Here is a 66,583-nt window from a genome sequence, read left to right on the forward strand (position 1 = left end):
ATGTCTTTGTAGATTAACTACCCAAATTAACTAAATCCTCAACTAAAATGTCAAACCCAGAACAATGTATGCTCTCAAAACTCTGCATTTTTTTGAATGCTGCCATTAAATCTCCTTTAACCTTTTCCATTCTTTGTTTCACTACTTTCTCCGTAAACTGAAGAATTACTTTCTACATTTGAATCTTGAAATCTACATTAAATCTTGAAATCTTTCTTAAAATGTTGGATATAGTGTTCCGACTGGAACCTAATCCGTGATTAATAAGGGTTTTTCATTACTAGATTTAACTTACCGGCTTTTGTACTTCACACCCTTCCTTATAAAACAAAAACATACTGTAAGCTTTTTAACAGCTTTCTCAACCTGTTCATGTCTACCTGTATATGCACAGCTCTAGGCCCCTCAGTACCTGATCCTTAGCTCCTTTAATGGCTGCTCTATCCATTTTAAATAAGATTAATTCCTGAAAATTGATTTTATATCATTTAAAATTGAGCTGTTGCCTTAGTTACCTTTGTGGGGTAAAGGGCCAAGGAACAGGATGTGGTAACAAGGGTTGAAAAGAAGGGTATAAGCAGTCATATGGGATGTGTGGAGGTCAGTAAGAGGGTAACTCTATCGAGAATGTTGTCCCATAAGCTGTCTTGCTATGACAGAAATAAGAAGTTAGGAACTGTGGTGTACTGCTGCACTGCCCATGATGGACAATTATTCAAAATAATAATATCTATTTTTTTAAACGTATTTTCTTAGAAAATGAGTGCCACTGGAATATATGCTATTTGTATCCTTTTGGTAAACGTGTACATTGTCACAATACAATGGCAACACTCATCCAGAGAACCAAGGTAGACTTATTAACCAGCCCACCCCAACATTTGGACATCATGTGGCCAATCAACACTTCATTTGCAAAGGCAGAGGGTTCCATCCCACAATAATCCAACCCCCTGAAGCAAACAGCGCACCATTTAAAGACCTTAACAATTCAAACTACACCTCAATAGCAAACATCCAGTCCTATATCTTTCACAAAGACCATCGTGTACTTACTGTTATGACACAACATTGGAGCAGGTGGGACTTGAACCCTGCCTCGACCTCTCTGTACTACAAAAATCCTGAAATGTTTCTGTAATCTGACTGAGAAATCATAAGAAAAGGGGTTTTGCTACTTAATATGCCGCTGTACTATGTAACAATAAGCAGACAGAATATCCATTGAAGCAGATGTCACTCAATCAGACATTCAACTATAAAAATTATTGAAAAGTATAAATGACAGCTTTCTGAATTGACTCCATTTTTCTTGTTTTTATTGCACAGCCTCTAACTGAAAAATGTTACCTCCTTCATATTAACTTTCAGTTCCAGGGTGCCGGTATATAGCAGATCAGTTAGCTCAGTTCGTCGGTTTGCGATGCAGAGTAATGCATTAATTCAGTTCCCACACCAGCTGAGGTTAAACCACCACCAGTCATTGCTCTCTTAATGACAGAGCAGCTCTACAGTCCAGCAGAATAATGATGATTTTGTACATCTGCGTTTCCTTTTATAAAACTTAGGTTATCTTGATTTTTACCACACTTCAGGAAGAGTTAACAACATTATGACTTCAAGTCTATCTCCATTCTCTAGGAGTACTTTAATCAATCATAACTACCCTCTGATGGATTTACAGTAGACACCTTCAGATAAGCTCATGCAAAAAGATTTATTTGCTGTGCAGCAAGCATAATAACTTTATCAGGCCATCATAGCTGAAATGACAAGTTGTTTAATGCCATAGAAACATTTCCGTATTAAAGGTTAAATTTGCTTTTAATACCAGTGATAATTGCATATTGTCCATTTTTAATAAATGCTGAGCACTAGAAGATATTTTTAGTATACCATACTTGGAAAATATATTTACCATTAGCAAAACATAAGCTTTCATGCCTCCTTAATTGTTATGGGTAGGTGATATGAATTGATGAATTGACACTGATGGTACCTTTATTTTACATCCTTGCTGACCATTTTGTTTTCCTGTTGCTTGATCCCTGCCACATGCAGATCACCCATTGTCACATTGTGTTTATCATTGCCACAGATGTGTGAAATTCTGACTCTGATGCTCACCTACCTTATTCTGTCTGGCTGAAACGGCCCAATCAGCATGGCTCTGTTTTCTTGTGTGACGAAGTACAGACAGGAGGAAGTGTCACTGGCAAGTTCTGGGCTCACAATCACTGGGGCCTGGGTGATCCAATAGATATCATTACCTTCAGTAAGAAGTTACAGTCAGGAGGTTACTTCTACAAGAGTGAGGTAAGATCTGATATGGTGAATACATGTGACAAATATTTGGAAATGGTTTGTACAGTGCCATCCAAACAACGGAAGGAGCTTCTTTACCTGTAACATAAGACCATAAGACCATTGGTGATGGTCCCCATACTCAGCTCTGCCCCCTCACTGTCTTGAATTTTTGGGATATTACTAGTGACTTCCACTGTGAAGACTGACGCAAAGTAACCATTCAGTTCCTCAATGATTTCATTGTTCTCCACTACTATCTCTCTAGCATCATTTTCCAGCAGTCAAATGTCCACTTTTGCCTCTCTTTTGCCCTTTACATATCTAAAGAAACTCTTACATTCTTCCTTTATATTACTGGCTAGCTTAATCTCATTTTTAATCTCCTCCCTCTTTATTTCTTTTTTTGCTGTCCTCTGTTAGTCCTTGTAAACTTCCCAATCCTCAGGTTTCCCACTGCCTAGTCAGCCATGGTTGCCCCATCTTCTCTGAACCATGTTTCTTTTTCCTTGGGATGAATGTCTGCTGTATTTCCTGAATTACTCTCAGAAACTCCTACCATTCAATCATTATTTAATATAGAAACAAGATGTGTTAAGGTACATCATGAAGAGGGCTTTTATCTCTTCATGAGATAAGCAGACAGGTGGGCCAGAGAGCAAAGTCACATTGCCAGCACGATCCTAGGACAAGGTCCTTTTCTCTTAGAGGTGGATGGGAGTGGTTGATTAGTTTGACGGGGATGGGGGTTTAACAGGACAGCAGGTCCACCTGGTCAAAAGTTGCAGGTGGCCAACTGAGCTTGCTAAAATATTATTAAGGCCTATTGTCAGAACCTTCTAGCAGCAGATATGGTGGCTAATGCTCTCAGCCTTTGGCCCTCTCCACCTGCCAGCTTTGAGCTGCAGCTACAGACTTCTTTATAGACATGTTCCCCACTATAATGGGAGGTCTGTTCCCAAGGGTATTTTTGCATTTTAATTGTTTTATTGCAAAATAAAAGAAGATGGAGAGAAGGAGCCTCCATTTAGGATGCCCTACTTGAAAAGACAGCTTGCTGGACAGTATTGAATTGGTCCAGTTTAAAGACTCTGCTGTCATCCCTAGTTTCATAGAAATCCTGCCCTCTGGCATTAATTGTCCTGTTCAGGGAATCTCTTTACTGGGTGACTGTTCTTCTCATATTGTAACTTCTTACACTTAGCCCATACATTAAAGGTCATGAAGCCCCTGGAAAATATCTGGCCCCTAGTTTCTTTAAATTCTATATCCATTGAAAGGAATTAAAGGAGATAAGGACAACACCTAAACAGAGAACCATTAACAATGTTAATTAAGAGGAAATTGGATGGTCAACAGTTTAATGGGAAGAGGCAGCATAATGTGATGGATCTCAACTTAGAGAAAGTATGAGGGAAGATTGGAGAGAAACTGCAGAAAGATTTGAGTTCCAGTGGTTCCTCGGCAATAATGAAAGGGAGGGAAGGCTAGCAGCTGCTAATTGGATGGTCTCAATCTTAATAACAAAGAAATTATTAAGCTCTTTGCACTTACAGTAAGGTATGATTGTGTCAGGCTATTGCTTAACTAGTCTGTGAGACAGCATTAGCCCCTGGACTTGGAAAAGTTGACAGGGCAGTTTCTATTGTTGTCTTTTCTGGTGCCTAGGCCAATGCCAAGTGATCCATCCAGCTTTATTTCTTTTAGACTTTGTAGCGATTGATACAACTGAGTGGTTTGCTAGGCCATTTGGGAGGGCAATTGAGAGTCAATCACATTGCTGTGGGTCTGGAGTCACATGTAGGCCAGACCACGTGAGGATGACAGATTTCCTTCCTGAAGGACATTAGTGGGTTTTTCTGACAATTGACAAGATTTCATGGTCATCAGTAGGTTCTTAATTCCAGATTTTTAAAAAAATGAATTTAAATTCACCATGGCAGGACTTGAACTCAAGTCCCCAGCCCCCAGTTTCTGGATTAATAGCCTAGCACCTAGAATCAATGAAATTCACAGAATTAAGACTGAGACTTGATTCAGTTGGGTCAAAGAGATCCTGCAAAGCTGTGGGAAATGCTAGAAGATCAACTTCAAGGAAAAGTGAATTCTAAAATGCACTGTCTCGACCTTACAGGCAACTGACACAAGAATCAAGTGATCAATTTGTCGCCTGATGCCATGTCAAGGAGGAGGCAGTGATTTTTCAAAGGATGAGCTGTCTGAGCAGACAATGGAGCTAGTTACAGCTTATACACTTATCAAAGCAATCCAAAACAACCTCTTGAAAAAGATGAAAGGTCATGTCATTGAAGTATTAAAGATGGTAGAAAAGGCTTTCCAATTTATGAAACCCTACTTCCAACTGTGATCAGTTTTGGAAAAAAAAACACACTTCCTTTTAATGACTTTTACACTGGAGATTCCTGGCCTTTTTTTATAAACCTGTCCAGGAATCTTTGAGTCTGGAAGATTAGATAGTTATCATCAAAACCACAGCCCATTTTAAAGTACTGAGTGCCATATTGCAAAGTTTAAATATCCAGCAGACACTTTGAAAACTACTGTGAAAAAGTGTATCAGTTAAGCGTGGGAGTAGAGTGAGGAGTTAGTTATGGCATGTGGTTGAGGGTCAGGTATTGGGAGGTGTGGAAGTGTCCAGCTGGAGTCAAGGGCAGGTCAGCTCTGGTGGGATCAGATTGGTTGTGGAATAGGTGCTCATTCCGAGAGGGTTGGATTGGGTTGCATTGGTTAATAGAGTATTGTCTCATAGGGGAGGCAATGGTCCTAGGTTAGAGAGTGGGGAGTGTTAGGTCCAATTGATGTCAGTGGTCAAAGGGGTAAAGTTAAGGGGAATCAATGATAAATCAGGGATTTAATTCAACAGTTATCCAGGAGTTAAAGTGTGTAAGGTGCACAGTGAGTATGCAGGTGACTGTAGCAGAACAAGATGAGAGAGTTTACTGTTATAATTTTTGTTCAAGTGGGTATTTGTTGTAAATGGGGACAGCAGTGCTCTAATCCCAAGGTTTACCAAGAGGAGGTAAATGCATGGTTCAAAAACTGATGTGGAATTGAAATTAAGATAAAGAAGAAAAAGTGCATTTACGGCAAGTGCCTGGTAGAAAATAAAAATGAGAATCAAGAGAATATCAAAGATTTGGGGTGGGGGATGACGTAGCAAAGAACAGAAGGAAACAGTGATTATGAGAAAATATGGGAGTCAACATAAAGACATGTCCCAATGTTGTCTATGGCCATATAAATAGTAAAAGGCTGCTAAAAGGAGCATTAGTGCCAACTGGGGACCAAACGGACATAGAAGATAGAACATAGAACAGTACAGCACAAGGACAGGCCCTTCAGCCCACATGTCTGTGCTAACCATGATGCCATCCTGCACTAATCCCACCTGATTGCACTTAGTCCATATCTCTCTATTCTCTGCCTGTCCTTGTATCTGTCTAAATGCCTCTTAAACTTTGTTGTCGTATCTGCTTCTACCACCTCCCTTGGTGTCGTGTTCAAAGGACCTACCATCTTCTGTGTAAAAAACTTTTCTTACACATCTCCTTTAAAATTTTTCCCTCTCACTTTAAACATATGTCCCCTATTATTTGACCTTTCCAGTCTGAGAAAAAGACTCCAATTTAAAAAAAAAGATTTTCACTTAGAGGCAGGGATCATGGTTGACAGGTTAAATGAATGCTTTACATCTGTCTTTACCAAAGAGAAAGATGCTACCCAGGCTATGGGGAGGAAACTTACTTACTAAAAGTGTTTATAACTACTAGGTAGAATTGCTTGCTATATTGTTGATACTTAATGTTGACAAGGCACTGGGACCAGATGCGGTGCATCAAGGATTTTACAGGAAGTGAGCTTGCAAATGCACGGGTATTGGCTACAAAATATATCTAGACTCTGGGAAGTGTCTGAAGGCAAGAAAATTGCAAACATTATGGCCCTTGTTCAAGAAAGGTGGTAATGATAAGCCCAAAAATTACACGAACAACACTGGTGGCCCAGTGGTTAGCACTGCTGCCTCACAGCGCCTGTAGACCCGGGTTAATCTAATCTAATCTAATTTTTAAAAAGTGGTATGGCAAGAGACCAGGAAGCTCAGAGGAATAGAATGATCTTGGAGAGCTTGACAATAGTTCTCTGACAATGGAAGGGTATTTTAATAAGAATGCATAGAGGACACTTTCCTTGGTCAGTAATGACACAGAGTATAAGAATGGGAAGGTCTTGATACACAATTTTGGTTAGGCCACAGCTGGAGTACTGTGTGCACTCTGGGCACCACACAATAGGAAGGATATTATTACACTGGAGTGGATGCAAAGAAGTTGCTTCAAGATCCTGCCTGGGTTGGCACTTTTTAGCTCTGAAGAGAGGCTGAATAAGCTTGGGTTGTTTTACTTAGAGAAAATGAGGACTGCAGATGCTGGAGATCAAAGTCGAAAATTGTGGTGCTGGAAAAACACAGCTGGGCAGGCAGTGTCCGAGGAACAGGAGAGTTGACCTTTCAAGCATGAGCTTCCTGATGAAGAGTCATGCTCAAAATATTGACTCTCCTGCTCCTCAGATTCTGCCTGACAAGCTGTGCTTTTCCAGCACCACACTTGTTTTACTTAGAGCAGAAAATGCTGAGAGAGAACCTGGTTGAGGTCTATTAGATTACAAGGGAAATAGACAGGATGATTAGGAAGCAGATGTTCCCCTTAGTTGAAGGGTCAATAACAAGGTGCTATAATTTTAGGATGAAGGTCAGGAAGATTAGAGGGGAAAAACTTTTCACCCAGGGGATGGTGGGACTCTGGAATATACTGCTTGGGAAGGCGGTAGAGATGGGAAATCTCATAACATTTAAACTGTACATGGATGTGGTGGTCAGGATAGATCATCTATTCAGCAATCCTGGCTGCAAACCCTTATAGATGATTACATAGTGGATTCTGCACCCACACCTGCTGATGTTCCTGTCACTGTATTGAAGATCAAGATATGTGGAAAGGTTTACTATCCTTATCCCCCAGTGTAGTGATTTTAACCAGGTGGATCTCATTGACAATGAGATCCTTGTATTGGGTTTTTATACTGGGCTAATCAGGGAGCTCTGGCTGACAGATATAAACAGGAGATCTAGCATCTCCTCATTTCAGGGACAGATTCTGAGCTGGCGGACCATAGCTAGTGTACTGTGCACAAGTGAATGAAGGTTGATTTGGGCCTCAGTGCAGTTATTCCAGTCTACTATCCTGATCTCCCATCAAGGTAAACCTGCCGAGACAAACTAATTGTGGCTTAAAATAACAACCAAGAAATTTCATATTGTTAATGAACTTAGTCAGAGCTTTAGACTAAGTCCTGTAATGAAATGTCCTCGCTCTCATGAGCTTTCAAATCAACAAAATTATCTCAGGGTAGAATGTATTTACAGGTATGTTATAGCAGAAAAAGTTATTTTTAAGTCCACTTCCATCAGATCTTACATTCTTAACTTAAGAATTCTAGAATATTGTCATTTAAATGTAAGCTTATGAATATATAAATATGAGACTAAAACATTTATAATTGCTAGTGAATATTAATTGTATAAATTAATTCCTGATTACTTTGTAATGAAATGAACTCAGCATTGTAGAATATATAACGCTTGGAGATAACCACTTCACTTACATAGGTAGTGATGACTCTAAGAAAAGATTAGATTAGATTACTTACAATGTGGAAACAGGCCCTTCGGCCCAACAAGTCCACACCACCCCGCCGAAGCGCAACCCACCCATAACCTTACGTTTACCCCTTACCTAACACTACGGGCAATTTAGCATGACCAATTCACCTGACCTGCACATCTTGGGACTGTGGGAGGAAACCGGAGCACCCGGAGGAAACCCACGCAGACACGGGGAGAACGTTCAAACTCCACACAGTTAGTCGCCTGAGGCGGGAATTGAACCCGGATCTCTGGCGCTGTGAGGCAGCAGTGCTAACCACTGTGCCACCGTGCCGCCCACAAAAGTTAATATTCAATGCTCCGTTCCACTAATAACGATTGATGTAAATATAGTCAATCAAAAATAGTTATAACATGACTCTTCTACTTTAAATTGATACACAATGTTTAAATCCACTGCAAGTTCCTTTTGGATGTTCAGACAAATAAAATTTGAAAGAAATATACATACATTTTCTTCTGTTGTGGTGGACCCTTTCCCTATAACCCTGCACAGTATTTAACTTATCATTTGAATGTCTTAATTAAATCTGTGTCCACCATATTTCCAGGTTATGCATTCAGAATATTGCATAGGTAGTATACTAAAATTTGCTGGGGAGTCAAAGTGAAATGAAAAAAAAACATTCAAACCTGCTATATTGAAAAGTTAATTGATTTAGATGATGACCTAATGATTGAAGAGGTCACTGGTCTTAAATGTTTCTTTACCTGAAGGAATGCGCAGGTTTAAATTAAGTGGTTTAAATCAAGTGCTATAAACTGCAGAGTGATAACTGGACTATTACAGTGTTTAGCTGAAGTTCTCTTTGAAACAGACCAGGGCATCAGATATGCACATAATTTGACTATTTATCAGCTAAACTGGAGCTAGTAGCCACAGAAGTGCTCTGTGTAAATATCATACAGTTGACTGGCAGCAGCACCAAGAAGCTGGCTGATGTTCAATGTTTGTTCAAACAGAGACAACCTTGTTTCCAGGGAGATAAATGGTTTAATGAGCAATAATTAAACCAGGTGTGGTAGATGACAAATTTGTGATGTTAGCCAGTGGTTAAACTGATTAATTGCTGGAAACTGGACAGGATCACATACAGAATACCGAATTTATTGGTAGAGCGATCAATGTTGTTATTTAACTATTGACACTTTACTCACACCAACTAACATCCTTGGTCACCTGCAGAGACTTATATTCGACAGACCACTCACACCATTTGTAAGACGTTTTGAGCTCTCTGCCCTTCATCTTCTGTGTTCTATGTGCTTCCCTCTCACTTAACCTGACAAAGGGGCTATGCTTCAAAAGCTTGCTATTTTAAATAAACCTGTTGGACTGTAACCTGGTGCCATGTGATTTCTGACTTTGTCCATCCCAATCCAAAACCTGCACTCCACATCACTGCTGAAGAATGATAGCTCAATGTGCTGATGCTAATGAGTACACAATGTTCAGCATCATTTGTGACTCATCTAATAGTGAAGCAGTCATTGTCTAAATGCAGCAAGAGCTGGACAATATCCAGGCTTGGGCTGAAAAGTGGTTACACAATTGCCAGACAATATCCTTCTCCAATAAAAGACAATCTAACCACTGCCCATTGACATTTAATGGTGTCACCATCACTGAATCCCCTTAAATTAATATTCTGGGGAATACCAGAAACTGACAGAACTTGCCATTATAAAGAGAGTGGCTACAACAACAAGTCAGCAGCTCGGAGCATTGCAGCGAGTAACTCCCCTCCTGACTCCCCTAAGTCTGTCCATCATCTACAAGGCATAAGTCAGAAATGTGATGGATGAGTACAACTCCAAGAGCAGTCAAGAAGTTTGACACCTTCCAGGACAAAGTAGCCCTCTTTATTGGCACCACATGTACAAACATCTACTCCGTCCAACATGAATACCCAATAGCAGCGGTGTGCACCATATCCATGATGCATTGCAGAAATTCACCAAGGCTCTTTGACAACATTTTGTGTTAGAAACATTAACATTTTAGAGTTCAGAAAGCAGAGTGCTTCTCGAAGACAGCACATAAATCTAACTATGGGCAAGTTAGCTGAACCTCTGTCATAAAGAATATGCTCAGAATAAGCAGGATATTTCAAAAATGACAGCAATCAGACAAAGCCAACATAACTTGGTGAAAAAGAAGTCATGTTTAACTAATTTATTAAGTTTTTTTTGATGAAATAAGATCCATGTTAGATAGATGTGAACTAGTGGAGGTGGTGTACTTCGATTTCCAAAATGCTTTCGTTAAGGAGCCACATCAAAGATTATCGCATGGGATAAGAGCACATAATGTAATTAGCGTGGATAAGGACTGGTTAGCTGACAGAAAGCAGGAATAAATTGTCTTTTCTAGATTGGTAAACTGGTTTTAAGTGAATTACCAGAGGGATCAGTGCGACGTCCTCAAATACTTAGCATCTTATTGTTTTGGCTAAGTCCCAGGCGCATCGAGTTTTTTGAAGCATTTTTTGGCAGGCCTAGTAAATTATCTTGCCATATTGTACCAAATACATCATAATAATTAGCTACCACATGCCTCATAATTAATTCTGGCCCCAACTTACCAGTACCTTTCCCAAACCAACTTGCTACTCAGCAGATTTCCACCAAAAGACTAGCAACCATGGCATGTTCAGAAGCCCACTGAGCACCCAGATAAGCACTGTCAGCCTGGAGGCATCCCGCACAGTTTCAGCAGTATTGCAGACAGGAGGAAATCAGAATCCTGCTTTATGCAGAGACCAGAAGATCCTGCTGGATGGAATTGTATGGTGGCAGGAGTCCCTCTTCTTCCAGGCCAAGAGTGGCTGCCATGACACTAGATCATGCTAGGTTGACACCCATGTTAAAGCAATTGCAGCCATTTGGAGGAAAGCACAGCACTGGAAGAAGGATAATGTCCTTCTCTCACTGCAATATTAATGCTACCTTCTTCTCTCTGAAAGCTCATACTCAATTGGGTGAAACCTTGAATGAATTGAGAAATCCACTGCCTACTAAAGACCAGGCATGCAGCATTCAATTCAGATGACCCATACCTATGCAGAAAATCCAGATGTGACCTTTGCAAAGCCATCAAAGATGCCAAGAAGTAGTACCGGACCAAGTTAGAGGCCCAAATTAACCATGTAGACGACCACCATCTGTGGCAAGACCTACACGATATAATGGGATACAAAACGAACAGAGCAATATAGTGGATAAAACCTCGTCCCTCCATGATGCACTCAATGTTTTCTATGCTTGGTTTTAGCAAAAGTCCTGGATGCACCTTTTCAGTCCGTCACCATTCCAGACGTCAGATTGGTCTTCCTGAGAGTCAACCCAAGGAAAGCGACAGGTCCAGATGGAGTCTCCAGCTATGCAATTAGCTCCTGCGTGGACCAGCTGGCAGAGGTATTCACTAACATCTTCAATCTCTCCCTCTTACAAACCAAAGGCCCCACCTGCTTCAAAAAGACCACTTTCATCCCACTACCAAAGAAAACACATGCAACGTGCCTTAATTATTACCACCCAGTGACTCTGACCTCAATAATCATGATGTGCTTTGAGCGGCTGATCATGACCCACATCAACTCTAGCCTTCCAGCTTGCCTTGATTCCCTGCAATATGCCTATCAACGAAAATGATCCACAGCAGATGCCATCTCCCTAGCCCTACACTCATCCCTGGAACATCTGGATAATAAGGACACCTATGTCAGACTCCTCCTTATTAATTACAGCTCTGCCTTCGACACAAATATCCCCTCTAGACTGAGTTCAAGACCTAGGTCCCTGCTCCGCCCTCTGCAAGTGGATTCTCAGCATCCTGACCCATGAACTGCAGTCAGTGAAGATAGGCAATAGCACCTCCTCCACGATAACCCTCAACACTGCAGTCCCCAAAGGATGCATTCTCAGGCCCTTACTTTTACTCCCTGTACATCCACAACTACATAGCCAAATTCTGAATGAATTCCATTTACAAGTTTGCTGACAACACCAGTGTGGTAGGACAGATATCACACAATGATAAGTCAGATACAGAAAGGAGATAGAGGGCTTGGTGTCATGATGCAATGATAATAACGTCTCTCCCAATGTTGGCCAAACAAAAGAACTGATCTTTGACTTCAGTAGGAAAGGAGGAGAACATGCTCCCATTTACATCAACAAAGCTGAGGTGGTGAGGGTCGAGAGTGTCATGTTCCAAGGAGTAACAATAACTGACAACGTGTCCTGGGCCAGTCATGTAGATGTGCTGGTCAAAAAGACAAAACAATGCCTCTTCATGCAGTTTCGAAATTTCATCAGGACCCTCACCAACTTTTACAGATGCATCACAGAAAGCATACGATCCAGGTGTATAACAGCCTTCCCCTGCAACTGCAGGAGGTGCAAGACTTGCGCCCACACCTCCCCCCTCACCTCCCTCCAAGGCCCCAAAGGAAACTTCCATATCCGCCACAGATTCACCTGCACCTCCACACACATCATCTATTGCATCCTCTGCACCCGATGTGGCCTCCTCTATATTGGGGAGACAGGCAGGCTACTTGCGGAGCGTTTCAGAGAACACCTCTGGGACACCCGGACCAACCAACCCAACCACCCTGTAGCTCAACATTTCAATTCCCCCTCCCACTCCACCAAAGATATGCAGGTCTTTGGACTCCTCCATCGTCAGACCACAGCGAAACGACGGTTGGAGGAAGAACGCCTCATCTTCCGTTATCTTAGCCTGCTGGACAAACTTTCCTCATTCCTGAAGAAGGGCTTATGCCCGAAACGTCGATTCTCCTGTTCCCTGGGTGCTGCCTGACCTGCTGCGCTTTTCCAGCAACACATTTTCAGCTCTGTATAACAGCCTGGTACAGCAACTGCTCTGTCCAGGACTAGATGGTGGTGTGCACAGTCCAGACAATCACAGAAACCAACCTCCCATCCATGGACTACATTTACACAGTTCGTTGCCGCAGAAAGGCTGCCAACATCAAAAACCCCTCCCACCCCAGTAGTGTTCTCTTGCAATTTCTTCCATCAGGCAGAAGATACAGAAGCTTGAATACATGCACCAACAGGTTCAGGAACAGCTTCTTCCCTGCTGTTATTAGACTGGTGAATGGATTCTCTAACTTCAAATAATGTTGATTTTGCTTTGTACACCTCCTGTGTAGTGTAACCTGTATGCCTGACTCTGTCTAAGCACCCCTTGATTTCTATATCTTTGTTTGCTATGATCTGCCTGCACTGCTTGCAAATCAAAACTTTTTACTATTCTTAGGTACATGTGACTACAAGCAATCAAGTCAAGTCAAATGTTGAGGTAGTTCAGGACATTAACAAAGCCTCTTCTGGAGTACTGTGTCCAGTTCTGGTCGCTCAGATATAGGAAAAATATTATTAAGTTAGACAAGGTTCAGAAGGGATATACCAGGAAGTTGCCGGTATGCAAGTTATAAAATAAAGCTGGATACGCTAGTTGGAGTGTAGAAGGTTGAGAAGTGACCTTATAGAAATTTATAAAATCATGGTTACTGGTTGTTGTCTTTTCCCTAGGATGGGGGATTTTAAGATTAGGGGGTATATTTTTAAGGAGAGAGGAGAGAAATTTAAAAGAAGATATGAGTGACAATTTTTTTATGCAGAGACTGGTTCATTTGTGGAATGAACTTCCTGTGGAAGTGGTGGATGCAGGCACAGTTACAATGTTTAAGAGACACTGAGAGAAGTTTGGGATATGGACCAGGAGTAGGCAGATGGAACTAGTTAAGTTCAGGATTATGTTCGGCATGGACTGTTGGATCAAAGGCTCTGTTTCTGTGCCATATGACTCTGTGACTCTATGACTCTATAAATCAAAGACAGGTTGTGCAAATATTTGTCCACTTATTTCAACCATTCCCACAATCCTGTAGATCCCTGTAACATCTTTGAGTGACAAAAATTCTCATAGTATTTTTGTTTTCAGTAATCCTTGTTTCTTGGAATTTGTGGTCTAAATATTTTACAATACACAGAACCTATGCTTCTCATTTATGTTAGTCAAGCATCTTGGAGTGTTTGTAGTTCTTCTCATACTCTCCTGGCATGTTCTGATTTCACTGAACCGTAGGGCAAAACATCGTCCATTTGGCAAATGACACCGTCATCCATTCCATCTAAAATAGCTACTTATTTCTCTGGTTCATCTCCAGTGTGGATGAGATTCCTAAAGATTGACAGCTGAAACAGTAATGACTGAAAAATGATGATGAAATCAGTTAGAAGTTTTGTCTCACCACCCAGTGGTAACTATCAGAGTTCCCTGTTTGCACCAAGTTTTGTAAATATAGTACTGTTCACAAGTTTAGCCAAGCTTTTGTCTACAGGTGGTGTTGGATATGCTTTATGTTTTATGGCTTCATTCAATGGTTTAGGTAAACACAACTTGGTTTCGAACTGGACTCATGTCACAACATCTGATTGGTTTTGCTACTGGTGAAATGACATTTTACAATGACCATTGCCTTCACATTTGTTTTTCTGTTTTGTGACCTTTGCATCTGTTTTTAGCATATTGTGGGATGTAATTCGCAGTTAGCCCAAGGCTCCGGATAGTTTGGGGATTTCTTTTTTGAATTCAATACCTGGCTCTTAGCCATAGAATTATACAACATAGAAACAGACTCTTCAGTCCAATGGCAAACAGATATCCTAAACTGATTTAGTCCCATTTAACTGCATTTGGCCCATATCCCTCTAAACCCTTCCTATTCATGTACCCATCTAAATGCTTTTTAAATGTTGTAATTGTACTAATCTCCACCAGCTCCCCTGGCAGCTCATTCCAGACCCACACCACTGCCTGTGTGAAAAAGTTGCCTGTTTTAAATCTTTTCCCTCTCACCTTAAACCTTTGCCTATTAGTTTTTCCCATACCTTGGGAAAAGGACCTTGACTATTTACCCTATCCATGTCCCTAATGCTTTTAGAAACTTCAAGGACTTATTCAACTTTAAAAATTAACCTCAGATCTATACAAGCTTTGCTCTTGTAAAATAAGCAAATTTGTTTCAGATTGACATAATGCTTGAGAGATATTGCTGTCTTTATTTCTCAATGTTGCATTCAGACCACAGAATCCCTACAGCGTGGAAGCAGGCCATTCAGCCCATCAAGTCCACACTGACCCTACATAAAGCTTCCCACCAGACCAGCCCCCCCCCCCTTCAAATATTGTACTTTTGTACTTCAAATATTAACGTGTTCCTTCCTTGAACTTAAAGTCATTGAGATGTATAGCACGGAAACAGACTCTTCGGTCCAACTCGTCCATGCCAACCAGATATCCTAACCTAATATAGTCCCATTTGCCACTACCTGGCTCATATCCCGACAAACCCTTCCTATTCATATACTCATCCAGATGCTTTTTAAATGTTGTAATTGTACCAGCCTCCACCACTCCCTCTCGCAGCTCATTCCATACATGTACCACTCTCTGCTGAAAACGTTGCCACTTCGGTCTCTTTCTTATCTTTCCCCTCTCACCCTAAACCTATGCCCTCCAGTTCTGGACACCCCACCCCCAGGGAAAAGGCTTTGTCTATTTATCCTATCCATGCCCCTCATAATTTTATAAACCTCAGCCTCCGATGCTCCAGGGAAAACAGCCCTAACCTATTCAACCTCTCCCTATAGCTCAAATCCTCCAGCCCTGACAACATCCTTGTAAATATTTTCTGAATGCTTTCAAGTTTCATACCATCTTTCCAATAGAAAGGTGACCAGAATTGCATGCAATATTCCAACAGCGGCCTAACCAATGTCCTGTACAGCCGCAACATGACCTCTCAACTCCTGTACTCAATACTCTGACCAATAAAGGAAAGCATAGCAAACGCCTTCTTCACTATCCTATCTACCTGTGACTCCACTTTCAAGGAGCTATGAACCTGCACTCCAAGGTCTCTTTGTTCAGCAACACTCCCTAGGACTTTACTGTTAAGTGTATAAGTTTGATTTCCCAAAATGCAGTACCTCACATTTATCTAAATTAAACTCCATCTGCCACTGCTCAGCCCATTGGCCTATCTGATCAAGATCATGTTGTAATCTGAGGTAACCTTCTTTGCTGTCCACTACACCTCCAATTTTGCAGATGAATTTTAAAATTACTTTGAAATATCTCTGTGTATTATTCTTGCTCTCTCCTTTATTTTACTTAACATCCTGAAACATCTTTGCTAATATTAATTTCCTGTTTTTTTTCAGCTTTATTACACTTCTCCTTATCTTTGTGACATAAGCAGATGAGCCTCAACCTAAGTCTTCTTGTATGTAATATAGGTTTGTATGTAATATAGGTTTGACCCTGGTACACTGTAACGTTTCTTATTCTTTCATGGGATGTGGGTGTCAGTGGCACAGTCAGCATTTGCTATCGATCCAAAACTGTGTTTAAACAGAGTAGCTTCCTCATCCATTAAGAGATTAATTAAGAGTAAGCCACCTTGTGTAGGTCTGGAGTCACATGTAGAAACCAGGTAAGAGTGGCAAAATGCACTGCAGAACCTAATACCACAGCTACATTACCATATGCTACTTAAATAATTTAATTCTAAGATAAGTCCATGTTAAAACATAACTATGTACTGGAGTAAAAGCACGTTGGTCTCAAAGCATTTGTCCTGCATCTCTTCACTACAATGTTTGTATTAACTTGGACCATAAAATACCAATAAAATCATAAACTTTCATTTTGATTTGGGCCTTCTGGATTATTTCCTTACAGAAACTAGTTTTTCAACTCAATAAAATAGAACTTATGTCCTCACTATCTTGATCATTATGCATAAAGGAAGAATCATTATTTCCTTATGACAGTGAGATAATTGTGGAAAATTCCAAAGAAGAATATTGAAGTCATGGATTCTTAATAAAACAACCATTAATTTTATTAGAATTCAATTGTATTCCCACCCACCAGATATTATTTATTACATCATAGTTTGCAACCACGTTCACAATTATATCCGTATGCATCATATTACTAAAATAATTTAATTTGGCCTTCTTAAAGAAGACGATTATAAATTTTATAACACAGTCAGTTGGAAATCCTGAACAAATTGACATTTAATGAAAATATGCCTAAATGACGAATGATGCAAACAAATTGTGATCCTCACAGGCTATAACATGCTAATAGAAACTGATTGAAATATACTGTAATTCGCTTAATCAAACTTATCCACAGACACTACAGGTGAATTGTTTATTGTACAGTGCAAGCATTCCTTTGCCACATAGATTTTCAAAACAATCTTCACAAAACTCTCATTGCTGCTATATTCATTTAAAATTCCTCTGATGCAGAAAGGTAAAATACACATGTTCACAAAGAGAAATAACATAGCTCATCCATCCTGCCAGCAATCAATCAGCTCACATTGAGCAATATGCCAACAATCCTTCTCTGATTCTTAAATTATGAGATTTGCACAAAAACCAAGATGGAAAATTTCTGAGAATATCTATGAGATGTTATATGCATGTTAAACAATGAAATAAACTTCTAATTATTAGTTGAGTTAGATAGCATTCAGAAACTGTAAGCTGTGTAACTATTGAACTCTGAGCAACTTAAAAAAACAAAGAACTGCGGATGTTGGAAGTCAGAATCAAAATCAGAAATTGCTGGAAAAACTCACCAGGTCTGGCAGTATGTGGAGAGAGGCAGAGTTAACATTACGAATCCAGTGACCCTTCTGAACTTGAAACATTAACTCTGCTTTCTCTCCGCAGATGCTGCCAGACCTACTGAGTTTTTCCAGCAATTTCTATCTAACTCTGAGTAACCATTCTGAATGGAATTGCTGGAAAAGCATTTTCCACACATGAAAATGTTAAATTCTCCTTCATTAGGGTAACTAAGTGTAACTATTTTACATTTGGGTGTATTCATCATCTGTATCATTCAGAGATTTGCTCTCGAAGTGTCGCACAGTTATGTTACCAATCTGTGGCTGAACAGTACTTTTCTCTTCAAGTAATGACACCACAGTATGTATCGTAGTTTTTGGATCAAGCAATGTTACCAGTGGCAAGTTGATGTGTTTTTCCTCATAAATGCGATTCTGCACTGTCATACTCAGCATGGAATCAAGGCCAAAGCTGGAGAGATTTGATTCTTTTGTAAAATCTGCAGGATCAGCATTGCTGACTTCAGACAACAATGAAATAACATACTGTTCAGGTGTCATTGCTGAATTACTAGATACAATTTGCTCTTGATTGACTTCTAAATTACTAATTTCATCCTTTACAATTGAAAAGAATCGTGCTTTGAAGGATGGATTTTCATCAAATCTATATAAAATCAAGAAATTAAATTTGCATATAGCTTGTTGTGGATTATTTAGCACCAAGCATTGCTTAAGGCATTCAGAAACTTCTGAAGGTTCCATCATCATTATCCCTTTTGACTCCAGAAATTTTTGGGTTCTAAACTTATTGTGTAACAGTCCAAGGTTTAGTGCACCCCAGTTTAAAGTTTGCCCCACAAGTCCTTGGTTTCTTCTATAGTGGATAAAGAAGTCAAGAAATGAGTTTGCTGCAGAATAGCTTGACTGGGCAGAACTTCCGCTAAATGATGCAATTGATGAGTAACATACAAAGTAATCCAGCTGGAGGGATCGTGTTGTGTGGTGAAGATTCAGGACTCCTGCAACTTTGGGATTCAGAACTTTTTCAAACAATGATTTATTCAGAATTTGAAGAAGGCCATCGTGCAATACCACAGCACTGTGAAAAACCCCTTTAATTGCAACCTTTGGAAAGGAGTGACGAAAGGCATTGATTGCTTTTTCAACATTTGAAAGCACTGAAACATCACAGGCTATGCTAACTACATTAGTCCCAAACTTATTCTGGATATTTCTAAATTCTTCCTGCATCTCATTAGATGGAGTCCGTCTTGACAGAATAATGACATATCCACCACCGTGTTTTGCAATGAAATTTACTGTCAGAAAGCCAAGCCCTGAAAGTCCCCCTGTGATTATATAGGCTGCATCATTTCTAAAAAGTTGATTTTGACTAAGATACACTGGTATCTCTGGCATCAGGCTATTTGATACATGCACATTCTTCAGATCTACAACTGAAACAGCTTTGCAGGTGAAGTATGACTCTTCCCTGTATTTATTCACATTCAAGACAATTTGTTGAAAATTAATTTTTGGTAAATCAAGATGTTTAATTTTTAAATGCATTGATCTCATCCACTTGTAAACATCATGTGCAGATTTTACAAGATATCCTTTCTGAAATATGTTAGCTACCTTCAAAGTGTGAATATAAACATTGTCTCTTTCACAACCAGGAATGCTCTGAGAAGAGCCAAGCACATGATTGTTGTCAAAGAGGACTACAACATGCTGAGCAGAAGAGCTGTTGACATACTTTGCAACTAAGGATGTCTTAATAGGAGGCAGAAAAAGCAGTGCATCAGAATGAGTTGAAGTATGTGAAATGTCATTGTATTCAATTTGAACTCTCCAACCAAATGCACTGGCTGCTACAGACAACACTTGACTCAAACACGATTCAGGTTCACTGGAAATTATTACCAATTTGTGATGCTTATTTCGAGGTAAAGTGTTATGGAGTATTTCCCATGCAAGTGTAAAGTATGAAACACATGGTGTCTGTTTCAGTACTGGAATTTTACTGCTTTTGTAACAAACAGAAGCAGAAAGGATGACTGTTGAAAATGCAGCAACTGGATAACATGCAACAACATGATCACCTACTTTGCAGGTCTTTACATCATTGCTGACTGCAGTGATTGTACCACTGAAGTCAAGAGCAAGTAGATTATGTCCTTCTGTTACAGATTTGTTCCAGTACATTGTCCGTCCAATGTTCATTTCTGAGACACTGACTGGAAAATAGTCTGATGAATGGATGCAAATGTTATCAATTTCAACACATACAGTTTGTTTTGTAGGCTTATTCATTTTGCTTTGTTGTGGCTTTGCATGAAAATTTACAACTTTATATGGATCCATCGTCTGGAAAACAACATTTCCAAAACTAGAGTAAGGAACCATGTTCTGTACATTGTCAGAAGTTTTAATGGGGACTCGTCTGATGTGAGATGTATACATCTTTCCTAGTTTAATCATTACTTCAGAGTAATTAGCAGGCAGGGTAACAGCATTTGCTAATGCTGCTATATCTGCATCAAGAACAGAGCTGATATCAATCAGGTGAAAAGTTACCTCATGAAGTTCTGCAGCACATGATCTGATCATACCCCACAAGGCAAAGCCTGGAGTGATTTGATCCACTGTTTTTTCTGATGTCCTGTATGTGATGGTTCTGATGGACTTTGTGGATTTTTCTCTCTGAAGTAGTTGAAGAATTTGACGATAAATCTCACAGCAGCTACTGACATGCTCCACCACTGCTTCACTGCTCTGATCAGTTATATTTTGCATTCCCCAAAAAAATAATACTTCATCAAAGTTGTTTAAATTACTCACATTGTACTGTCTTAGAACCTGTGTAAGTTCTATATCCATCATTGTCTTTGGTTCCTTATAAGGAATATATGAGGACTGAGTGTGTAAATACTTCTGAAGGCTTTTAGCAATTCCATAGTTATCTGCAAATACCAATGATTTGGGGGCTGAAGCTCTACCTTTGGGGAGGTCAACAATTTGCTCCCAGTCATTCTGGTAGAAAAGATTGTTCAATTCTGTGGAATTGTGATGGCTCAGAAATGTAATTCTGACATTTTTTAGTTCTGCAATGAGGACTCCCTTTGTATCTGTAAATCCCCCAGAGACCTCAAAGAATTCTGTGGTACTTTTACATGTTCTCATATACATCATCATTTCCGGCTGCATTGGTCGACATACTGTCAAACTCCTTATGGATGTTGGGAATCCTGCTCTACAGTCTGATATTTTCATTGCTATAATAGCTGTCATTTGCATATAATAATCTAAAATGACTGGATGAATGTGATATTCATGCATCTGCAACACAATCTCATCAGGGACTTTAATACATGTAATAGCTTCCTTTAATTCATCCCCAATGAACACATCCCCAAGGTATCTGTAAACTGAGCCATACTGGAAACCCAAAGAGGAGAGGCTTTCGTAGATGTCTTCTGCCTTGATCTTTTCTTTGGCTCTTTGCAAAATATGTTGAACAGAAATAACATTTTCTTCAACTATGCATTCATTTGCAAAATGAACATCTCCCTCTGCATAAGTGGCAGTAGATGCCAAAACAGTAAACTTGGTCACTGTGCCTTCATTGCTGAGCTGCACTTTGAGCTCAGTTGAGTTTGGGTGCACAATACAGGGATTTAAAAAAGTGATTTGGGTTTGGCAAAAACTGAGAGGTACCCTTGGCTTAATATTTGCTAGAGCAGATGCTAAACCAAGTTCCACATAAATTGAACCAGGTAATATAGGAATATTGTTGTTTTTGTGCTCCAATATATATGGCATTATGGCTACTGTTAGGGTGTAGTTGTATTCTTTGCCATCTCTATTTAAGCCACAGAGGAAAGGATGAGAGGTAGATATTACATTTTCATGACTTTGTCTAAAGTCTTCAAAATTGATCTGAAGTTTAGTACGATCAAATTTATAGCAAGGATACAATGTTGGAGCAGTCTCACGTTCTACATACATATTTTGCCAGTTAGGATTGAATCCTAGTTCAAAGAGTGTTGATAAAACAGAAAGCAGTGTTGCATAATCTTTCTCTGGCTGTACGGCAGACAAAACCAAAGCCTCATTCCCTACAATTTCTTTGATATATCTTTGTAAAGCCCTTCTTGGACCTATTTCTACAAACACAGCACTCTTCATGCCTGCAACAGCAGTTCTTATGGCTTGTTCAAAAGCAACAGGATTGCGAATATTTCTGGCCCAATATTTGCCTGTGACATAGTCATCCCGTGTAACCAACTGACCAGTAACTGTGGAAACTACTTTTGTCTCTGTTTTTTTTGTTTCTAAGTTGCCTATGTTCTCTTCCACCTGCCTTAAAATTGGATCCATCAAGTGACTATGATATGCTGCAGGAACATCTAAAATATGAAGCAATACATTTTTGTTACCAAATGAACTGGATAATTCAGCGTACAACCTGTCGATTGCTTTGGCATCACCTGATACTGTACATGATGAAGGACTATTGAATGCAGCAATGCACAGACCCCCTGAATAGGAATCAAGTCTGTCTGACACTATTGACACAGATAGGTTGCTAATTACCAACATCCTACCTCCTGTCACTGTTAACTGTAATACACTTCGGTGGTAAACCACTTTTACAGCATCTCGTAATGAAAGCAACCCTGCACAACATACTGCAGCAACTTCCCCAATTGAATGGCCAATGACAACATCAGGCTGCACTCCCCAAAACTTCAAAAGAGAGACAATTGCCACCTGAATGGCAAATAGCACTGGTTGTGCTATGCCAGGGTTTGTGAAGTCACCACAGTCATTTTGAATTAAATCTAGCAATTTGACGTCTGAATATTGTTTGAATATTTGTTCTATCTCCTCAATTTGTGCCCTGAACACTGCTTCTGTTTGTAGTAGCTGTTTGCACATACCTTGATATAAAATACCATTGCCACAAAATACAAATATTAGCTTCACCCCTATCTTTATCTGAGCTACTTCCGTACCTGTGGCTGATTTAAGTTGCTGTTGTAGATGCCTGAGAGAATATGCCACAAATGCCTTTCTGTATTTGTTATTTTTATGGCTTCTTCTGCAAGCAGATGTATATGCCAGGTTCTGGAGCACAATGTCATCATTTTCCTTTATTTGGTGACTTGCATCTTGCAACATCATTCTAACTGAATTCTGGGAGGCAGCAGAAAGCACAAATATTTCTAACGGTTTTTGTACACTGTTTTGAACAGAACTCTGTTTGAACTGCCTTACCACTACATGAGCATTTGTTCCCCCAAATCCAAATGAGTTGATCCCTGCCATCCTCTCTTTCATCCAACCTTCTTCCCATTTTGCCACATGAGTTGGAATATGTAGATTTAAAGCTTTTGCATTGATGCTTGAATTCTCCTCAGAATAGTGCAGTGATGATACAATTTTTCCATGATACATCATGAGGAGCACTTTAATTAAACCTGCTGCTCCTGCAGCAGACTCTGTGTGACCGATGTTTCCTTTGACAGAACCCATGATGAGTGGAGGGGAATTTGAAAGTCTGGATTTTCCAATAATATTTGATATACTGGCTGCTTCTGTAGGGTCACCAGCTGGTGTTCCAGTTCCATGAGCCTCCATGTACTGAATCTGTGATGGGTCAACATTTTTTGGGTAAATACTTCTCAATAGTTCTTCTTGCTGCATTTGTGAGGGTCTGGTGATTGGTGTGATTGTCCTACCATCCTGATTGACTGCACTACAAACTATTACTCCCCAAATATGATCACGATCCTCCTGTGCCTGTCAATAGGATTAACAAATGGTCATTTTATTATAAATTTTGGAAAAAGTATCTATATGTAAGTAATTATTTTGGAGAAAACAGTAGGGAGAGATTTGTGATAATCATGAATCACCTTCGTAAGTTTCTTCAGCAGAAGAATTCCACATCCTTCTCCTCTTCCATATCCATTGGCATTACTAGAGAATGGTTTGCTGATTCCATCTGGTGATATCATTTTTGCTTTGCTTAGTGCTACATTGACTCTTGGCTCAATGATACAGCTTACTCCCCCACAAATAGCCATCTCACAATCACCTGAAAGATGAAAATGGGTGTTTCAATGGAGTCATAGAGATATACAACAGAGAAACAGATGCTTTGGTCTAACATGTCCATGCCGACCAGGTATCCAGTATAAGTCTAATCCCATTTGCCAGCATTTGGCCTGAATTCCTAAAACCCTTCCTATTCATATATCTATCCAGATGCTTTTAAATGTTGTAATCATACCAGCCTCCGCCACTTCCTCTGGTAGCTAATTCCGTACGTATGCTACCTCTGTCTGGAAACATTTTCCCTCAGGTCCCTTTTTATATTTTTCCCCTCCTACCTTAAACCTATGCTTCCTGGTTTTGGACTCCCTCATCCTATGGAAAAGACCTTGCCTATTTACCCTATCCATGCTCCTCATGCTTTATGAACCTCTAATTTCACCCCTCAGCCTCCAACGCTCCAGGGAAAGCAGACCCAGCCTATTCACCCTCTCCCTATAGCTCAAACCCTCCAACCCTGGCAACATCCTTGTAAATCTTTTCTGAATCTTTTCTAGTTTCACAACATCCTTCCTATAGTAGGGGACCAGAATTGCATGAAATACTCCAATACTGGCCAAACCAATGTCCAGTACATGACCTCCCACCTCCTATACTCAATACACTGACCAATAAATGAAAGCATACCAAACATCTTCTTCATACCAACTTTCAACGAACCATTAACCTGTACTCCAAGGCCTCTTTGTTCAGCAACACCCGCCAAGACCTCACCATTGGGCGGCACGGTGGCACAGTGGTTAGCACTGCTGCCTCACAGCGCCAGAGACCTGGGTTCAATTCCCACATCAGGCGACTGACTGTGTGGAGTTTGCACATTCTCCCCGTGTCTGCGTGGGTTTCCTCTGGGTGCTCCGGTTTCCTCCCACAGTCCAAAGATGTGCAGGTTAGGTGAATTGACCATGCTAAATTGCCCGTAGTGTTAGGTGAAGGGGTAAATGTAGGGGTATGGGTGGGTTGCGCTTCCCGGGTCGGTGTGGACTTGTTGGGCTGAAGGGCCTGTTTCCACACTGTAAGTAATCTAATCTAAGTAATCTAATTAAGTGCATAAGTCCTGCCCTGATTTACGTGTCCAAAATGCAGCACCTCACATTTATCTAAATTAAACTCCATCTGCCACTGCTTGCCCATTGGTCCATCTGATCAAAATCCTGCTGTACTCTGAGGTAACCTTCTTCATTGTCTGCTACACCTCCAATTTTAATGTCACCTGCAAACTTACTAAATTCTGGATTAGTGGTGCTGGAAGAGCACAGCAGTTCAGGCAGCATCCAAAGAGCAGCGAAATCGATGTTTCGGGAAAAAGCCCTTCATCAGGAATAAAGGCAGTGAGCCTGAAGCGTGGAGAGATAAGCTAGAGGAGGGTGGAGGTGGGGAGAAAGTAGCATAGAGTACAATGGGTGAGTGGGGGAGGGGATGAAGGTGATAGGTCAGGGAGGAGAGGGTGGAGTGGATAGGTGGAAAAGGAGATAGGCAGGTAGGACAAGTCCGGACAAGTCATAGGGACAGTGCTGAGCTGGAAGTTTGGAACTAGGGTGAGGTGGGGGAAGGGGAAATGAGGAAACTGTTGAAGTCCACATTGATGCCCTGGGGTTGAAGTGTTCCGAGGCGGAAGATGAGGCATTCTTCCTCCAGGCGTCTGCAAACTTACTAACCATACCTCCTATGTTCATATCCAAATCTTTTATATAAAAATGGCAAAAAGTTTTTGTGGATGATAATAAAAATAAAAGATGGTAATAAAATATTGACTATACAATCCATGAGCAGCTAATAGCATCTGTGATATATCAAGTTGATTTAATGTTCTTACTTTCTGCTGTGTCTATAATATTTCCTGTATCTACTGCGCTGGCCAATTTCCCTTAACAAAATTGAATGAACCAAGAAAAATTATATTCCATACACAAGTGCACATACCTATACCCTAACACATGCACTTGTATTGTTCAATTAACCCAACTGTGTGTCTGTTCTATCTTCCTATCTTTCTGATGAAAGGCTAATGCCCAAAACTTTGATTCTCCTGCTCCTCGGATGCTGCCTGACCTGCTGTGCTTTTCCCAGCACCATACTCTTGATACTATCTTCCTATCATGTTTGATTAATTAAACCTGGGTGTGGTTACTGTTAACAAGACATAACATTGTAGCCACCCAACTGTAAGATGAGTGGAGACAATTAAAGCATCAAATAAAACTTTTAGTGTACATGTAGAAACTGGAATGTATTATCCTTGCGTATCTCCAAGACATAAAACATAACAGCTACAGATTGGAGTGGCACGGTGGTTCAATGGTTAGCACTACTGCATCACAGTGCCATGGACCCGGGCTCCATTCCACCCTTGGGTGACTGTCTTTGTGGAGTTTCCAGCACCACTCTAATCTCGACTCTGATTTCCAGCATCTGCAGTAACTACTTCTGCCTATTCCCACCATGGCCAATCCACTTAATCTGCATATCTTTGCATTGTGGGAGGAAACCAGTGCACTCAGAGGGCACCCATGCAGACATGGAGAGGATCTGCAAACTCCACACAGGCAGTCACCTAAGAGTAGAATCAAACCCAGGTCTCTGGTGTTGTGAGGCAGCATTGCAAGCTACTGTGTAACCCTTAACTCACTAATTAAAGCATTCAGCATTTTAATTTAGCAAGCAAGGGTGAATATAATTACAATTGCAGAATACTAATAACAGACATCCAACCACATCTCCATTTTGTACAATCTTGCACATCATTATTTTCACAATTTGCTTCTTCCTTATCCATACCATTCCACTTTAGCAGCATTGAACTCTAAAACCTATGTTGGTCTGTCCAATAATAATTGAATCAGTCTATATGTTTCAGAGAACATTTAATTCCTCTGCAGCAGTCTGTTAGGCATATCTTGTCTTCCAAGAGGAAAATTCAGAAATCTGATCCAATCCGCTAAAGTCACCAATAAATGTGACCAAAATCAGTTAAGAAACAGTTTACAATCACTGTTGACACTATCATATAAATCTATCAATATCCATCCAGGTTAGCCAACTGTCAATCAAGAATACATTATATCTTGGTATGATAGGTTTATGTCACAGTCAGCCTTTTAAGATTGGCATGAAGAGAAATTTATTTTATGTGGATCATTAATCTTAGAAATTCTTCACCTCAGAGAGCAGTGGAAGCTCATTGAATATATTCAAGACTGGCTTGGACAGATTTTTGTTAACAAGAGAAACAAGTATTATGGAATTGGATGGAAATGGACTGGGCAGGAAAATGGAATTAGTTCATTTCCAATCAACCATGAAATTCCTGAATGGCGGAGTAGATTTGAAAGGACAAATAGCATATTCATGCTGCTATTTTCGGTGTTATTTAATATTATTTTTAAAAAAGTAATATAATTTCTTGTACCTTGCTTAATGGCTTGAGAAGCATAGTGTAGAGCAACAAGAGATGAAGAGCATGCTGTATCAATAGCTAATGATGGTCCCGTTAGGTCGAAAGTGAAAGAAATTCGATTTGCAGCTATACTCATTGATGTCCCTGTTCCATTATAATGGGTGATTTTGTTGGCGACACTATTTACAATCCTTTCATAGTCACGATTCATGAGTCCTAAAAAAAAGCCAAGAATAAAATGTCATTTAACTGGCGTATATATCTGTGCTTACACATTGAAATGAAGTATCAATGCGAAAGCGAGAACTTTTTTTCTGGAATTGAGTTCAGATACTTGACTTTGATCTCAGATACTTGACTTTGACCTATGCCCTCTAGTTCTGGACTCCCCGACACCAGGGAAAAGACTTTGTCTATTTATCCTATCCATGCCCCTCATAATTTTGGAAACCTCTATAAGGTATGCTTTCCTTTATCGGTCAATGTATTGAGTACAGGATTTGGGAGGTCATGTTGCATCTATACTGGACATTGGTTATGCCACTCTCAGCCTCCGACGCTCCAGGGAAAACAGCCCCAGCCTGTTCAGCCTCTCCCTATAGCTCAACTCCTCCAACCCTGGCAACATCCTTGTAAATCTTTTCTGAACCCTTTCAAGTTTCACAACAGCTTTCCAATAGGAAGGAGACCAGAATTGCATGCAATATTCCAACAGTGGCCTAACCAATGTCCAGTATAGATGCAACATGACCTCCCAAATCCTGTACTCAATACACTGACCGATAAAGGAAAGCATACCAAACGCCTTCTTCACTATCCTATCTACCTGCGACTCAACTTTCAAGGAGCTATGAACCTGTACTCCAAGATCTCTTTGTTCAGCAACACTCCCAGGACCTTACCATTAAGTGTATAAGTCTTGCTGAGATTTGCTTTCCCAAAATGCAGCACCTCGCATTTATCTGAATTAAACTCCATCTGCCACTTCTCAGCCCATTGGCCCATCTGATCAAGATCCTGTTGTAATCTGAGGTAACCCTCTTCGCTGCCCACTACATGTCCAATTTTGGTGTCATCTGCAAACTTACTAACTCTACCTCTTATGCTCACATCTGAATCATTTATATAAATGACAAAAAGTAGCGGACCTAGTACCGATCCTTGTGGCACTCCACGGGTAACATGCCTCCAAACTGAAAAACAACCCTCTACCACCACCCTCTGTCTTCTACTTTTGAGCCAATTCTGTATCCAAATGGCCAGTTCTCCCTGTATCCCATGAGATCTAACCTTGCTAATCAGTCTCCCATGGGGAACCTTGTAGAACGCCTTACTAAAGTCCACGTAGATAACATATACCGCTCTGCCCTCGTCAATCCTCTTTGTTACTTCTTCAAAAACGCAATCAAATTTGAGAGACATGATTTCCCACACACAAAGTCATGTTGACTATCCCTAATCAGTCCTTGCCTTTCCAAATACATGTACATCCTGTCCCTCAGGATTCCCTCCAACAACTTGCCCACCATTGATGTCAGGCTCACTGGTCTATAGTTCCCTCGCTTGTCCATACCCCTTTCAGTAGTACTACATTAGCCAACCTCCAGTCTTCCAGCACCTCACCTGTGACTATCGATGATACAAATATCTCAGCAAGAGCTATCTGTAAGAATAATAGAGTGGTTATGGTAGAGGATTTTAACTTTACAAACAGACTGGGACTGCCAGTGTTAAGGGTTTAGATGGAGAGGTATTTGTTACTAGAAAATGTTCTGATTCAGTATGTGGATGTACCTGCTAGAGAAGGTGCAAACCTTGACCTACTCTTGGTAACTAAGGCAGGGCAGATGACTAAGGTGTCAGTGGAGGAGCACTTTGGGGCACACAACCATAATTCTATTAGTTTTAAAATAGTGATGGAAAAGGATAGACCAGATCTAAAAGTTGAAGTTCTAAATTGGAGAAAGGCCAATTTTGACACTATTAGGCAAGAACTTTCAAAAGTTGATTGGGTTCAGATGTTCGCAGGTAAAGCGACAGCTGGAAAATGGGAAGCCTTTAGAAATGAGATAACGCAAATCCAGAGAAAATATATTCCTGATAGAGTGAAAGGAAAGGCTGGTAGGTATAGGGAATGCTGGATGACTAAAGAAATTGAAGGTTTGGTTAAGAAAAAGAAAGAAGCATATGTCAGGTATAGACAGGATAGATCGAGTGAATCCTGAGAAGAGTATAAAGGCAGTAGGAGTATACTAAAGAGGGAAATCAGGAGGGGAAAAAAGGGACATGAGATAGTTTTGGCAAATAGAGTTAAGGAGAATCCAAAAGGTTTTTACAAATACATTAAGGACAAAAGGGTAACTTGTCGGAGAAGGAGTGGGAAGGAGAATTGAAATGGGCGGTGACCGAGAGGTCAGGCTGGCCCTTATGGGCCCAACTGAGATATTTGGCAAAATATGCCCTTAGTTTACATTTCATCTTATCGATGTAGAGAAGACCACATTGGTAGTACCGGATTCAGAAAACTAGGTTGGAAGATAAACAGGTAAACCTGTTTTGTTTGGAAGGACGATTTGGGGTCCTGGATGGAGGTGAGGGAGGTGTGCTGGCAAGTTTTGCATTTTTTACTTTTGCAGGGGAAGGTACCGGGAGAGTTGGGGAGGTTGGTGGAGAGAGTGGCATGATATAGTTGCAGGAGATTGTCAGATGTTTGATGGCTACCAAGACAGGAACAAATAAAAAGCTGCCAGGAAAGTCCAGATGTGAAGTATGTTCATTCCCATTGATTCATTATTAACCACGTTGGCTTGCAGTGTACAGCTGTGTCTTTTTTTCCCCATCTTTAGCTTTTCTTCTTTCCGGTAGTTTCGTTCCTTTCTTTGGGAGGTGTGTGAAGGCTCCAATATCCCTTTAAGATACTCTTTCATTTATCCAAATTTGCTGGTGGCACAAAGTTAGGCAGCATTGTGTACAGTGTAGATGATAGCATAAAATTACAAAATGATATTGGTAGGCTGGGTGAAAGGACAAATGGTGGCAGAAGGAGTTCAATGTAAATAAGTGTTTGGTTATCCACTTTGGATAAAGGATAGATCAGTGTACTTTCTAGATGGTATGAACATCGAACATTAAAGTGCAGTACAGGACCATTGGCCCTCTATGTTGTACCAACTTGTGAAACCAATCTGAAGCTCATCTAACCTATACTGTTCCATTAGCATCAATGTTTATCCAATGGCAATTTAAATGTCCTTAAAGTTGGTGAGTCTACAACTGTTGCAGGCAGGCCGTTCCACGCCCTTACTACTCTAAGAACCTACCTCTGATATCTGTTTTATATCTATCAACCCTCAATTTAAAGCTATGTCCCCTCATGCTAGCCATTGCCATCTGAGGAAAAAGGCTCTCACTGTCCACGCTATCTAACTCTCTGATTATCTTAAATGTCTCTATTAGGTCACCTCTTAGCCTACTTCGCTCTAACGAAATTAGCCTCAAGTCCCTCAGTCTTTCCTCATAAGACCTTCCCTCCATACCAGGCAACATCCTGGTAAGTCTCCTCTGGACCCTTTCCAATGCTTCCACATCTTTCCTATAATGCAATGACCCAGAACTATGCACAATATTCCAAGTGTGGCCGCACCAGAGTTTTGTACAGTTGCAACATGACCTCTTGACTTTGAAACTCAATCCCTCTACCAATAAAAGCCAACACACCGTATGCCTTCTTAACAACCCTATCCATCTAGGTTGCAACTTTCAGGTCTTTCTGCTCATCCACACTGTGAAGAATCTTACCATAAGGCCAGTTCTCTGTATTCCTGTTACTCCTTCCAAAGTGAATCACCTCACATTTTTCTGCATTAAACTCCATTTGCCACCTCTCAGACCAGCTCTGCAGCTTATCTATGTCCCTCTGTAACCTGCAACATCCTTTGGCAATGTCCGCAACTCCACCAACCTTAGTGTCATCCGCAAATTTATTAATCCATCCTTCTTCGCACTCATCTAGCTCATTTATAAAAATGACAAAAACCGTGGCCCCAAAACAGACCCTTGTGGTACTCCACTTGTAACTAATCTCCAGGATGAACATTTCCCATCAACCACCACACTCTGTCTCTTTTCAGCTAGCCAATTTCTGATCCAAACCACTACGTCACCCTCAATCCCATGCCTCCGTATTTTCTGCAATAGCCTATCATGGCAAACCTTATCAAACGCTTTACTGAAGTCCATATACACCACATCAACCACTTTACCCTCATCCACCTGTTTGGTCACATTCTCAAAAAACTCAGAAAGGTTTGTGAGACACAACCTTCACAAAAATGTGTTGACTATCCCGAAACAAATTATTCTTATCTCTTATCATCCTTTCCAACACTTTGCCCACAATCGAAGTAAGGCTCACTGGTCTATAATTACCAGGGTTGTCTTTACTCCCCTTCGTGAACAAGAGAAAAACATTTGCTATACTCCAGTCTTCTGACACTATTTCTGTAGACAATCACGACATAAATATCAAAGTCAAAAGTTCTGCAATCTCCTCCCTAGCATCCCCGGGACTCCTAGGATAAATCCCATTCAACTCAGAGAATTTATCTATTTTCCAACTTTCCAGAATTGCTAACTCTCCATCCTTATGAACCTCAATCCCGTCTAGTCTAATAGCCTTACCTCAATATTCTCCGACAATATTGTCTTTATCCAATTTTAATACTGACAAAAAATATTCATGTAGCACCTCTCCCATTTCCTTAGACTCCATGCACAACTTCTGACTACTGTCCTTGATTGGCTCTAATCTTAACCTAGTCATTCTTTTATTCCTGGCATACCTATAGAAATCTTTAGAGCTCTCCTTGATCCTACCTGCCAAAGATTCCTCCTGTTCCCTCCTGGCTCTTCTTAGCTCTCTTTAGGTCTTTCCTGGCTAACTTTCAACTCTCAAGCACCCTAACTGAGCCTTCACGTTTCATCTTTCCATAAACCTCCTTCTTCCTCTTGACAAGAGATTCAACTTCTTCAGTAAACCTGGTCTCTCTCTCGCTCGACTGACAGGTACATACTTATCAAGGACACACAGTAGCCGTTCCTTGAATAAGCTCCACATTTCAAATGTGCCCATCCCCTTCAGTTTCCTTCCCCATCCTATGCATCCTAAATCTTGCCTAATCGCATCATACCATATATACTCATGTAGAGGTTGATCTTATGTATAAGTCGACCCCTTATTTTTGGCCAATAAATCATGCATTTTCCATATATCTCATGTATTGTCGACCCTACTAACTGCATGTTCTCATTAACCCACTTAAACGAAATCGCATTCATTCACTCTACTCATCGCTCTTTGTTTACTATGCTGCATCTCTATTCATTCATACATAACTCTATTTACCGCGCTTGATTTACGACAGCACGGTTTGATTGATTCATTCATGGAATACTGGCTGCTATATCTAAAGGACTGGAGTATTTTTGGGAACTGTGGTTATGTATAAAACCCTAGTGAGACCCCATTTGGAAACCTACAAGCAGATCTATGCACCGCATTTCAGGAAGGATATATTGTCCTTGGAGGAGTGCCGAGTACATTTACAGGAATCATGAAAAGAATTTGTACAAATTAAGTCTGTTTTCTCTCAAATTTAGAAGGTTAAGGGGTGGCCTGATTCAAATCTTCTAAATATTAATAGAAAATGACAGAATAGATGACAATAATTGATTTCCACTGATGGAGATTTTAGAAATGGGGACATAGTCTGAAAATTAGTGCCAGATGTTCAGAAGAGCTGTTAAGAAGCACTTCTACACAAAAAGGGTGGTAGAGTTTTGGAACTCTTTTCCACAAATGGTAGTTCATACTAGATCAATTGCTAGATTTAAATCTGAGACAGATAATTTTTTGTTAAGAAAAGGTTTTAAGGAATATTGCTGAAAACAGAGTTAGGCCAAAGATCATCCTTGAGGGGCTGAATATGCTCCTCCTGTTCTTATGTTTCTTAAAAGTTCTCTCTCAGCCCTTCCCCTTCAAAATGTTCTCCTTTTGCTTCCAATTTATTTATTTCCTTCATTCTCTTTGAGGTCTTCTTATTTTAAAGACATTAAATAAATGGAAGATGTCATTCTCATTGTGAAGTAGTAGTTAACTCATTTATATACTTCAAAATTCAACTACTATTCATTAATTGATCTAATTATTTACTCAAAAGCTGAGGGTTTACATTTACCTGGGAGAGAGAACAGAATGCAGACTTACAATTATATACTTTGGAGACAAAGAGAATATAAACTGAAATCCACTACAGTTTGTAAAAAAGCAGAAACGAAGTGATGTCATATCAAAGTTGTAAGCAGATTGTAAATAAATACTGGATATTTTCCAGCCAACGTACTGGAACTGATTACTTTCTACATTTTAGTCTCAGTTTAAAACCATCCTCTTTAAACTATGTCCCAGACTGAAGATACGTTCTGTGTTTTTCCCTTTGAAGAATTAACATCAAATGGTTTAAGAAGCCAATTTCAAGTTTACTGGGATGCACTAGTAAGACTAAATGTTCTAGTGCGTCACAGCCTGGGTTCAGGTATTAGTTTGTTGTGAAGGTCACACATGAAGGATTATCCCCTAATCGACTATCAACATCAAACTACCAGTAACCTCTACTGCCACTGCTATGACAGTTAACTATCTGTTGCTTATAAACAGTTCAGAGACTGATCCATATATCTGTCCCTTTTCACTTTTATCCTTTGGACAATCCATTTATTTCTAATCTGTGTGCATGTGTGTTGTCTGACTAATTCTCCAATGTTTAACAAACTCACTCTTTTTGTTAACTCAAAAAAGCCTGGTTAAACTGGCTCCTTTTAAAGCATAAATGTTTGTGATATGTAAGAAAGGTATCTAGCAGGGAAAGGGATCCTTTTTTAAATTAATCCTGTTGCAACCAACCAAATAACTGAATGAATAAAGAAGGTGAGCCAGTTCATACTTCCTCACCAGGATCTTAACAGTTGGGGGTGTCCCATCGGGACTACATCAAATTAGGGAACTTCACCTATGATGTGGTCATACCATCATGTAGCATCAGATGCCTACTCACCAATGAAAACTCCTGTTTTGCTGCCACTGATGTCTTCCATAGGCATCCCAGCATTTTCAAGTGCTTTGTATGTGCACTCTAACAGAAGCATATGCTGTGGATCCATACTGTTGGCTTCTGTTTGACTTATGTTAAACAGTTTGTGGTCAAATTCATTAAACCTATTAATTTTTTGAAAAATCAGAAGTTCATGATAACTGCATATAAGAAAATTTACAATAGGTGGAAAGTTTTCCCTTTCATAAGCTAAAACTTCAGCTGAAAAGCTATCAAAGCTCAGGAAAATTAGCTGAATTGCTACTTATAAATTTTCCAGGAATTTTGTGGCTCTTCTGCTGAAATTAACGACACTGTACAGAAAATCACTCCTTTTGCAGTCTCATTAAAAACGTGAGAGAAATGTGAAGCAATGTATTTTGAGACTGAGAGTAAGGAGAGCTAATATACGCGAAATTACACAATTTTAAAAGAATGTAGGAACAGAGTTTGAGTTCAGGATAATTTACAATTAAATTCTTTGATCTCTTAATTATGGTGTCAGTGAGGGAGTACTTTGGGGCCAAGGAACATAATTCTATTAGTTTTAAAATAATGTTGGAAAAGGATGGACTGGATCTAAAAGTTGAAGTTCTAAATTGGAGGAAGGCCAATTTTGACGGTATTAGGCAAGACCTTTCAAAAGTTGATGGGGTTGGGGGGGAGGAGCAGATGTTCCCAGGGAAAGGGATGGCTGAAAAATGGGAAGCCTTCAAAACTGAGATAATGAGAGTCCAGAGACAGTATATTCATGTTAGGATGAGAGGAAAGGCTGAGAGATGTAGGGAATGCTGGATGACGAGAGAAATTGAGGTTTTGATCAAGGAAAAGGAGAAAACATATGTCAGGTATAGACAGCAAAGATCAAGTGAATCCTTAGAAGAACATAAAGGCAGTAGGAATATACTTCAAAGTACTGGGAGGGCAAAAAAATGACATGAGAACAGTTTTGTCAAATAGGGTTAAGGAAAATCCAAAGGGATTTTATAAATATTTTATAAAGATCAGCAAGGCAGCCTATGTGTGAAACTGCAGGAGATGGGGGAGATACTGAGCAAGAATTTTGCATCAGTCACTGTGGAAAAGGACGCGTGGGAAAGATATAGAATGTGGGGAAATATATGGTGACATCTTCAAAAATGTGGTTCAAAAAGTGTGGTGCTGGAAAAGCACAGCCGGTTGGGCTTCCAAGGAGCAGGAGAGTTGATGTTTTGAGTATAAGCTCTTCATCTAGAATGAGGGGATGCCCCAATGGGTGCTGAGAGATAAATGGGAGGGTGGTGGGGCTGGTGGGAAGTTTGCTGGGAATGTGATAGGTAGATGAAGGTGGGGGTGATGACAGGTTAGAGAGGAGGGTAGACCAGGTAGGTGGAAAGGAAGATACATGGGTACGACAATTCAAGAGAATGGTGTCGAGATGGAAGATTGGATCTGGGATAAGATGGGGGGAGGGGAAATGAGGAAACTGGTGAAATCAACATTGATGCAAAGTTGGAAGATGAGGCATTTTTCCTCATGATCATCGGGTGGCTTGAGTTTGGCGGGGAAGAGGCCCAGGATGTGCATAAACTTGGTGGAGTGGGAGGGGGAGTTGAAGTGTTTATGTGCCCCAAAGATGTTCTCTGAAATGCTCCGCAAGTTGGTGTCCTGTCTCCTAGAGGAGGCCAAATCGAGAGCAACGGACACAGTAGATGATGCATGTGAAAGTACAGGTAAATCTCTGTCGGATGTGGAAGGATCCTTTGGGGTCACGGAAGTGGGGGGGAGTGGTGTAGGTGTCGGTGCAGGTTTTGTATCTCTTGCAGTGGCAAGGGAAGGTGTAGGGAGTGGAGGGTGGGTTGGTGGGGAGCGTGGACTTAACAAGGGAGTCGTGGAGGGAATGATCTCTGTGGAACACAGATAGGGGTGGGGAGGAAAATATATCCATGATGGTGGCAGAAATGGTGGAGGATGATGCATTGTATGCGGAGGTTGGTGGGGTAGAAGGTGAGGACCAGGGGATCTATCCTTGCTGTGGTTAGAGGGGACGGGGTCCAAGGATGGAGTTGTGGGAAGGGGAGGGGATGCGCTGGAGGGCATCATCGACCATGTGGGAGGGGAAAATGTAGTCCTTGAAGAAGATGGTCATCTGGGATGTTAGGGTGGAATTTGTTCTCCTGGGAGCAGATCCAGCGGAGGCAAAGTAATTGAGAGTAAGTGATAGCATTTTTCCAGGAGGCAGTGTGGGAGGAGGGTATAGTCCAGGTAGCTGTGGGAGTCGATGGGTTTAAAGTAGATGGCTGTGTTGAGTCGGTCGTAGGAAATGGAGATGGAAAGGTCTAAGAAGGGGAGGGAGGTGTCTGAGATGGACCAATTGAACTTGAGGTCAGGGTGGAAGGTGCTCGTGACATTGATGAACTGTTTAACTTCCTCGTGGGAGCACCAGATAGCGCCGATGCAGTCATTGATGTAGCGGAGGAAAAGGTAGGGAATGGTGCCAGTGTAGCTGCAGAAGATGGACTGTTCCACATACCTGATGAAGAAGCAGGCATAGCTGGGGTCCATACGGGTACCTATGGCTACCCCTTTGGTCTAGAGGAAGTGGGAAGATTTGAAGGAAAAATTGTTGAGGGTGAGGACTAGTTCAGCCAATCGATCATATGTGTCAGTGGAAGGGACAGGTTGGGAGATGAAGGAATGGAGTGCTTGGAGGCTTTCATCATGGTGGATGGATATGTACAGGGATTGGATGTCCATGATGAAGAGGAGGTATTGGGGGCCTGCGAAGTGAAAGTCATGGAGGAGGTGAATGGCATGGGTGGTGTACCAAATGTATGTGGAGAGATCCTGAACCAAGGGGGGGTCAAGGCATGCAGAGATAAGTCTGGGGGGTGTGGGGGGGAGGGGGGGGCCAGGAGCAGATTGAGACAATGGGTCAACCGGGGCAGTCAGTTTTGTGAATTTTGGGTGGGAGATATAACCGGATGGCGTGGGGTTCCTGGACTGTGAGGTTGGAGGCTGTTACTGGGAGATCACCTGAGGTGATGAGGTTGTGGATGGTCTGGGAGATGATGGTTTGGTGGTGGGAGGTGAGGATGTAGTCGAAGAGGGCAGTAGGAGGTGGTGTCTGCGAGTTGGTGCCTGGCTCTCAGCCCTCTTGGGTTCCCTTCATTCCTGATGAAGAACACATACACAAAACGTCGACTCTCCCACTCCTTGGATGCTGCCTGACCGGCTATGCTTTGTCAGTGCCACACTCTGATCTCTAGCATCTCCAGTCCTCACTTTCATCATCTTGAAAAAATGTCCATATTACAGAGGAGGTGGTGTTGGATGTCTTAAAATGCATAAAGCTGGATTAATCTCCACGACTTGATCAGGTGTACCATAGAACTCTGTGGGAAGCCAGGGATGTGATCGCTGGGCCCCTTGCTGAGATATTTGTATTATCAATGGTCGCCGGTGAGATGCCTGAAGACTAGAGGTTGGCTAATGTGGTGCCACTGTTTAAGAAAGGTGGTAAAGAAAAGTCAGGGAGCTATAGACCAGTGAGCCTGACATCACTGGTGGGAAGGTTGTTGGAGGGAATCCTCAGAGACAGGATTTACATGTATTTAGAAAGGCATGGACTGATTAGGGATAGTCAACTTGCCTATGTGTGTGGGAAATCATAATTCACTAAGTGGGTGGCACGGTGGCACAGTGGTTAGCACTGCTCCCTCACAGCCCTGGAGACCCGGGTTCAATTCCTGCCTCGGGCAACTGTCTGTGTGGAATTTGCACATTCTCCCCGTGTCTGTGTGGGTTTCCTCTGGGTGCTCTGGTTTCCTCCCACAGGCCAAAAATGTGCAGGTTAGATGAATTGGCCATGCTAAATTGCCCATAGTGTTAGGTGAAGGGGTAAATGAATGGGTCTGGGTGGGTTGCTCTTTGGAGGGTTGGTGTGGACTTGTTGGGCCGAAGGGCCTGCTTCCACACTGTAAGTAATCTAAACTTGATACAGTTTTTTGAAGAAGTAACAAAGAGGATTGATGAGGGCATGGTGGATGTGATGTATATGGTCTACAGTAAGACATTCAACAAGTTTCCTCATGGTAGACTGCTCAACAAGGTTAGATCACATGGAATACAGGGAGAACTAACCATTTGGATGCAGAACTGGATCAAAGGTAGAAGACAGAGGTTGATGGTGGAGGGTTGCCTTTCAGACTGGAGGCCTGTGCCACAAGGATCAGTACTGGATCCACTGCTTTTCATCATTTATTTTAATGATTTGGATGTGAATATAGGAGGTATGGTTAGTACGTTTGCAGATGACACCAAAATTGGAGGTGTAGTGGACTGCAAAGAAGGTTATCTCAGAGTACAACAGGACATTGATCAGATTGGCTAATGGGTCGAGGAGTGGCAGATGGAGTTTAATTTAGATAAATGGGAGGTGCTGCATTTTGGAAAGGCAAATTAGGGCAGGACTTTTGCACTTAACAGTAAGGGCCTGGACAGTGTTGCTGAACAAAGAAACCTTGGATTGTATGATCATAGCTCCTTGAAAGTGGAATCTCAGGTAGAAAGGATAGTGAAGGTATTTTATATCCTTTCATTTATAGGTCAAGGACTGAGTATAGGAATTGGGAGGACATGTTACAGCTGTACAGGACATTGGTTGGGCACTTTTGGAATATTGCATGCAATTCTGGTCTCCTTCCTATAGGAACGATGTTGCAAAACTAGAAAGGGTTCATAAAACATTTACATGGATGTTGCCAGGGTTGGAGGGTTTGAGCTGTAGGGACAGACTGAAAAGGCTGGGGCTGGAGTGTTAGAGGCTGAGGGATGACCTTATAGGCATTTATAAAATCATGAGGGACATGGATAGGGTAAATAGATAAGGTAATTTCCCTTAGATAGGGGAATCCAGAGCGAGAGGGCGTGTGTTAGGGTGAGAGGAGAAAAATTTAAAATGGATCTAAGAGGCAACCTTTTCTTGCAGAGGGTGGTGCATGTATGGAAAGAGCTGCCAGAGGAAGTGGTGGAGGCTTTTACAAAAATTACATTTAAAAAGCATCCAGATGGGTATAAGAATAGGAAGGGTTAAGAAGGAGATGGACCAAGTGCTGGCAAATGGGACTAGATTAATTTAGAATATCTGGTCAGCATGGTTGAGTTGAACCAAAGAGTCTGTTTCCGTGCTGTACACCTCTATGACTCTATGTTGACATGTTTATTTTGCACATTTGTTTCCAAGTTCAATATCTCTAAATTAAGAATAAAATATTTCAGTTGGCTGAGCGTTGAATTTATTACTTGTACAGTATTTATAAATTGTTACCCATCAATAAAACATCCACGTTTTGTGATCATTTTTCCAGCTTTGGTTTCATCTGTGTCATGCCAGAACTTCGTATTGAATCGATCTGGTGGAATGTCTACCACACAGTTTCTTCCTTCATGCAGAACTTTCCAGAAATTATCAATACCTTCTCCTGATTACAAAAACCAGAAGATTAAGACAGGAATTACCTGTGTTAGAATTCATTCTGAATACATCATTAGTCAAGATCACTGAAGGAAGACACATATCTGGTTATGACAGCTCTCCTGTAACCTGCCTACATTGCCATTACTCACATTTCTCTCTGGACAGTGGAGATTGATGCCTATTTAATAATAGGGTCATCACAACAAAGAAAAAACGAGGACTGCAGATGCTAGAGTTCAGAGTCAAAAGAAGTGTGGTGCTGGAAAAGCGCAGCAGGTCAAGCAGCATCCAAGGTGCAGGAGAATCGACATTTCAGGCATAAGCCTTTCATCAACGTGGATGGTTGCAGCAATGTTCATCAGATGAAGCAAGTCGTACAGTGAGATGGCAAGCCCATACAAAATTTCCCAAGACCAAATACAGCTTCCTCTTTGGGTAAACATTATATAATATTATTATAGAGGTGAAAGAGTCGCAGTGGAAGACGAGGAGAAGGAAACGGAGCTGGTATTTAAGGAGACGAGGTATCTCTCCACTCTGCACGCACCCTGCCTCTATTCCTGATTGAAGGGCTTTTGCCCGAAACATCGATTTTCCTGCTCCTCGGATGCTGCCTGAACTGCTGTGCTTTTCCAGCACCACTCTAATCTAGACTCTGGTTCCCCCAATACTATCTTATGCAGATCATAATGAAGAGAGCTGTATTCAAAGGTTGCACTTTACTAAGGGATAATAGCACAAGCTATTGTTTGTGAACATCTACATGAGCCATCACTATGAAATTATTTATTGAATTCAATATTTCAGTCGGTTACAGCAAGTTTCCATAACATCTGCAAAAGTATTATACGGACATGGTCCATGAGGTGTCAGATATATTTCAGAATTATGGGAATTAACTACCTGACACTAAAGTATATCAGCAATGAGAAAGGAATATCCTATTTCATGGGACTGCTGGATTCCCAAGATTCATTTTTCTCATGAAATCCTACAGTCAGCTCCTCAGCAGCCCCTTACTCTTCAGATTATTTGTGAAAATATCAAAGAATCCGGCATAATTATGTGAAATTTGTTGCAAGTTGTCAGAGTGCATTCAAGTTAAAAAATGCAGCCCTCCCTTGAATTGATAAAGAAAAAATATCTGTTATGGAGTGCTTTGTGCTAAAACAATCCACCCTTATGAATAATAACCAGACTAGGATTCGCCCAAAATAAACTAATGACTCAGAGGGCAATCTGCATCTCTGACTAGGCAGATCAGAAGAACTCTGTGATATGCTCCAACTTGTATATCCTGCACTGCTAATCCTGTTGTGCTCGAAATATCTTCACCATACAGAAAAGCCTGAGTTTGAACATTTCTGGGGACATAAGATATAGCTGTTGCAGAAGCAGATGATAGTGAGGAAGACTATCAGGATCACCTTCGCTCAGAAACTTACCAAGTAACTGCTGCAAACATCAGGGTACAAACAATAGTCAAAATCTTTCTTTGTATTTATTTCCATTTACCTTAGTCACCATCATTTCTTTGCATCCCCTTTCAAATTTACCACTTTTCAACCTGGATCATGACCATGTCATCATCATTTGGCTGAATAGTTCAGCATCACATTTATGCAAACTATTCAATCTGCATGAGAAAACTAACTAGCACTAACCACGAACCAACCTATACTTTCCTGGCCCCTAAGTGCACCTTCTTTTTGATGTTCTGGCACTTCTCCAATGTGCAAACAGAGGACCTTCATCCCAAAAGGGCTCCTCTGGTCCTACATACTTTGGCAAATAGGGTTAAGGAGAATCCAAAGGATTTTTACAAATACATTAAGGACAAAAGGGTAACTAGGGAGAGAATAGGGCCCCTCAAAGATCAGCAAGGACATGGAGGATATCGACTGTAAGGAAATAGATAGTGACATCTTGAAAAATGCCCATATTACAGAGGAGGAAGTGCTGGATGTCTTGAACCGCACAAAAGTGGATAAATCCCCAGGACCTGTTCAGGTGTACCCTAGAACTCTGTGGGAAGCTAGAGAAGTGATTGCTGGACCTCTTGCTGAAATATTTGTATCATTGATAGTCAAAGGTGAGGTGCCGGAAGACTGGAGGTTGGCTAATGTGGTGCCACTGTTTAAGAAGGGTGGTAAGGACAAGCGAGGGAACTAGAGACTGGTGAGCCTGACGTCGGTGGTGGGCAAGTTGTTGGAGGGAATCCTGTGGGACAGGATATACATGTATTTGGAAAGGCAAGGACTGATTAGGGATAGTCAACATGGTTTTGTGCATGGGTAATCATGTCTCACAAACTTGATTGAGTTTTTGAGGAAGTAACAAAGAGGATTGACGAGGGCAGAGCAGTAGATGTGATCTATATGGACTTCAGTAAGGCGTTTGACAAGGTTCCCCATGGGAGACTGATTAGCAAGGTTAGATCTCATGGAATACAGGGAGAATAAGCCATTTGGATACCGAACTGGCTCAAAGGTAGAAGACAGAGGGTGGTGATGGAGGTTTGTTTTTCAGACTGGAGGCCTGTAACCATTCATAGCTTCTTGAAAGTGGAGTCGCAGGTAGATAGGATAGTGAAGAAGGTGTATGGTATGCTTTCCTTTATTGGTCAGAGTACTGAGTACAGGAGTTGGGAGGTCATGTTGCGGCTGTACAGGTCATTGGTTAGGCCACTGTTGGAATATTGCGTGCAATTCTGGTCTCCTTCCTATTAGAAAGATGTTGTGAAACTTGAAAGGTTTGGAGGATTTGAGCTATGGGGAGAGGCTGAAAGGCTGGGTCTGTTTTCCCTGAAGCACTGGAGGCTGAGGGGTGACCTTATAGAGGTTTAGAAAATTATGAGGGGCATGGATAGTGTAAATACGCAAAGTCTTTTCCCTGTGGTCAGGGAGTCCAGAACTAGAGGACATAGGTTTAGGGTGAGAGAGGAAAGACCTACGGGGCAACCTTTTCACACAGAGGGTGGTACGTGTATGGAATGAGCTGCCAGAGAAAGTGGTGGAGGCTGGTACAATTGCAACATTTAAGATACATTTGGATGAGTATATGAATAGGAAGGGTTTGAAGGGATATGGGCTGGGTGCTGGCAGGTGGAACACGATTGGGTTGGGATATCTGGTTGGCATGGACGGGTTGGACTGAAGGGTCTGTTTCCATGCTGTACATCTCTATGACTGTATAATTCTATAAAGGTCATGGGTCTAAGAATATTCTCCTCCAATGCCATTGGCTCCTGGAGGAAAATGCCATGGTGTGCTATGGTGGTTTCTCCTCTGTGCCATGATTCTCTAAAACATGTTGTGTGTAGTTTGGCATCAATTGCTGTTCTGAGAAGTGATATTAACAGGAATGTCAACTCCAGCTGTTGTACTCAGCCTTTGAACAATGCCTCTAACATTGGGTTGCTATTCAAATTGCAGTTATCAGATCATGAAAATAATAAACAACAGCCTGCATCACAGTCATCAAATTCTTATTCTATCCTTTGAAATCACTAGAGCAGCAAAAATGCACCAATTCATTTGATTCATGGTGTTCTGCACAATTGAAAGTGAATAACCTTTTGGGATGAAGGTCCTCTGTTTGCATATTGGAGAAGTGCCAGAATATCAAAACGCAGGTGCACTTAAGGGTCAGGAAAGAATAGTTTGGTTTGGTTTGTGTTCACATTCTAGTTAGTTTTCTCATGCAGATTAGAATATACATATTAAAAATTTCCAAATCTTTGTTTCTCATATTAAACATGGGTATAATGAATGACCAGGGTCACATGTCGATAGTAATGCAGCAGGGGGAGGTGTACCAAACCTTATCAAAATAAGTGGATAGAAAATGAGGCAATCTCATTATGGGTATATAATTAGCTTCACATAATTTTCTTCAATTTGCTGTTGTATGTAGTTCTTTACACCCAAACATTAGAAGAAAATCTCTTAGTCTTGAATGCTTAATAATGATAATTACGATAACATTAATAAATGTTTAATTCCAATCCTTATCTATTTACCTCCAGGAAAATTGCATCCTATTCCAACGATTGCTATTTCTTCACCTTTATTTTCCATTTTTCTATTGAAAAAGAGAACAAAGGTTGGATCAGTTCAGACTGTACTCACTGAAATTTAAAAGAATGAGAGGATTCTCAGAAACCCGTGAAATCCTGCAGGGCTAGACAGAGTGAACAGAGGAAGGCTGTTTCTGGTGACCCAAGGGTTCCGAATCAAGGGAAACAGACTAAAAGATACTGTATAAGAACAGTAATTTGGGACTGACAAGATGAGAAACTTGTTCATCCAGAGAATGGTGACCCTGTGGAATTCTCTGCCTTGGAAAGCGATTGAGGCCAAAGCATTAAATGTTTTCATTAAGGAGTTAGGTATATCTCTTAGGGCCAAAGAGATCAAAGACTGTGGGGAGAAAGTGGGAACAGGGTACTGAGCTGATAATCAACCCATGATCATATTGAATGGCAGACCAGGTCTGTAGGACTGAATGGCCTAACACTGCTCCCAATTTCTGTTTCTTTTCTATGCTTGGATGTTGAGATAGGTTAGATAATTCAGATAAGATTTTATTGTCCCCTCGGAAAAGGGGAAATAAGTTGAAATTGGAGGTGTGGCCAGGAAAGGCTGGGAAGCATTGTTAGGAGGGGTCCTCAAAATAGGTCTGATGCTGGGCCAATTCACTGGTGGCAAGACCTCCGGTAGCTCAGTTACCTAAAGAACAGGAATACTTTATCAACTGTGGAGCTGTACTCTATAAGAAGTCACAGTAATCATTTTGTAAAATCTTCCAAGAAATGTATTAAATACTGTGGGTAGAGTGCTTTCTCTTTCTCCCTTGTAAGGATAGCTCCCATACTAGCTTCCCAGGCTGGCAAACACAAGGTATATATCAAACACAAACAGACTGAATCATTGTTTTGTGGGGGTTCTGGAGTAAGTTGCTTAATTTTATGAGTCATAAGTGACCCAATATTCTACAGGTTACACACAGAGCTTCAAGGAAATATAAGCCACAGGTTGACATAATGGATATCTGACAGACGTAGGAAGGATTACCTTGAATATCTGTCTTTGTGTATGAACAACCGTAAACCATAAAACAGAAGTAGAAATAGGCCATTCAGCCCTTCAGGTCTGCTCCGTCTTCTGATTAAATCATTGTTGATCTGATCTGTGGGCGGCACGGTGGTACAGTGGTTAGCACTACTGCCTCACAGCGCCAGAGACCTAGGTTCAATTCCCACCACAGGTGACTGACTGTGTGGAGCTTGCACATTCTCCCCGTGTCTGCGTGGGTTTCCTCCCACAGTCCAAAGATGTGCAGGTCAGGTGAATTGGCCATGCTAAATTGTCCGTAGTGTTAGGTGAAGGGGTAAATGTAAGGGAATGGGTGGGTTGCGCTTCGGCGGGTCGGTGTGGACTTGTTGGGCTGAAGGGCCTGTTTCCACACTGTAAGTAATCATCTTCAAGTCCACCATCCTGCCTTTTCCCCATAATCTTCGAGTCCCTTATTGCCTCTGTGCATTGAATATACTTAGTGGACAACTTTGACAGTCCTCTGATGTAAAGAATTCCACAGATTCACTACTCTCAGAAGAAATTCCTTCTTATCACTGGCTTAAATGTGTGAACCCTTATTCTGAGATTATGCCCTCTGGTCCTAGACTCTCCAACAGCCTTTCAGTATCCATGCTGTCAAATCTCCTAAAAATCTTGAATATTTCAAAAGAGTTTCCTCTCATTCTCTTAAATTCTAATGAGCACAGGCCCAACCTACTCAACATCTCATCATAAGACAGTCCCTCCATATTTGGTATAAACCCCCTGAACCCGGACTGCTCCCAATGCCAATATATGTACCTTAGATAAGGGGACCAAAACTGTTCACAGTATTCCAGTTGTGGTCTCACTAGTGCCTTGTATATTTGTTTTGCAAAATATCATTACTTTTTTTGTACTCCATTCTCTCTGAAATAAAGCCCAACATTTAATTTGCCTTCATTATTATCTGCTGAACTTAGAAGAGATTTATGCACCGGGACTAGGATTTACATGCATATTGTCCTCAGAAATTAACATGAACACATTTTATGAATTAGTCCTTGTGGCTACCTCAGCCAATTTGACTATCCCAATCTACAAGAAAATTAAAATCACCCTTTTATTTCTTACTTCCACCTATAGGGATTCTAAGTCTTTTGATCCAAGATCATTTCTTGCTATCGAACTTATTCTATTCTGTTCTAATGTTGCTACCTCACAATCCTTTCCACCAGGCTTACCCTATTGAAAAATCTCATACCTCTGAATATTTAGTTTCAAGCTTTAATCTACTTGTTACCATGCTTCCATAATGGCAACAACATCATACCCATTAACCTATACTTGTGCTGTTAATTCATTTATTTTGGTCTGAATACTCCACACATTCAAATAAAGTCCCATTCTGTTTCATTCCGGGTATCATTATCTATATAGCTGTCCAGTAATACTGCTATATCCTCTTGTTTTGTAAACCTTAATTTCCCCTCTCCTATCTGTCTCTGCTCCCTTCCCCACCCCATTCCTCTCAAATTAGTTTGAAAGCTCTCTCCACAGCTCTAGTTATTTGATTCACCAGGACAATATCCCAACTTGGTTCAAGTGAAGCCCCTTCCACCAGAACAGATACATTCCACCCAATGATCGTGCCAGTGTCCACAAAATGATACCCACTCCCATCTTTGAGCAACACAAATAATTCCTTATTTATGCTATGCCAATTTGCTCATTCCTCAGGTAAAAATCTAAAGATTGTCGACTGGGAGGTTTTGTTTCATAATTCAGCTCTTACCTGTTCAAAATCTTTCAGCAGCATATCCTATCCAGTCCTATTAATGAGGTGGAGGTGCCAGTGTTAGACTGGGGTGGACAAAATTAAAAATCATAACACCAGATTATAGTCTAACAGGTTTATTTGCAAATACAATCTTTCAGAGTGCTGCTCTTTTGTCACGTAGCTAGAGGAGCAAGATTGTAAGACACAGAATTTATAGCAAAAGATCATAATATCATATAACTGATGCATTCTATTTCGATGCAGATACATTCTATTTTGTTCAAAAGCACACACATAGAAGTCTACAGGGTGAATGTGCATTTGCAGAAATGTATTTGCAGATAAATTCCACTTTGTTCAAAAAGCACATAATTTGTAGACAGTCAATCCATGTGACATTTTATAAATCCCTACTTTGGAAATAGAAGCAGTCTGACTCAAGATTGGAATACATACAAACTCTAACCTCATGCTTTTAATGCATTGTCAGAGCTGAAATGTCACCTTAAGTTATCTTAGGAATGCAACTTGAAAGAAGTTCTGGGATTTACATATTGATGAGTCAAAACCTGCAACCCATTCTAAAAGATGAAAGACTTAACAGCACTCTAGGTTTGTTCAATATATTGCATCAATTGTATGACACTGTGATCTTTTGCTATAAATTCTGTGCCCCATGATCCTGCTCCACTAGCTGCCTGATGAAGAAGCAACTTCATCAGGCAGCAGTACAATTTGAAAGCTTTGTACTTCTAAATAAACCTGTTGGACCATAACCTGGTGTTGTGTGAATCTTATTAATGTCATTGGTACCAATGTGATGATGACAGTTGATCCCTCCTCTCCTACTTCAAGATTGTCTTCAGCCTCAAGGAGATGTCCTTAATCTTGGAACTGGGCCTTCTAGACACCCATTCAGGGCTGCAGAGAACAGTAGTTGTCTCCCTAATTCTACATTAACCCACTATTATTATCTTCCTATTTTCTCCTCCAACTTGAATGGCTTCCCGTACCAAGGTTCAATGGTAAGTTTGCTCATCCTCCCTGCAGTCCCCAACCTCATCCATACAGCTTGCAAGAATCCTGTAACTGTTGGACAACTGAGGATGGGAATTGGTGGTTAGCACTGCTGCCTCACAGCACTAGGAACCCAGGTTCGATTCCAGGGTGACTGTCTGTGTGGAGTTTCCATGTTCTCCCCATGTCTGCATGGGTTTCCTCTGGGTGCTCCAGTTTCTTCCCACAGTCCAAAGATGTGCAAGCTAGGTGGATTGTCCAAGCTAAATTGCCCTATATTGTCCAGAATATGCATGTTAGGTGGATTAGCCATGGTTAAAAACAAACCCAGGGAGGGGGGGTGCATCTGGGTGGGATGTTCTTCAGTGGGTTGGTGAGAACCTGAAAGGCCAAATGGCCTCTATCTGCACTGTAGGGTCACCATACCTTTCTTATCTGCAGTTACAACCTCATGTCCCTGATGACACATCATTTTGAATTACATGGTCTGAGGGATTTGTCTGCCTCTAAAGCAAAGTGTCCAGTAGCTTTCCTCTTCCCTGATGTGGCACAATGGCTCCTCAACTTCAATCCAAAGTTCTTTGAGATACAACATTTACTATGGATGGATCACTTTGGACTCCACATATTGCAGCAACAATACAACACTGTCCTGTCTTCACTATCATTTCTAATTGGATGAGAAATTTGTTTGTGGAGTGGAACTATGCCACCCTACATTGTTCCCTCAGAGGTAGATTGCACAGCATATGTTGTATTTGCACAATTCACATTCTCCATTGAAATGGGCACCTGGACTTGCCTCCTTTGTGCACAACCACCTTCAAGTGACTCATTACTGAGGCCCCAGGATGCTAAGTTGGAACAGTGCAAACTCTAGTAATGCCTACATTGCCTACTCTACATGGACCCTGCAGCAGCATTTCAAATGCAGCAAAATAAAATTCAAACTTTTTCTTGTTGGCAAGTTTCTGAAAGTAATAGAGTTTGCCATTTTTGTCAGTGTTTACATATCTTTGTAGAAGAGCAGGGGGCCAGTTTGCCAAAAGGCTGAACCAGATATTAGGAGAGCAAGTGAACATTCCACTGCCTCTGCAAGTGAAGCACTGCAAAGAGTTAGAGTATGAAAGGCTGAGGAAAGGATAAGCTCCAAGTTCCACACTGGTCCTTGACTATGACAGAAGACTGCCTCAAAGGCTAACCATTACACCAAAGCCATTCAGTGCTCTCCTGCATGCTGCCTCATCGAGATGCACATTTGAGATCTTTACAGTAGTACTTACTTGCCACTTTGCCTTCTGATCAGCTGACTAACAAACTGTCCTTTACTATAGTAAGGTTGCAATTCGTTTGTACTAGGCAACTCATCACGTGTTGATAATAACCCCAAAAACTATCCTCTAAACAAATGTGGCAGCAGACTCTGAGCTTGTGGGCTCCAAATGCCAGACCAAGTGACAGTCCATACTCTTTACTATTGTGATGTTGCTTCTCTTTTTCTCCTTAAGCTACTGCTGCAAGTGACATTGCTCAGGCCGTCAAAAGCAGCCCAGAGTTTCCATAACAGCAATCTTTTTCCATCCTTGCCTAAAGGTAGGCTGCTTTTAAGAACAAACATGTTGCCTGTACCACAGGCCATTAGCAGCACTGCTTGAATCTCCTTCTACGCCCAGAGCTCCAGCAATGTTGAAATTAGATGCCAGCTGCTGGACTCACGCAAAATTGCACTGAAATCTTTCAGATAATGTGGGTGAGTGGATTTTGTGCATTACCCACCTGAACATAAATTGCCTAAAAATTGTAGATAAAGTTACGTCTTATTTTAAATCACATTAAATGAATTAAACTTATTAAATAACTTATTAAAGCCAAAGATACAAATACCTAAAGATATTAATAACAGTTTTGACTTTCCTACATTGCCTGTAATCTGGAGGAATGATCATACATTATAGATATTGACAATTTCCAATCCACTGAAAATTGCCACAGAGTGTTCTACTCTGAAAGGTACTGACAACATAGTTAAGATGACAATTCACCATTTCAATTAGCAACAATATTAACCAATTTCCAATGTTCCAATAAACTACATTGTTCAGAAGATTTCCTTTTTGAAAGTAGAACTAATATGATTAGTAAAAATAGTATTGATTAATAGAAACAAGAATATGAAATGTTTTCAAATGGTAAAGTGAAAACTGCATTTATATAGTTTATGAAAGAATTTAGTTCTTACCTCATATTGCACTCTATCACTTCTTTTCTCTGGTTCAGTTTCAAAACAATGCAGTGATCTACATCATAGAGTTCGATATAAATAACTTCACAAGAGGAAATTGTTTTTTGACAGGTATCAACGAGGGGATTTCCAATTGGTTAATTTACTCAGTTATTTGGATTAGTCTGACAATTTAGCTTAATGAATGCTGCTTTAAGAGATCATTCATCACAGACCTTAGATTCTTCTGTAACTGCTCATGGGGTGTTAACGTTGCTAACTAAACGGGTTTTTATTGCTCATCTGTAATTGCCAGAAGACAGTTAAAGGTCACCAAGTTGCTTTGGAACTGGAGTAACATATAAGGCAGATCGGGTAAAAATGGCAACTGAATCAGATGGGTTTTTATAACAATTGACAATAGTTATAGGGTGACCATTAAGAAGTTTTTAGTCTCCGATATTGTCACATTAAAATTTGACCATCTATCATAATGGGATTTCAGTGACACTACCACTAAACTACTTTCACACTTGGTAATAGCTGTCAGAAAACTTGCCCTGTTAAACAAAATTAATAAGATTGCTAAATAATATGATTTCCAGATACAATAACTTTCAGCAGGTCAGTAAAGACTTGTTTACATAGGAAGTTACCAAATGACCCAGTCTAATTCATGACCAATGAATGACTCTGAAATTGCTTTTTTGTGTGATGTCTATCCTTAGTAATCCACTAACTCTCCTGGAGAATTAATGTCATGCATCATCAGTGTAAATTATTTCTGCAGTAGTTAATCAAAACAAGTGTATTATCCTACATATAACTTTGACATTGAGGCAATAAATCGATTCTTGATAATAAAGTAAAACAGGCACTCAATTATAGTATCTAATCCTTAACCCATTGTCAAAAAGCACAAGATGCCAGGTTTTGTATGACATGTTTATTTCAAAACAGAAGCTTTCAGAATCCCGCTCTCACTTCAGGTAGCTCGTGGGAGAGGATAATTATCCCTATTGCTAGTTTTACACATTGTTTGTGAGAACAATAGAACATTATCTATATTTGTATTCCACAGATTATTGCTTAGAATATTCTAAATTGTTAAGAGTGCAGTTTTTCATTTAATGATTAATTCATAGTATGCTATTTGTTAAAATATGCTAATGAGACTAATTTCATACTCTTGACAAAAACAGAAAATGCTAGAAATAATCAGAAGATCAGATAGCATCTGTGGCTGGAGAAAGATAGGCCAAAATTTTCAATCACTCACAAGACAGATATTGACACAAGGTCAACAATATTAAAGAGGTAAGTGCATGACTCAAAGATTGATGAGGGATTGGAATGGAGCATTGGCACCAGTACGGAGGAAGGAGGGAGCTGTTCTGATGGGATGGGCACATAAATCATGCTGACACCCGAGTACTGGAGAATCACATATCTTGGGCTGTGGATTGGGCTTTAACTTAAATAGGGGGGATTGATTCAATTGCATGGAAAACTATGGAAAAAGTTAAAGGGGGTTAAGGCTCAAGAGAGCTTATTAAAGTTTCCACAACAAATAATAAAACAGAGAGTTTGGAAAAGCTCAGGAATCCAACTTGAGGAACAGCAGTTGAGGAGACAACGATGAGAAGAGGAGCAGTCAATGCAGGATTGATGTTGTTGTGCCTAAATGCACACATTGTACAAAACAGGAAAATGACCTTGCAGTACAGATTGAAATTGGCAGGTATGATGTTGACAGAAATGTGATTGCAAAGGGATAAGGACTGGGAATTAAATATCTATTTGTTGATATGACAGTCAAGAAAGCACAACACCTCCACCTCCTCAGGAGGCTAAGGAAACCCAGAATGTCTGTAAAGACTCTTACAAATTTTGATAGATGCACCAGAAAAAGCATTTCATCTAGATGCATCAAGGCTTAGTACAACAACTACTCTGCTCAGGACTGTAAGAAACACAGCCCAGTCCATCAAACAAGCCAATCTTCAAACCTTTGCCTCCATATATACTTCTCCCTGCCTCGGAAAGGCAGCCATCATAATCAAAGACCCCTCCTACCCCAGTTATAATCTCTTCCATCGGGCAGAAGATACAAAAGCTTAAACACACGTACCAAAAGATTCAGGAACAGATTCCCCACTATTGTTAGACTTTGGCATGATCTCTCAAATTTTAAGTTTAATGTTGATCTCATTCTTTGTGCACCTTTTCTGCAGCTATAATACTGTATTCTTCACTCTGTTCCATTATATTGATGCACATTGTATGGTATGATCTGCTTGTACTACATGCAAAACAAAATTTTTCACTGTACGTAGGCACATGTGACAATGATAAGTCAAATCAAATCAAATTACATACTCTCAATCATCACATCTGCGCAAGAATCGTTCTAAAGGTCAATTTAAAATACCTTAGAAGGAGTGGAAGGCATTTAATGCTAATATTAATGATATTTTGATCTATCACTGGTTGAAAAAAGAACGTGATCAATTGGCAAAGGAGCTATTCCATGCTCTATATAACGCAGGTTTAACACTAAATAAGAAAGTCAAATTCTATAAACCTACAAAAAGTTTTTCAACATTGTTTAAGCAATGAAACACAGAAAACAAGAGAAGGGAGTTCCCATCACTAAGGAAGGCACAGAGGTTCATGGGAATGGTCAAACCAGTGGGTAGATGTTTACTAAGGACACTTTAAGGCAACTCCCTAGGCAAGACCAGACATGCAGCTGGACTGAGAACACAAAAGATTTTAATATCCTCAGAGTTCCTATTGTATTATGATCATGAGCTCCCAAGATTGTGGCAGTTGATGCATTGTCAGCTTAGTTGGGATTATAGTCATGCAAAATTTGTGTTTTATATATTTTTTAACACATGTAAGGGTGGCATGGTGGATTAGTGATTAGTACTGCTGCCTCAGAGCCAGGGACCAGGGTTTGTAAGGAATTCTGTCACTTTGTTCATTTCCCGTAAAACAGATTTGTGGCTTGGCATGAAAGTAAATTGGTTTCATACAACATTAATAGACTTTTGTTTATGCTAGTTTGACTTACAATGCAACACAATGGGCGTTCCTAGTATTAGAGACTTGTGGAAATTTCTTTAAGCTTAAGGTACTTTTTCATCATTTTTTTCCATGTAGGTTTGATCAATTAACTCATTAAGACTTGCTTATATCACCCTGGAAAAAGACTTGGCTCTTGTTTTTAATGAAATTTAAACTCAGTTTTCGATTGATTTTGCTGATCACCACTTTCACGTCATTTTATCAGCCATTTATACTGCACAATTATATGACAATCACAAATTTAGCTAATAAATAATTTTCAGAATAGTAGTCAATCGTGACAATTTAATCAGTCTCTGCAAGTATAAACACATTCACTGCCACTTTGTTCCATGGTCTACCTGAGATGTCATGTGTAATCAGCAGCTCTCTAGTTGCTAAGCTTAGTACTTGTTACAGGCACTGCACTGGTTGATGTGATTCTTGATTTTGTTATTTACCTGCTCACTGATGGCCAGTTTGGGTTCTGCTAATGCCACTCAGCTCCTGACCTCATAACAGCCTTGATTCAAACACGGACAAAAAAGCTGAATTACAAAGATGAGATATGAGTGGCAGCCCTTGACACCATGGCCACATTCGACCGAGTGTGACATCAAGGTGTCTTAGCAAAACTGGAAACAATGGGAAACTCTGCTAGTTGGAGTCATACCTGGCACATCGGATGATGATTGTGGTTATTGGAGGTCAGCCATCTCAGCTCCAAGACATCTCATCAAGGTAGTATCCTAGATGGAATCATCTTTCGCTGCTTCATCAATGACCTTCCCTCCATCAGAAGTGGGAATGATTGCCAATGATTGCACAATGTTCAGCACCATTTGTGACTCCTCAGATACTGAGGCATTCCATGTCCAAATACTACAAGATCTGGACAATATCCAGGCTTGAGCTGACAAGTGGCAAGTAATATTTGTTCCACATAAATGGCAGGCAATGACCATTTCCAATAAGAGACAATCCAACCAGCACCCCTTGATATTCAATAGTGCCGCCATCATTGAATCCCCACTATCAACATCCTGGGGGTTACCATTAATCAGAAATTCCAGTTGCCACAGAAATGCACTGGCTACAAGAGCAGGTCAGAGGCTGGGAACACAGTTGCAAGTAACTCACCTCCTGACTCCCCCAAGCATGTCTACCTTATAAGGCATAAGACAGGAATGAGATGGAATAGTCCCCATTTGTCTGGATGGGTGCAGCTCCAACAACCCTCAAGAGGCTTGACACCATCTAAGTCAAAGTATATTCATTGGCACCACATGCATTATACTGCTGTCACTTGCAGACTTGACTGTTTTGATGCTTTCCCATGTATGGTGTCACCTCAGCAGTGAGTCCTAGTTGACTATCAACAGTATCCCCACTGACCTACATTGTCTTTTGACTTAAATGGAATTTGATGGGACCTTCCATGAAGATTCACTTCCCCCTTTTTGAATTATTGATGTCCAATAATTAAGATCCGCATATTCAAAATCTCCCTCATTAATTTAAGGCCAACCATTGAACTGCACAGTTCTTTCATCTTGTCATTACATTTACATAGAGATCTCTCAGATTGTAACCTTTTCTCATATGCACATTTCTTTTTAAGAACTTCAACCAGTTTAAGAATACCCCCTTTGGTCAATTTGTTGCCCAATTTAGTAGCATTTTCATACCAAGAAGCTAGTAAAGAATTATCTTTAAGTTCCTGACAATATTGATGCCAAAGTCCAATTAATTCTTTAGTTTTTGAGCTCATAATTTTTCACCAAATTTGCTGTTGGGCTGACTTTACCATGTCTAAGTTCTTCAGACCTCCCAAACCCCAATTTTTTTGTTTGGGTCACCAGACAATTGTCTAAAACTTTGGGCTTTTTCTGGATATTTATCACATAATGCTCGCAAAGAATAATCTTTCTCAATGGTCAAATCTATATAATTTCCCATAATTTCTTATTTTCAAAACAGTTTAAAACAGATGAATGTTTCAACATATATGACAACACAATATTAAAAGACTTTTTAAAGCAAATTAAAATCTTTAAAATACAGTTTTCAAATCAAATTTAAATGTGTAAATTACAATGTCTTTAATCAAGACAATTATTTTATGTTTGGAGCTCCAGAGAACAATACACAAGCATTCAAACACTAATAAACAAATGTGCATTCAAACCAGACAACAGAGTTAAATTTTCTACAGGCTGAAAGGAAACAAACTGCTCTCTCTGACACACACACACACTCTCTAACTTTTCCTGTTTCATTATTTAATTCTGGACAAGTTTTTAATGTGGTTTCATTAGTCTGCAATGCAGGAAAATATACAAGTGGAATTCATATTAACTCTATCCTCAAACACAAGATTTTCTTCCCAAATTTATATTGATTTATGTTTTCTTCAATTACATACATACAAATTTTACGATTTGGAGATGCCGGTGTTGGACTGGGGTGTACAAAGTTAAAAATCACACCACACCAGGTTATAATCAAACAGATGTAATTGGAAGCACACTAGCTTTCGGAGCGATGCTCCTTCATCAGGTGATAGTGGAGGGCTCGATCCTAACACAGAATTTATTGCAAAATTTTACAGTGAGATGTAACTGAAATTATACATCGAAAAATTGATTGTCTGTTAAGCCTTTCATCTGTTAGAATACAGTGATAGTTACACTTCTTTCATGTGTAAATCACAAAACCTTTTTTTAAAAAAGTTGCATTCTCGAGTTAGCTGTTAACAATGGTGATAGCTAGACATTATGTTGAAGGTGTTGGCCCCCTGTGTTCTCTGTCTATGCCATGATGTTTAGATTGATTCTAATCTAAAAAGTGAGATAACAGAGTTTTACATAAATTTATGCAGTTTTTGAGCTCAGAGTTCTACATGAATGCATGCAGTTTTTGAGCAAAGTACAATGTAATCCTGCAAGTACAAATTCACCGCACAAAATATATGTGTGCATGTGGGTCTTTGTCTGTCTGTGTGTCTGTCTGTCTGTCTGTCTGTCTGTCTGGGTTGGGGGTTGTGAGTGTGAGAAAGTGTTGCACTCACTACACCCACACACACACACACACACACACACACACATAGGCTTTATTAAGGTTGATTATTGCAATGAACTTTTACATTAGAGTGACCATATGGTCCATCTGGACAGTAGAAATTACCATGTCATTACCAAACCTGTCTTTTGATTTTACCTGCAGACATAAGCCTAGTGAAGATAGAAATGATCAAACCCGTTCCTTTGGTAAATGTTTTAAGGAGGCCCGGGAGCACCATCACTTTTTGCAGGATGAGAAGCCTGATAGGGGAAACTCCTCAATCCACAGACAACTTATTTATACAGGTCCACAGGACACTCTTCACCCCTGAGTCAGAAGTATGTTATTCCTCTCTATCAGTACATGACTTACTTGCCCTGTCCCCAGTCCCCGATCCCAATCTATTCGTCAGGATCCCTACTGTCGACCCTCCAAAGAGAAATATCACTTTCCAATACCATATCAGCCCTCCTACCATCTTTTTGTGTCTCAATTTAGACACCACATATAATGCTAAACTTATAATCATTAAGCCTTCCTTTTTTTTTTAACTGTTAATTAGAAATCTGCGTCAAAACTTTTATAGATGTAGATTTCTGTGATCGATAATTTGTCAGTTTGGATCAAGACCAAAGTCAGCGAAGGGTCGAGCCCACCCCAAAATAAGTGAGAGGAAAACCAAATGGAGGGGGAAATACTCACGTCTGGGTGTCCGATTCCTCAATACCTAATTGTGGAGGACTCAAGGCACTTACACCACTGTCGACGGTCTGTCCGTACTGAGTCGAGTCACGGTACCAAATGAAGATTTCTGAACCCCCGGGTAGGGGTCTCTCAGTTTCGCGATCGGTCATTAAACACACCTGTAAATGACTCCTTGTCAAACATACAAGCAATCATTTATTGTATGTTGCAGCGTTGGGTTGGCAGACTCTGATTTGCCCAGAAGCATGAAAACTTCTTGGCAATCAAAAGAATCTAACAACTTTACAGAGTTTGCATAAGCTTTATATACATTGTACACTAGTCAGACATGGAACATGATCGCATAGTAACAACGAATCAGTGCATGTTATCACTTCATTGATAGATGGTTAAACCAATGATTTTGATTTTTGAACAGGTTAAGTCATAATGATTAGGTCATCATTACGAAGGCTCGCAGCTTGCAGAGTGTGATTAGTATTTCCCTCTAAAAGGACTCATAGCTTGCACAGTGTGATTAGTATTTCCCTCTAAAAAGACCCATAGCTTGCACAGTGTGGTTAGTATTTCATAATCTTATCCATCTACCTCTTCATGCTGGTGGTTCTAGTGGTTAATTATTTACATAGTTTTAGAGATGACACAGTGAATCATTTTGTCTAATCTAATTTAGCAATGCAGAAACCATATTGTGCGGCTCTGTCAGCCATTTTATCCTGCAACTTCCCCTCCAAACCTTTCACCATACTGACTTGGAAATATATCACTATACCCTCATTGCCACTGGGTCAAAATCTGGGAAATGTCTTCCTAATGGCATTGTGGGTCAATCTACAGCACATGGACTGCAGCTGTTTAAGAAGGCAGCTCACCACCTCCTTCTCAAGGGAAAGTAGGGATAGGAAATCAATGCTGGCCAGCCAGTGACACCGACATCCAACAAGCAAATGTTTTTTTAAAAATGCTTGGCCAGGAGAGCCAAGCATTTATTCTTTAGACATGACTCAATTCTTGCATAGATATGTTTTAGCATCTTTCTTTCAATTCCTTAAGGAAAATAAGTCTATTTCCTTTGTACAATTTACCATCTTGGGCTGTCAATTCTTCTCTGAATAACCAATAAAGTCTTCCAACAGGTGTATCCAAGATGTTGTCAGACCATCCTTTCATCAGTGCTGTGATAGAGACATAGAATCATACAGCTTGGAAATGGGCCCTTCATCCCAACATGTCCAAACTGATCTGGTTTCCTAAACTGAACTGGTCATGATTGGAAGTCATTTATTATATTATTGGTTGAAAAAAGAACATGAGCAACTGGCAAAGGAGGTATTCCATGCTGTATAAGATGTAAGTTTTACACTAAATAAGAAAGTCAAATTCTATAAACCTACAACAACGTTTTCAACATTGTGGAAGTAATGAGCCACAGAAAGTGAGAGAAAAGAGTTCCCATCATGAGGGAACACACAGAGGTTCATGGGAATGGTCAAACCAGTGGGTAGATTTTTACTGCACCTAGCTTTTTAAAGGAAGCTTTAAGGCAACTCTCTCAGCAAGACCAGACTTGGAGCTGGCCTGAGAACATGAAAGATTTTAATATCCTCAGAGTTCCCAGTGCATTATGATCATGACTACCAAGAGAGTGGCAGTTGATGCATTGTCAGCTCAGTTGGGATTATAGTCATGCAAAATTTGTATTTTATATATTTTTTAACATATGTAAGGGTGGCACAGTGGATCAGTGATTAGTACGGCTGCTTCACAGCGCCAGGGATCGGGGTTTGTAAGGATTTCCTGTAGCCTTGCTCATTTCTCTTAAAACAGATTTGTGGCTTGGCATGAGAGTAAATTGGTTTCATACAATATTAATAGATTTGTAGGTTTGATCAATTAACTCATTAACACTTGCCTACATCACTCCGGAAAGAGGCAAGACTCTTTTTTTAATAAAACTTAGCCTCAGTTTTAGCTTGATTTTGCTGTTCACCACTTTCACGTCATCTTATCAGCCATTTACACAGCACAATTCTTTGACATTCACAAATTTAGCTAATAAATAATTTTCAGAATAGTAGTTGATCATGACAATTTAATCGGTCCCTGCAAGTGTGAACACTTTCACTCCCAGCTTGTTCCATGGTCTACCTGAGATGTCATGTGTAATCAGCGGCTCTCTAGTTGCTAAGCTTAGTACTTGTTACAGGCACTGCACTGGTTGATGTGATTCTTGATTTTGCTATTTACCTGCTCACTGACAGCCAGTTTGGGTTCTGCTAATGCCACTCAGCTCCTGACTTCAGTTTCCTGAAGAAGGGCTAATGCCCGAAACGTCGATTCTCCTGTTCCCTAGATGCTGCCTGACCTGCTGCGCTTTTCCAGCAACACATTTCCATCTCTGATCTCCAGCATCTGCAGACCTCACTTTCTCCTCCTGACTTCATAACAGGCTTGGTTCAAACACAGACAAAAAAGCTGAATTCCAAAGATGAGATATAAGTGGCAGCCCTTGATATCATGGCCACATTTGACCGAGTGTGACATAAAGGTGTCCTGGCAAAACTGGAATCCATGGGAATTGGGGGAAACTCTCTGCTGGTTGGAGTCATAGCTGGCACATCGGATGCTGATTGTGGTTATTGGAGGTCAGCCATCTCAGCTCCAGGACATCTCTACAGGAGTTCCTCAGGAGAGTATCATGGATGGAATAATCTTTTGCTGCTTCATCATAACCTTCTCTCCATCATAACGTCAGAAGTGGAGATGTTCACCAATGATTGCACAATATTCAGCACCATCTGCAACTACTTACACACTGAAGCATTATGTGTCCAAATGCCCCAATATCTGGACAATATTCAGGCTTGAGCTGACAAGTGGCAAGTAACATTGGTGCCACACAAATGCCAGGCAATGACTATTTCCAATAAGATACAATCCAACCAGAACTCTTTGATATTCCATGGTGTTACCATCACTGAATTTCCATGATCAACATCCTGGGGATTACCATTAATCAAAAATTCCAGTTGCCACAGAAATGCACTGGCTGCAAGAGCAGGTCAGAGGCTGGGAACACTGTAGCGAGCAACTCACCTCCTGACTCCCCCAAGCTTGTCCACCATCTATAAGGTATAAGACAGGAATAAGATGGAATAGTCCCCATTTGCCTGGATGGGAGCAGCTCCAACAATCCTCAAGAAGCTTGACATCATCTAAGTCAAAGTAGATTCATTGGCAGCACATGCAGAAGTATCCATTCCATCCCAATGCTGCAGGGTGTATCATCTATAAGCTGCACTGCAGAAATTCACCAAAGAACTTTAGACAGCACCTTCCAAACCCACAACCAGTTCCATCCAAAAGAACAAGGGCAGCAGATACATGGGACATGAAAATTCCCCCCAAACCTTTCACCATACTGACTTGGAAATATACCACCACACCTTCAGTGTCACGGTGTCAAAATCCAGGAAATACCTTCCTAATGGCATTGTTCGTCAACCTACAGGACATGGACTGCACCGTGTAAGAAGGTAGCTTACCACTCCCTTCTCAAGGGCAAGTAGGGATAGGCAAAAAATGCTGGCCAGCCAGTGGCACCCATATCCCACAAGTAAATTTTAAAAAATCTTGGCCTGGAGACCACATTCTTCTTTAGACATGACTCAATTCTTGCATAAATATGTTTTAGCATCTTTCCTTTCAATTCCTTAAAGATAATAATTCTATTTCCTTTGGACAATTTACCATTTGGGCTGTCAATTCATCTCTGAATAACCAATAAGGTCTTCCAAGATGCTATCAGACCAACCTTTCAACAGTGCTATAATAGAAACATGATTTGGAGATGCTGGTGTTGGACTGGGGTGTACAAAGTTTAAAATCAAGTAACACCAGGTTATAGTCCAACAGGTTTAATCGGAAGCACACTAGCTTTTGGAGAGCCGCTCCTTCATCAAATGGTTGTGTGATAGAAACATAGCATTACACAGCTAGGAAACGGGCCCTTCGGCCCAACCCATCCAAACTGACCAGACTTCCTAAACTGAACTTGTCGTGATTGTAATGAGGTCAGCCAGGTGGACCTCAATGAGTTCCCTGATTGGGGCTGTTAATCTGGCTGACAGATAAGTGTCAGACATCCTGTTCACTCCGAGAACTGGGTCTGAGGGAGCTGGATCAGTGTCAAGGTCTCTCCACATGTAAATAAAGGATGAATTGGTGATGGGATACTGGCCTCAGTGGAGTTATTTCAGTGACAGAGAGAAAAGCTCGCTCTTGAAGAAATTTGCTTGGAACAGTCACCTGTGAGTTAGGTTGAGCACTCCTGGCATCATGCCATTATTTGGGAAGTTTGACTCATTTGCTTCTGTCATTGAAGACTGGGTCCATTATGTGGAAAGAATGTGTTATTTTCTCTAAGCAAATGACTGGAGCAGGTGAACAGCAACAAGTAATTCCCCTGACAGATTGTGGACCCGCTGCTTTTTTTGGTTATTAGGAGCCTAACTTTCTCTGAACCACCAGATATTAAAACCTTTGGGATTTTTGATTAGGTTAAGATGACTGGCAGAAACATGTGACTTTGGTTTAACCATTAATGAGATGCTGAGAAACTATTTGGTTTTTGGGATTAACGATGTGGCCGTGCAAAAGTGCTTACTAGCTGAAGCCCAACTGGACTTCAAACAAACCTACAACTGGTTTTATCATTAGAAAATGTGGCAAGTGGAGCATATGAATTGCAGGGTATTCCGATGGAAGTGGACACTCTTGCCAGTCCTACTCTGCGTGGGGATCACCACTTGCCACTGAGTTCCTAGTTTCTGACCTGCACTGATGCCCTGGAGCTGCGATGATTGACTTCCAACAAACACAGCCATTATCCTTTGTGTTAGAATATTCCCTGAAGCCCACCGACTCCTGTTTTGCTAAGGCTTCTTAATGCCACTTCCAATCAAATCCAGCCGTAATTTCATGGGCAATCACTTTCACCACAACTCTGGAATTCAGTTTTTTGTTTTTTAATTGCACCAAGGCTGTAACGAGGTGTTGAGTTAAGTGTGCTTCTGAACTCAATCTGAGTTTTAGTCTGCAGGTTACTCCTTTGTTTGAGAGTACTGTTGATGGCCATTTATATCACTTTGCTGATGATCAAAGACATAAAGAACAAAACTTGTCCAGTTTAGATTTGTTCTGCCTTTTGCGTTAAGGGTATACTCGGCAATTATCCACATTGGCTGGATTGTGCTAGTGTTGGTAGTTGTACTGGAACAGTTTGGCTAGTAGTTGCCACTAGTTCTGGAGCACAAGTCTTCAGAATGATTGCCAGAATGTTGTCAAGGACAATAGCCTTTGCAGTGTTCACTAACTTCAGCCATTCCTTGATATCATATGGAGTGAATCAAATTGATTGAAATGTATCTGTGATGCTGGGGACCTCAGAAGGAGATTTAGATGAATCGTCTGCTCAGCATTTCTTGCTGAAGATAGATGTAAATGATTCAGCTTTGCTTTTTGCAATAATGTGCTGGGCTATCCCCTTGTTGAGGGTGAGATACTTGCCATGCAGGTAGTCTTGTGTTATAGCTTCATGAGGGTGACACCTCATTTTTTAGTATGCTTTGTGCTGTTTCTGCGCTGCCCTCTTGCATTCTTCATTAACAGGTTGATCTTCCAGCTTGAGAATTGGATTAATACACTTGGAGATATGCTATGCCCTGATGTTACAGATTATAGTTGAATACAGTTTTGTTGCTGATAGTCAACACTACATGTCTGCCCAGTTTGAGTTGCTAGATCAAGTCAAAGTGTCCATTTAGCATAGTAGTAATACTACACAACACTAAGGAGGGCATCCTCAGTATGAATACGATATTTAATCTCCACTGGACAGTGTGTGTGGCACAGAGCCACTCAGGAATGGTACGAATTGGACCCCACTTGATGGTAGGGAAGTCTTGTAAGGACAGTGTTTAATGTTATTTCCAGTGACTAGGTTGAGAGTAGGTGGTCCAAGTAGAGTCATTCTGTTCTTTAGACGGCATTGTGGTATGATACAGCTAAGCAGTTTGCTAGACCCATTTCGGAAGGCAGTTCAGAGTCAACCACATTGTTGTACATCTTTAAACACATGTATGCAAAACCAGACTACAGCAGAATTCCTGTCTCCAAAGGATATTAATGAACTAGGTTTTTTTGTGACATCCAACAATGGTTACATGGTTACCATTAAAATCATAGAAACGAGGTTAGCTTCAAGACCAATTTTTAATTCCAGATTTAGTGGAACTCAAATTTCACCACTTCCATGAATCAATTTCCGTAAAACATTAGCATGGGGTTCTGCACTACTAGTCCAGTGATATTATTATGCTTCCCTATAAGAGCTACAAGCTGACTTTAAATAGTGCTGGGCTTTCATGCTATTGAAGTCCCCATTAACATGTGCAACCAATGAACATGCAATAATATCTGATTGATTTTATTTATTGTCACTTGTACCGAAGTACAGTGAAAAGCTTTGTTTATGAGCAGTACAGATCATAGTAAGCAAGGATATACAGAACAAAAGATTTAGATGGAGACATACAGGTAACATTGTACAGGGTGTACAAGAAAGAGCAATATTAGCAAGTTCAGCATTATTTGAGGCTAAAGAGTCCATTCAATGCTCTAATAACTGTCTTTGAATCTGCTGGGACATGTGATCAAGCTTCCGTATCATCTGCCTAATGGAAAAGATTGTAAGAGATCATTACCAATGTGCAAAATGTCTTTGATGTTTTCAGCCTTTCCGTGGCAGCGAGCCATGTCAATGGAGTCCATGGATAAAAGGTTGTCTCCTGTGATGGTCTGGGCCGTGCACACCACCATCTGTAGTTTCTTGCGACCCTGGGCAGAGCAATTGCTGTACCAAGACGTAATGAACTTGGACAGTATGCTTTCAATTGTGTATCTGTAAAGGTTTGTGAGGGTGCTTATGGAATACCCGAATTTCCTGAACCACCAGACGAAGAAGAGGCATTGTTATGCCTTCTTGACCATTGCAGCTACACAGGAATACCAGGACAGGTTGTCGGTTATCATCACTCCGAGGAACTTGATACTTTCCACCCTCTCAACCTCAGTTCTGTTGATGTAGATGGGGGTGTGTTCTTCTCCTTTCTTCCTAAAGTCAATGATCAGTTCTTTAGTTTTGCTGAAGATGAGATAGAAGTTGTTCTCATTGCATCGCATCACCAAACCCTCTGTCTCCCTTCTGTACTTTACTCATCATTATTCTCAATCAGTTTCTCATGACAGAGGCATTGAACAAATTGTAGTGGTCACAGAGACAGTGGGTGCTGGAGGTGGGAGGATTCTTAAAGGAAAAAAATTGGAAATTGTTAGAAGTCAAAATAATAAATAAGAACAAAAATTTACATTGAAAATTATGCAATGTTTTATCATGTCACTTGCACTACAAATAATCTTCAGGAGTAAGTTAATAAATGTCAGAGAAACAGATTTTATGGGGTCATCTATTGCTATGCTATCTACAAACTATTCCATAAATGATTATGCTTACATTAACAGCACTTTTTTCATTATGAAGCAGAAACTATATTTGAAACTGCTGTAATCTGTTACATACAAGGAAGTTAAATTTCAGGGAAATGTAACATTTATAAATGGGTATGGTGCCAGATCTGCAAATTCTTACACGTTACTCAGTTATTGTGATCATGAAGTTTTGAGTCAAGGCACATAATAAATTGCTTTTAGAAAAACTAAAAGCATAAATTTAATTGCCCTCAGAAACCGATATGAGAATCATCTTGCACAATTAACACACTCACTGAAAAGGCAGCATGCCAGCATCATGCTACTTGCTATTGTAAACGATTTGTGTCCAATCATAGTACAGATAGGCTGTATATTTCACCAGAGGGCCAATATCGTATGTAGATAGCAATACTTAAAGCATAAACTCCTCAAAGGAGAGATGCTTTATGGCTGAAGCAGGTGAAGACAACTGTGCGGAAAATAAATCTGACTTGGGAAAGATAGAATAACTTAACAACAGCTTCCAAGAGTTTCAGAAGGTGAAACCCACTCTTCAGCCAATCCTCTCCAGCATGGTCAAGGTGTAAAAGTGCCCACCATGGTCCACGGGTAAAAGAGTTGCACTTCAATTTCTGTTTAATCACACATCAGCATTCTGTGGAATTGTACATTGCATATTTTGTGCAGTGGAGTTATGACCCATATCATTCGTATTTTTTATGGTTTGTCCAATCTGGTTAGTGGTACTACCAGGGTGTTGGTAATAAGACATTCAGCAATGATGATGCCACTGAACTTCCAGGCAGCTTGATTGGATTCTCTCTCTTGTTGGAAATGGCCATTACTTACTATTTGAATGGTGTGCTTGTTCCTTGCTCATATCTGTCTGGATATTGTAGATCTTGCAGCATGCAATCATGGATTGCATCAGAATCTCCGGAGTTGCCAGTTGCAATCAACAGCAAATATCCCTAATTCTGACCTTATGATAGAGGAAACAATTAATGAGCAAAGTGGGTTAATAAATCTAAACTAGCACAGATTTATTAACAAGAATCAGAATGAGTGTTACCAACTACTTTGCTTTCTTCCCATAAGACAAAGGTGGAATGTGACCTCTCCACAGTGGGTGACAGGATCTGGGGCAGCATATTGTCAATTACACAGCTAATTAAGAGTCCAAATAGGAATGATGGCCCAATCCTAAAGAGCTGCCAAATTAAATCAATGTGGTGGCAGTTCAGAGTGTCACTGCTTATCGTGGCCATCGTTCAGTCTGCCACATAAAGGTTACTTCAATTATATGAGTCCTCAATGGCAGATGAGTTATTTTGGGGGAAGCAAGAGTCAGTCAGCAAAGCATCAGCAACAGGCTGGAGGAGATTGTTGAGCAACAACTGTATCAATATCATCTGAGTGACCATGGCTGCTGGTGGGGGCACTTCCGTGTGTTATGAAATACTCGTAAAGAAGGAACTCACTGGAAATTTCCAAGTTTCGCCCAGTGATTTTCCCAAGTGGTATCGTATCATCCTGATCCAGGGAAAATATCCATCAATATGTGAAATGAAATAATTCAATTGACTGGTTTTGTGAAGGGTAGGTCGTGCCTAACGAATCTTATTGAGTTTTTTGACAAAGTGACCAAACAGGTAGAGGAGAGTAAACCGGTTGATGTGGTGTATATGGATTTCAGCAAATTATTCGATGAGGTTCCCCACAGTACAAAATACAAAATGCAGAGAATTGGGATTGTGGGAGACATAGCAGTTTGGATCAGTAATTGGCTTGCTGAAAGAAAATAGAGGGTAGTAATTGATGGACCATGTTCATCTTGGTGTCCAGTTACTAGCGGCGTACCGCAAGGGTCGGGGTTGGGTCCACTGCTGTTCGTCATTTTTATAAATGACCTGGATGAGAGCATAGAAGGGTGGGTTAGTAAATTTGCGAACGACACTAAGACCGGTGGAGTTGTGGATAGTGACGAAGGATATAGTAGGTTGCAGAGAGACATAGATAGGATGCAGAGCTGGGCTAAGAGGTGGCAAATGAAGTTTAATGTGGACAAGTGTGACGTGATACACTTTGGACAGAATAATCAGAATGCAAAGTACTGGGCTAATGGTAAGATTCTTGGGAGTGCAGATGAGCAGAGAGATCTCAGTGTCCATGTACACAGATCCCTGAAAGTTGCCACTCAGATTAACAGGGTTGTTAAGAAGGCATACAGTGTTTTGGCCTTTATTAATAGA

The 66,583-nt window shown here is 40.5% G+C and overlaps 1 protein-coding gene across 6 annotated transcripts; it reads right to left on the reverse strand.

The window, feature by feature from the left end:
* Nucleotides 1-17,853: 17,853 nt before the first annotated feature.
* Nucleotides 17,854-49,996, reverse strand: LOC122550056 (phthioceranic/hydroxyphthioceranic acid synthase-like). Of its 6 annotated transcripts, none has more exons than XM_043690516.1 (8): nt 49,959-49,996; nt 44,941-45,055; nt 43,887-43,948; nt 39,716-39,869; nt 34,372-34,532; nt 27,272-27,475; nt 23,667-23,848; nt 17,854-23,550 (listed from the first exon to the last, which is right to left on the reverse strand). In XM_043690516.1, the coding sequence occupies exons 3-8, from the start codon at nt 43,942-43,944 to the stop codon at nt 17,983-17,985; spliced, it is 6,327 nt and encodes a 2,108-aa protein (XP_043546451.1). In that variant the 5' UTR covers nt 43,945-43,948; nt 44,941-45,055; nt 49,959-49,996; the 3' UTR covers nt 17,854-17,982. The 6 variants fall into 6 exon arrangements, with proteins under 6 accessions (XP_043546451.1, XP_043546452.1, XP_043546450.1 ...); XM_043690517.1 differs by lacking the exon at nt 44,941-45,055 and adding an exon at nt 46,974-46,982 and having other exon boundaries at nt 43,887-43,950; nt 49,959-49,987; XM_043690515.1 differs by lacking the exon at nt 44,941-45,055 and having other exon boundaries at nt 49,959-49,990.
* Between the last annotated feature and the right edge of the window lie 16,587 nt (nt 49,997-66,583).

This window comes from Chiloscyllium plagiosum, chromosome 5 (assembly GCF_004010195.1).
Source record: "Chiloscyllium plagiosum isolate BGI_BamShark_2017 chromosome 5, ASM401019v2, whole genome shotgun sequence".
NCBI classification, from domain to species: domain Eukaryota; kingdom Metazoa; phylum Chordata; class Chondrichthyes; order Orectolobiformes; family Hemiscylliidae; genus Chiloscyllium; species Chiloscyllium plagiosum.

Coding starts and splice junctions, on each gene's coding strand:
- LOC122550056 (XM_043690515.1), bottom strand. Junction 27,476..34,371: donor CAAAACAGGAGTTTTCATTG/GTGAGTAGGCAT, acceptor GCTTTTTTTTAG/GACTCATGAATCGTGACTAT. Junction 23,849..27,271: donor TTCTCAAGCCATTAAGCAAG/GTACAAGAAATT, acceptor TTCATCTTTCAG/GTGATTGTGAGATGGCTATT.